The 68,336-nt window shown below is 38.5% G+C and overlaps 1 protein-coding gene across 1 annotated transcript; it reads left to right on the forward strand.

The window, feature by feature from the left end:
• Positions 1-29,654: 29,654 nt before the first annotated feature.
• On the forward strand, positions 29,655-56,980 carry LOC118575918 (zinc finger protein 431-like). Its single transcript, XM_036176278.1, has 6 exons — positions 29,655-29,723; positions 51,519-51,645; positions 51,842-51,902; positions 53,022-54,211; positions 54,296-54,403; positions 56,958-56,980. Exons 1-6 carry the CDS (start codon positions 29,655-29,657, stop codon positions 56,978-56,980), a joined length of 1,578 nt encoding a protein of 525 aa, XP_036032171.1.
• The last annotated feature ends 11,356 nt before the right edge of the window (positions 56,981-68,336 follow it).

Here is a 68,336-nt window from a genome sequence, read left to right on the forward strand (position 1 = left end):
TTCTGAATACAAAATTGTTGAAGGTCCATCATTTTTCAGAGAAACAATAATATAATTAGATGATAATAAAACTAACAACAAAGATGGCACCACAGGAAAAAAAGAGATGCAAACAGATACCTACAAATATATATTGGTTCTTTAAACAAGAATGAAAAGATTCTAATCAAACTACAAGAAATCACTGACCAGCATGCATCCTGTACACTCCATTCTCTCCATTGCCAATAATAGAAAATGGGTTGTGAGAGAAGGGTTTGCTACCCAAATTGGAGAGATTCACATGAAGTATTCTCATGTTTTAACTTTGTAGAAAATAGTTAGAACTACTAAAAGGATCTCATTCTTTTATGATAAAGAAAAGGATGTCTGTTAGAAACACTTAGAACCAATTTTTTCCTTATGATTAATGATTGCCTGTAAGTCTGAATCAGAGAGAGGCAATGAAAACTTTTTAAAACACAATACAAGATAACAGATTTCTAATGTATCAGTGTACACCTAAAGCAACTTGTTTTGCTCTAATTTTAAGTCACAAGCATTTTTAAAACAAGTTTATTGCAATTTTTACCTACTTTTGTGCATGAGAATGTTTTCCATATGTATACAGGATCTGGAATAGTAGAGAATTATGAGCCTCTCAACTTGAGTATTGGTATTAGAACTCAGGTCATTCTCACCTAGAATATGTGTAGAGCTACTGGCCAAATGAATAACATGTTTTATTTGATAAATCAAAAGTCTTTCACATAATAACAACAACATAAAAAACAAAACCTAAATAAATAAAGAAGCAAATAATTGATCTTTGGGAATATGATGCATCAAAATGAAGATATTTCTTGGGGTAAATTTGCAGCATAAAATGAACACAATCTAACAACAATGTCCAACAGTTTATAACAGGATAGCTGATTACAAAGCTGCTTTCTCTGTGAAAACACTCAGAATGATCACTGGGATTATGAAAAGATTGTATACAGATTGACATAATATGATTCTGTACTTCCAACAAAGCTACAACAATCAAGAGTGTGTGTAGTTTTTTTGTGAAAAAAATAAAGAGGATAGAGAGCAAAGCCAAGAAAAGGCAAAAAAATAAAGTCAACAATAAATCAGAGACCAAAGGAAACTTAACCAGGAAAAGTGTCATCTTGACCAATGTTACCCAGCCACTTATGATTCTATGTGTGTAGAAATTAAATAAGCACAAATTTCACAACTACCACAAAATTAACTCAAAATGACCCTTGAACTATTGATTCTAACACTCAAGCTACTAATATTTCCTCCAAAGACAGAAGCCCCATGCTGTAGAGCTCTCACAACAAAAGGAGGTGATCTCTAGCCATGGTTCTGAAGCCTCCTATCCCTCCTTGTGGTTTCAAGTAAATCCAGCCCCTCAGATGCCCAATCCCAAAGCAACATAGAAGAGTAATTTAAAATCTACTTTATGTCACATGGATTATGGCACAAGATGTGAATTCTGTTCTGTCTACCTGCCCAACACCACATACACCTGAGAAACCTCTGCAGCTCAGAAACTCCTTTCGTCCCCTAGAACTAAACTTTACTAAATCACACCATTGCAGCTGGTGGTAGCAGAAAGTGTGAAGCATTCTAATCATGTACTGCTGAAACACAATCCACACTACTATCTTTCTACCAGTTTCTAAACTACTGAAAACATATATAAGACAGACCTGAAAGTGGAATGTAATATACAGAACTTCTAGAAACCAGACATCCAGTTTTATAATGTGTCTTCCAACTGTACACCAAAAGCTTGCCTGTGTGTGCACACTGAACAGTGATATTACAAGCATCCATATCCTCTCATGATAGGACTGTAATGTCCCCCGATACCCATGAAATCCATTCATAGTGAAGATAAAAAGACAAAGACCACTGCCCAGATCACCACATGGACAAACAGAACCACAGTCTGGCTCATGGTTCATCCATGTAACAACAGAAATAACAGCTCATCACACCTTCTCTGAATACTCTATACTCACCATGGCATAGCTTATGGTCTTTCTAACTCATTACAGGAGAAGCAGAGGATAATCCAGGAAAGAATTTGCAAACTACCTGCCCCTCTTACTACTGATTGCAAAGCGTTCTTAGAGTCCCTCATTGGCTAGGGCCACCCAGCTGGGCTTCAGAATATTAGCAACTCACCTACTTGGTGGTCAGAGGTCAAAGGACTCAGAAAGCACAGTCCTTCCAGGTCTACTCTTCCAGCCCAGCAGGCAGGGATCTAGTCTACAAAGTTTCCATTTTTTGTAGACATTCTTTTACTCTCCTAGAGAATATTCTGTTCCTCACCCAAGCACAGATTTTTCTGTGTGCACAATCCATTATACACTCAATGTGCAATGCACCCAACCATTTGCCTCATAGCTTGGAAATCATATAGCCAAACAAAGGTCACATTCACACAGTAACTGTAGTTATTGCATAACTGTTGTTAATGAAAAGCAGCTCCTCCCCAATAAAACAGGCCATGTATTAGAAAACAGTGAGTGGTCATGGTATGGCTTGGAGGCAAGAAAGAGAATTTGGATGTAATGCAGTTGTGATCTCCAAAAATTATTTTGTAAAATTGAAACAAACTTTATGGCCATGTACTCCATAGTCTACAGATTTGTATTAGAGCACATGAAAGATTTCTTAAACCTTTTATCTCCACATGTATATCTAAAACCCAAATGTAACAGTCCCATTGGCCACACAATTTTATCCACATCTATTTTGATTGAACTATGGTAACTACACCAATTTGGTTTCATGATAAGGTCAGTCCTTTATCCAGATTCTTGATTGCCCTTGTCTGTGGAAACCAATACATGGCAATCAGGACATTTATGGACTATCTAAAATTGATTACCTAATTCCATATTGCTAATCTCATCTACTGTTGAAGCAGGAAATCTCTCAACCCATAAACTGCCTCTCCTTTTCTGCACTGTGACCAGCTTCAAAGTTAGTCAATGAACTTAAATCTTGCATAGGTCCCTCTTCATTTATAACTCTCCACTAAAAGCCAGAAGGATTGGAGGTCACTCATTAACTAAATGATTTATTTTTCCTTCTCACTGACTAGTCAAGGCCCAGAATGGAAGGGGTTGCAGGATTATCTTTCCAGCACTGCACAGCAGAGGCAGAATTAGGTGTTCAATGCAATTCTCAATTATGTAGCATGAGGCAAGCCTAAGATAAGGAGACATTGCTCTACTCAGAAATCAATAATCAACATCATGTGAGAGAAATGGAATGAAACTAGTGATTACTTAGAAACATTAGAGAACAGAAACAAATAGAGATAAGAGCAGTAAAGCACTAAAAGAAAGTATTAAAAATGATACCAGTAAGTAATCTTTAAAATGATAAAAAATAAAATATTTTTAAGATAAAAAAGCTTAGCTGTATTGATTTTGAAAAAGAATAGGCACTTTTCTATTAGGGTGAATGTCATTAATAAGTAATAGATGGATCTTGCCCATATGCATATGTTGGCTGCTGAGATCTATAACTTGACACACACAGTTACAGTCAATGGCCTGTTTCTCAAACCTCTGATCTGACATAACTGTGTCAAGCAGGATTGAACGTATCTGCATAGGACAATTGCCTAATTGCAAATTCAATATTCATTGGCTCAAGATAAACTTCCCAAAATGTACACCCACACAACCTGGTCAGTGAACATTTATGTGACATGAATTAAAAAAAAATACTTTGAAATTACAAAATAACTCCTGATACCACAGTCAGGTCTTTTTCATAATAGTGACCCCAGTAGCTGATTGCCTACCCTGTTTCCCCCTGCAATGTACACAATTTTTTCTATTTGGTCTGAAGTCAGAAGCAATGCTCCATATGTGAAACTTTTTCCTGTGATTACATTGGATAGTCAACTACATGACTCAAGTGGATAATTTTAAAAATGAGCTGGAACTGTCATTAATTTAAGAATTTGAAGGTATAGTATAGAGGATAGCAATATCATTGCTGGGAAAGCAACAGAATAGAAGCAAGACCACTTGAGTCAGTATAAGAGAGCTTATCTCAGAAACATTTTTCTATCAGGATGGAAATACAGCTGTTCTAGAATTAAAATTACTTCCCAGGGAGACAATATACTTAGGATATTAATAAAGAAAAGTATCTTTAATAATAGTAAGCATCCATTTCTGGCAAATGCTCACAGAGGAGACAGCCTTGACATATTTTGCATTCAACATATGCTGTCATCCATGTGTCTTATAGCTTCATGAACCAGGTTGTACTTTGAACAATTTAAATAGAGACAGGCAACTTGTAGGTCTAGCAATTTGGCAGATGGGTAAGTTAGAAAGCAAAAATTATTCCCAGAGTTGTTTCTTAAATATACCAGACACCTGAGACAGCAGGTCATTCTTTAGTGACATTGTGCTGGGGTGGACCTGACTGGGAATGAGAATGATGGGAAGAGTTCAAGGTAGTAAAGATAAGAGCTAGATTGGGGAGGTCTTGCACAAGCTATGTAAGCCTCTTAAAAGAATATCATTGTGTATACTACTTCTAGGGGGGAAATGGAAGGGAATGGATGACTTCTATGAAGTCAGCAGAAACTATCATACAATAGGACAGACTCAGGAGGAGACCAATCAAACAATGTCTTCAAGGGAAACACAGGGTATCTCAAGAACATTACTGAGTAAGCCCACCAGTGGTCTTGGGACTGATAACCACAGCTCCATGTGGGACATGAAGCAACCCCACCATAAAGGCCCTTGTTCCATACCATTACCAGTTCACCCAAACATATTCCTCATTTATGGGAAAAGCTCTGTTTTATTGTCAATAAATCAGGCACTTAGGGAAACCTCCCAAGGCATAGGTTCCAGGCTTTTCTAGCTCTCCCAAGAATGTTCCTTTTCCTTTACTAAGGGCCTAAATGAATGCCTTGTTTGATCAAGCCAGTCCTTACTTAACACAACAGTCTTCTTCTTTTTCTTTTTTTCTGAGACAGGGTTTCTCTGTAGCTTTGGAGCCTGTCCTGGACTAGCTGTGTAGACCAGGCTGGCCTTGAATTCACAGAGATATGCCTGCCTCTGCCTCCCAAGTGCTGGGATTACAGGTGCACCACCACGCCTGGCATGTGTTTTTCTTTTCAAATAATTGTCACCTGGTGTCATATTGCCCATCTGGCAAAAACATGCTTTGCTCAAGACGAAAATTGAAACTTTATGGCAACCAGGCCTTTAGGTTATTTGTGACCCTATAATGCCTCAATAAGCAGCTTGTTAGAATCTCATTCTTTGATAAAGATTTGGGCCTAGTTGCTGGTTATATATCAGCAGTGGCTCCTTTGCGATGTTTTGGAGCCAAATGCCTGGACAATCTTGATGAACAAATGTGTATCCCACTGTCCTAAACTCTAACGGGCCTGGATAAAATATATTTATCTTTGGGGTGTTTAAGAGGCAGTCCTTGCCCCACTGAATTCCTTTTTTTGAGACTTACTATCTTCTGAGCATTAGTAAATCCTTTAAACCACAAATACTACTCATTTGCATCACATCTTACTAGTGGAGTGCTACCCAATGCATGAAATGCCTTTACAACCACTTACAAAATTAACTATAAATGGATTTTACATGTAAAAATTAAATGCAAAACAGTGAACCTCCATACGGTACTAGAAGGTACTCTCCAAGTTTGTCAACCTGCTTTGAATGGATACACCGAAAGCTTGTTGAAGTTCAAAGAATTTTTTGTTGTTGTTGTTGTTTTTTTGTTTTTTGTTTTGTTTTGTTTTGTTTTGTTTTTTTGACATGGTTTTTCTGTGTAATTTTGGTGCCTGCCTGGATCTCGCTTTGTAGACCAGCCTGGCCTTGAACTCACAGAGATCCACATGGCTCTGCCTCCCAAGTGCTGGGATTAAAGGCTTCCACCAAAACTGAATCATCACTGCCAGGCTTCAAAGATGTTTTAAGAACAGTTCCATACTTCTAATTCTGTAAGTAGATACAATCCACAGAGCAAAGTTATTCAGAGGCCTGCCCCTGGGTCCAGGGAGTTTCAAGTACCACATGGGACCTTAGAGGACAGGAATTTTGTAGTCAGGTTCCTACCCATATCTGAGAAGGACCCACCACATTGGATCCTACACCTCACCATCTGCTCCACCCCATCTGGAGACAGCAACCCATCACTCACTATGTGATGGTTTCCAGCTTAGCCATGCTCTCTGCTCAGCTCCCTGAAGTAGCATTCACAGCACACAAAAGAAAAACAATAGCACCAGCTCCTCTTCGAAGACAAGTCTAAAGCCAGTGGCAGCAGGAAGGACCCTGCACAACTCCTGACTGGCTCGTCACATGGAGGATATGATTGGCTAGTGAGACCTGAGTGACAAGAGCACATCCAATAGGGTTACAATGTGCATAAGAACACAGCACAATGGTTCCTGTCCCTCCCTTCCACCTCAAACAAATACTTTTTCTAGATCAGCAGAAATATGCATATCAATAGCACTTGCCCTTGGCTACAAAAGTAGACTCTGATCTCTTCCTGCTCTCCATAGGCACTTCCCCTTCTTCCTCTGGGATACAATGTGGCTAGCTAACTCATAGAGACCAGGGGTGGAGTGATTCCCTGTCACACAGGTAGAAGGGTACTGGAATATTAACAACTAAAGAGACATTTAAAGACACATAAGGAGAGTGTTAGTTGTGTGACTTAACACTGGCACCAGGTGAATTGAAGGTATTTTTTACCTAGTTGTCACAGGAATTTCCAGCAAAGAAAAGCAGGAACTTTTTCACATATAAGATAATAGGTCTTTCTCCCATCAGAAAGCTGGAGGATGGCTCCATTGTTTTAGGAGTTTTATTCCTGAAATTCAGAGCAAACTAAGGGCAAATTAAATAATTATAAAGAGTATTCTTCATAAAAAGTTGAATACTTAGAGAATAATGGAGTTAGAAAGAATGCAATTATGAGCACCTTTGTTAGCACATCTTCTTCCATAGACAGATGAAAAAAAAAAAAAAAACCACAACTGTATTATTCAAGTTTCTCTACATCACCAGGAATGGTAGAATAAATCTCTCCATGTATGTTGAAAGTTGATTTCATAGAATGGCTTATAAGCATGCAGGATGTGAAAGAGATCATTTTAACTAGCCCTGCCTGCTGTCTGTCTCAGAGCTATGACATCATTGCAGAGAATTCTACTTTTAAGCTTTTTAATTTATGTATATGGATGTTTGCCTTCAGGAATCTGTGCAGAGTACTTGCAAAGACCAGAAGAGAGTTACAGGAGATGGTTAGGTATAATGGAACCTGTGTCCTATGTTAACAACACATGATGCTGCTTTTAATTGTTAAGCTATCTACCTATGCCACTTCTTTATTTAAGATTTATTTCATACATTTTAATTAATATGTATTAAATCACTTTCCCCCTTCCTTATCCTCTCTCCATCTCTTCCAAATTTTCCCTTCCAATTTCTTCCCTGTTAAGCATGTGACAATAAGTATGCACAATTATATGAATAAAACCTGCTGAGTCCATTTCTATTAGTTGTGTTTATAGTGATTCAAGGATGAACATACTGTACTGGATATACAATTAGGGAGCTCATCCCTGCCTGAGGCTAATTCTTCCACCTGCAGGAGAATTCCACTATTTAATGAGGAACAGGAGTCTAATCCCCAAGTTATCTATGTGCCATGGACAGGAAACATTATCAAGAATAGATAGCATTATCAAGAATAGTAAACTTGAGGTGGTCAATATCTCTGCTAACAATTGCTGGTGCCATGGCCCTGCATTTCTGGATCTGCTGGGAAGACTATGGATATTTTTCTGAGCCAATCACAGTCACCCTTTGTGTGGTAGTCTTCGCACCAGACCCCATTGACCATTCTCATTTTTGGATAACTTTGAAAACCTGAAATTCCTACCTCCACATTCTAAGTACCATGATTGCAGTCCTGAGCCACCATGTTTAGCTTAGGTTGCTTCAAATGCATTTAGTGAGGCATTAGAATGATGGGATCAGTTATACAAACAATTAACACTTAACTATAATAATAAAAAAACCTACTTTTCTCTGTGAGCCAGGGTTTCATCATCTTCAGAATATAGAAAGAAACCTTCCCAGGTCACTAATGAATTATAACCAACTCAATAATAAAGAAAACATTTTTTCAAAGTTGGAAGAGAGCAGACATTAAGGCACGAAAGCTACCTTTGATGGGAACTGTCTTCTGTTACTGAAGACTGGACAAGAACCTGTGACCTGGCTACTCTAACTAGGAAGGCTCAGCCATTCATCCTCATTAATCCAATTAAATAAACTAAGTTTATCCCTGTGCTATGAACCAATGGCTGTGGAGCCCCCAGCTGGATCAGGCCCTCTGGATAAGTGAGACAATTGAATAGCTTGATCTGTTTGGAAGGCTCCCAGGCTGTGGGACCGGGACCTGTCCTTGGTGCATGAGCTGGCTGTTTGGAACCTTGGGCTTACACAGGGACACATGCTCAGCCTGGAAGGAGGGGACTGGACCTGACTGTACTGAATCCACCAGGTTTAAATGAGTCCCCAGGGGTGTCTTGGTCCTGGAGGACATGCAAATGGAGGGGAGGGGCTGAGGGAAAGGTAGGGGTAGGGGCGGGAGGGGGGAGGACAGGGGAACCCATGGCTGATGTATAAAATTAAAACACATAATAATAATAATTATAATTATATATATAAATAAAGTTATCCAGTGAGTGACATGCCCACCTATAATGCAGGCATTCTGGAGGTAAGGTGGACAGATCTCTCTGATGACCCAGAATAGCCTAGTCTGTAGTGAGTTCAAAGCCAGCCAAAGACTCAGAGTAATACTATTCTTTACAAAATAAAAAACAGAAAAGAGGGGCTGGATAGATGGCTCAAAGGTTAAGAGCACTGGCTACTCATCCAGAGGAACTGAGTTCAATTCCCAGCACCTACATGGCAGCCTACAACTGTGTGTAACTCCAATTCCAGGGGATCTGACACTAATGCACATAAGATAAACTTAAATTATTTAAAAAAACAAAAAGGAGAAAAGGGAAAAAAAGCAAATTATTAATGAAAATTTAAAACATGATACTTATTCAAATTGACTAGTTTGGAACAATAAAAGAAAATACAAGATAAATAACCCATGCTTGAGGTCTTAAAGGGTTTAGATAGAAGGCAAAAATATGCAAAACTAAATAATCTAATGAAACCATGTAATTAATTTTTCTCATCTCTAAAACCCTTCCACATTCTCATCTGGAGAATTCAAGTCTTTTCCCACAATGAGATGCACAATGAAAATAGAATTTCATGTGGTCCACTATTTTACTAGTTGTTATAGGGAATGACAGGTTCCAAAAGAGGACCACAAAGTTGGTGCTGTAGGAACCTGTCAGTGACAGATCCATGTACTTGTCAAAAACAGGAAAGAGTGGAAGAGCAGAGTGGAGTGATTCACCACAGCCGAGTAGATAGAGAGATCACAGTATAAGCCAGCATTCCTCTCTGATCATTTAATCCTGGGCTTTCACACCAAAACTCCTTTCCTATTGATTTTTTCATACTCCATAGCTCTTTGTAAATGCCTGATTTCCCCAGACTTAGAGTCACTTCTGTTTGATTCTCAGGAACTCCTGACAATGTCATCTGGAGTCACCACCATTCAGGGCTCCTAACTAAAAGTTTTACACGCATCAAGAAAGCAGAATACCATCCCTTTCAGACAAGTAAGTCTTCATGCCTGCATGTTCCTTTTCTCTCTTTAAAGAAGGGATAAACTTCAGCATGGGTCTACCTGACAAATGTCCTTGTGGGCTACATTGCTGTTCATTTTTGGCATAGGAGATAAACTCAATCTTCTTGCTTTAATCAAGCCATCAGACACTTTAAAGACTTGTCAGTTTCTCTCATGATCATTTTTTTGTACTCTTCCCTCATTTTCTGGAGATTTGGGCTTGGAAACTTCTTTAAGAACCATGTCTATGTTAGGTTTGGATGCTGTCAACCTTGTATTTCTTTTGGGTGATCAGGGTTGAGGTAAAGATGAAATCATGATCATCCATCACATCTTACTGCTGTCATGACATGTTCATGGGGCTGAAAGGATTGTTCAGCACCTGAGAGAACTGGCTACTCATTCACAGGCCCTGATTTTAATTCTCAGCACCCAAAAGACAGCTCACAACTATTTGTAACTACAGGCACTGGGACCAGACACTCCACTCCCTTTTGACATCTACTGGTACCTGTCATTCACTTGATATACACACAGGCAAAACTCATACACCTAAATTAAATTTCATACATTTTGAAAATAACATAAACAGTGTCCAGTACAGCCAAAACTTTACTTCATAGGTGGGAAGTCCTGCAACCAAAGACAAGTCACATTCAAATGGTAAGTGTTGTTAAGCAAAAAGAAGCCATGGGTTAGAACACAATGAAGGGCTTGGAGGCAGGAGAGATAGTGGAAATAATGTAATTATAATCCCAAAACATTTTGTTAGAAAGATGAAACAGGCTTTATGGCCATTTGCTTCAGAGGCTAGATATTTGTGTTAGAGCACACCATGTTGTATTCACATCATTGCTCTTGGGGTATTCTGGACATTTACCCACCAACTCCACAGTTCCCCAGAGATTTTTGAGTATGAGCAGCAGGAAATATTAGATAGAAGGATTTTGATTATGGAGATAAACAGATAGAAAATAAATAGCCTCTAGAGGGCCTGGAACCTATTCCAACAATCCCTGACTGTCTCTGCCCTAAGGCATTTATAGAAATGCCAAGCAGTAAAGCAAAAAATCTCCCCCACCCCCGGCACAGCCAAGTGCAGACCATTTCTGACCCCTGCACTGAGGTCAGTGGTCCCAATCATCCTCTCTATCCAGACATGCTGAGTAAGGCCATGAGGAACCTGAAAATGGGCTCCCACAGGGGTATACATCTTAAACCTGGAAAACACAGTTATATTAGACAGCATCACACCATTTTATCACATTCTTCTATTCTCTTTGAACTAGTGTAACTACAAGAATTTGGTATCATGAACACTCAGTTCATTGGCCAGATTCTTGATTGCCTTGCCTGTGGACCCAAGAAATGGCCAGTCAGAATATTTATTTATGGTCTAAAATTGATTACCTCACTACTCATTTCTCATAGCAACTACTGTCACAGAAGGAAAGCTTCCACTCTCTTTCTTGTTCCTCCCTTTCTGTGCTGTGACTACATCTGCTTTAAAGTTAGCAAGTGAACTCAATTCTTACACAGGTCCAATTCATTTATAAATTCACAATAAAATCTAGAGAAGTTGGTGGATACTTATTCAGTGATCTATTTTCATTCCCACAGTCCAGTCAAGGCCCAGTCAGGAATGAGTTTCAGGACTGTCTTCCAAGCACTGGGCCCCAGAGGCAGGATTAGGTGTTCAAAGCAATTCTTATTTTTTTATGGTGTGAGACAAGACTGAGCTACAGCAATCAGTGATCTAAACCAGTGGTTCTCAACCTTCCAAATGCTGTGACTCTTTAATACAGTTCCTCATGATGCAGTTATTCCCTTAACTATAAAATTATGTTCACTGCCACCTTATAACTATATTTTGCTACTGTTATGAATTATATAAATATCTGTGGTTCTCAGTCATCTTAGGCAAGTCCTATGATACAGTCACTTGATCTCCCAAATGGAGCCATGACCAAGGTTGAGAACCCCTGCTCCAAACCTATATAAATAAATAGATAAACAGCACTTTAAAAAATGAAATGAAATTCTTAAACTGAGAAACATTGAAAAATAAAAAACAGCAATGCATTTAAAGAAAGTGAATTTTAAAAATAATATCAATAATTGATGTTTTAAAATGATAAAAATAATTGGAAGTAAACTTAGCTATGCTGATTTTGAAATGGAGTAGGCACCTCCATGGTAAAGTGAATACCATTAATAAGAGATTGTATGACTTTGTACCATTTAAACTGTTAGTCTCTGCTAACACACGTTGTTACAACCATTGGCTTATGTCTCAAAACTCACAGCTGACTTAACTGTGTCAACCAGGTTTACACATATCTGCATAAAATATTTTGCTAACTGGAAACTGAATACTTAGTAGTTCAAGTTATTCTCCCTAAACTGTACAACCACCAATTCTGTTTTTATTCATGTGGAAGGAATTAACACATTTACAGAGAAAGTCACTCTCCATGCTCCATCAGTCCTTCTATGTAATGAAGAACCCTGCAGCTCACTGCCTTTAACTTCAGTTGTGATCTAGCTATTGCCTAGTCTGTTTCCCCCTGCTGTTTATACAATGCACTATTTCCCATCTTCTGGTCTGAGGGGAAAAGCCATAGTCCACATGCAAATATTTCATGTTCTGCAATGAACAGTGCACTATGTAACTCAAATGGCTACTTTGTGAATTAATGTCTCCTAAGAACCTAAGACTTTTCACTATCAATTCTATGGTTCAACATCACAGTTTAGCAGTGAAATGCTACTTTACACAGCAGATACTGTTTATGATCTACACAGAATTAACTCCAGATGGATCTTAAACTTAAATGTGAAAAGTTCAAAGTGAATTACTTCTGGAAGATATGGGACTATGGTTCTCATAATTAGGCAAAGCTGGGTTCTATAGTGACAACATAAGCACTAAGGTCACTGGCATTTCACAGTGATGTCACCAATGCAGTTATTTCAGAGCACAGTCCCACTCCCAAATGCTCTGCATAAATGCAGCCAGCAGACTGAAGTGAAACAGAGGCTTCCAGCCAGCCCAGGAATTGTAAACACCACCCAGGACCACACAGAACCACGCTGGAGCAAGCAAGATGAGCAGAACATGCTGGACCATGCAACAACATGCAGAACTCTACATCCAGCCACTGGCTCCCACCCAGCCAGGGGAGGACTCACCACACTGTCTCCCATGATTCAACTGACCACTCCTCCCAGTCTGGGTACAGCATTCCCTCACACAACATGTGGTTTTCCAGCATGCCCATGTTCTCTACTCAGCTTCTTACAGCAGCAATCACAGCGCAGCACACAGACAGCTGGCACCAGCTCCTCTTCAAAGCCAAGCCTAAAGCTGGTGGCTGAAAAGACCCTGCACCACTTGTGACTGGCAGGTCACCTTGAGGGCCTCATTGGCTAGTGAGGCCTGAGTGAAAGCACCTCCCATAGGGTTACACCATGCTTAAAGACACAGCACAAGGGTTCCTGACCCTATCTTCTACCCCAGACCCAGACATGTTCTGAACTACCAGAGATTTACATTTCAATAGCACTTGGCCCCTGGCTCAAATATTAGACCCCGCTCTCTTCCTGCCCTATATTGGCACTTCCCCTTCATCCTCCTGGACACCATGTGGCTAGCTAGATTGTACAACCCTGGCTGCTGTTTGTCTCAGGGCTATGACGTCACTGTAAAAAATTCCATTCTTCCCTTTTTCAAAAATTGTTTTGAGACAGTGTTTTGATGTGTACCATTGGAGCCTTTCCTAGAACTCACTCTGTAGCCCAGACTAGCCTTGTCTCTCTGTAGACCAGGTTAGCCTCAAACTCATAGAGATCCTCCTGCCTTTGCCTCCCAAGTGCTGGGATTAATGGCATATGCCACCACCACACGGCCCCTTTTTCTAACTTTAAAAAAATTAAATTATATCAGTGTTTTTCATGCATGTGTCTGTGCACATTACTTATAGAAACCAGAAGAAGGCAGGAGATTTCTGGGAGTGGAATTACAGCAAATGGTTAGCTCCCATGTGAGTTCTAGAAATGAAACCTGGATCCTCTGTAACAACAGCCGTTGCTCTTAGTTGCTGAGCCATCTCTCTAGCCCCTCTTTTCATTTAAAATGTATTTTTATAAATTGTTAATTAAAAGACATCACATCACATATCCTTTCATCTCTTCATTCCATCCCTTCAAAAATCCTTTCCAACTTCTTCCTTGTTAGGTATGGGTGAACAAGTATGCTGAAATACATGAATACTGTTGTGCCCAGGTCAAAAGACCCCCAAGCAAGACCACCACAGAGCCATTATCCGATGTAAGCACACAGAGGTTTTTATTAACAAAACAAGCAAGCTTGGTCAGCCATCCAAAGTCTGACACAGCAGGTGGAGAACAGCCCCCAAGCACTCACTTTAAGGGGTTTATATAGGAAAAGTTTACATATGGCTTGGGATTTGATGAGGGGGCTAAAGGTGATGTAAGCATAAGGTTACTAATTGCTAACAGGATTCAGGGTATCTATAGAGACATAAATTTTTATTCCCTATGTCCTGCTTTTGTTGACACATTTAGATTTATTGTTGCAGTCCCATACTCCTCTAAGGTTAAATTCTGGTCAGTTGAGTCCATTACTCACCATATCTCGTTTTGCCAAGTCCAGGATATATGAATTTATTATCATAGCTGTATAAGTTCAATTTCTGATCACTTCTAAAACTGCTGGTCAGCAAATACCTTTGGAGGAGGGGAGGGGGATGTGTCATCTCAAGATGGCTACTGATTTTTCCCTTTCAAATACAACCTGCTGTATCCATTTTTTGTTGTATTGGACAAATTATTAGGAAAAGCCATAAGAGGACTCTACCCAGTGGAATTTCCTGACATTCCAAACATCCTTATACCCCTAGACAAATGTCAGTCAATCAGGGTCCTGAACCCTAGAAATCCCCTCACCCCAATCACTGCTATGATAAAAATCCTACCCTGCCTGGACACAGAGCTCTCTGATCTTAATGCTGCTTTAAACAGAGAAAGAGAACAAGCTCTGATCTTGAAAATAAAGGTTTTTTGTTCTTATATACAGGATTTGGTCACCATGTTGGTCCTTTGGGGGTCCCCACAATCTGGTCATAACAGTACAAAAGGCAGGTACCAGACTAAGTATCCACTCCAGTAAGGACAAAGAGTTGTCCTTTCCATAAAGGAAGTGCTGATTAAAAAATGGAATTCTCCTCCATTTGAGAGAATTAGCTCAGGCAGGGATGAGCTTCCTAATTGTTTATCCAGTACAATGTGGCCAGCCAATTATCGATATATGCACAGCTAATAAGAATGGACACAGCAGGTGTATTCTTGTATTTCAGCAAACTTATTTATCCATACCTAGGAAGGAAGTTAGAGAGGATTTGTGAAGGGATGGAATGAAGAGATGAAGGAAAATGTGATTTAATATCTTTTAATTAACAATTTATAAAAATACATTTTAAATAAAAAAGAGGAACAAGAGATGGCTCAGCAATTAAGAGCACTGGCTGTTGTTACAGAGGATCCAGGTTTCATTTCTAAAACCCACATGGTAGCTAACAATTTGCTATAATACCAATTATAGGCATCCCCTTTTTCTAGCCTCTGTCAATATGTGCACAGACAAAACATCATATAACTAACGTTTTAAGTTATAAAAAGGAAACTAATGGAATTCTTTACCGGGAGGTAACAAACCTGAGACAAACCACAGCCAGGGCTATTTAAAATGAAGTCCTTCTTATCTTTCATGGAACCAGCTGTGGCCTGGTGTCAAGCCAGCCTTCTCAGAGGCAAAAGCATCCTTGTTCTGAAGTTAACAGAGATCATCATAACTCTTCAACTAAGAGCAGAATATACAGTACTGTTAAGTGACTTTTCCAGGATGTTTTCCATATTTATGTTCTTTCCCTTTTGTATCTGTGAGAATTGTGGCATTGTACAATTATCTTTTAGAACCACCATCAAGACTGACAGGTCACCTATGCTCAAGAGCAATCTACTTTCACTCTGGCATTTACTTGATTTTCAGCTAAGACCTTGTGATAAAAGATGAAAATCCCAGAGGCATTTCTTCTTATCACTTTTATAATTTATATAAGTTTCTGCATTACTTTGAGGTAAGAATTCCCCTAAATATCTCTGCTTTTGCATTGTGATCATGTTCAAAAATGGAATAGGGAGAACTCTACATGAATGTGTCCAGACTTCCTAAGTAAAATGAACATGTTCCCTTTGTTTAGGAAAAGCATTGAAAAGGCATCCATTACCCTACCAACCTCCTACTAGTAGGAAGTTTTTCTTCTTATTCTGTCTTGACTATTTTGACTACTATTCTTGGTAGTCAATTTGACTACCTCTGGAAATTAGTAAAACCCAAAGAGTTGCGTATACCTCTGAGGGATATTTAAAAGGTTTTGAAATGAAAGACTCATCTTTAATGTGAGTCATTTGAGGTGATATCCTCCTTCAGCTGCTTGGCTGTGCACACATTCAACTCCAGCACTCAGGATGCAGAATCAGTTGGATTTTCTGAGTTTGAGACCCGTCTGGTCTACAGAATGAGTACACAGGTAAATACAGTCTCAAAACACCAAAAAAAAAAAAAAAAAAAAAAAATCAAAGTATAAGCTCCACCTGTAATCTTGATCATACATTCTGGAAACATCCTACACATATAAAGGACACTGAAGGAGGAAGCTGTCTCTTTGCCTGCTTGTCCTACCTCTGGCTACCACATTCATTCCTTTACCAGCATTAGAGCCTACTTCCTTAGAATTGTGGTGTATACTGAAGACCAGCTGAGATATACAGCCTCATGAACTGAACAATTACTGAATTCTATAAATTTCCATTGGTAGGCAGCCATTGTTGGACTACCTGAACAACAGTTTTTAAGACAATCTAATAAAATACTTTCTGCCAGGCAGTGGTAGTATACGCCTCTAATCCCAGCACTCGGGAGGCAGAGGCAAGTGTATCTCTGTGAGTTCTAGGCCAGCCTGGTCTACAGAGCGAGATCTAGGACAGGCTGCAAAGCTACACAGAAAAACCCTGTATCCACTTTCTTCAAACATGGAGAGATTTGTTCTACCAGTTCTGATCATGTAGAAAACCTTGAATAAAGCAATTGTATTTTTTTTGACCTGCCCACTGAGTAAGATGTGTTGACTAATAATAGTGCTCATAAACACATTTTTCCTAGCTCAAATATTCTCTAAGTATTCAACTATCCATGATGACTACTCTTTACTATTATTCATTTGCCACAGTTTGCTCTGAATATCTGGAATAGAAATCCTAATGCATTGGACCTATTATGTTGGTTGTGATCTAGTTTCTGCTTTTCTTTGCTGTTTGTCTGAAGTCCCTGTGACAACCAGGAAAAAAGTACCTTCAGTTCACCTGATATCAGTGTTAAGTCACACAACTAACACTCTCCTTGTGTGTCTTTAAATCTCTCCTTAGTTGTTAAAATTCTGTGCACCCTTCTACTTGTGTGATAGGGAATCACTCCACCCCACATAGTATAATGGTCTGTACAAGCTAGCTAGCCGCATTATGACCAGGAGGAGGAAGAGGAATTGCCTATGGAGAAGAAATACAGTGGGGTCTGCTATTAGAGGCAGGGGCAAGTGGTTTGTTGTTGTTGTTGTTGTTGTTTGTTTTTTGTTTTTTGAGACAGGGTTTCTCTGTGTAGCTTTGCTCCTTTCCTGGAACTCACTTGGTAGACCAGGCTGGCCTCACAGAGATCCGCCTGGCTCTGCCTCCCGAGTGCTGGGATTAAAGGCGTGTGCCACCACCTACCAGCTGGCAAGTGTTATTAAAATGCATATCCCTGATGATCTAGAGAAAGTCTTTGTCTGTGGTGGAAGGGAGGGGCAGGAACCATTGTGCTGTATTTTTAAGCACACTGTAACCCCATTGGAGGTGCTCTTGTCACTCAGGCCTCACTAGCCAATCAAGCCTTCCAGGTGAGCCAGTCAGGAGTTGTGCAGGGTACTTCCGGCCACCGGCTTCAGTCTTGGCTTTGAAAAAAAGCTGCAACCAGCAGTTTTGTGTGTTGTGCCGTGTGTGCTGCAGGCATCTGAGCAGAGAGTATGGCCGAGCTGGAAAACCATGACTTGGTGAGTGAGGGGCTGCTGCTCCAGATGGAGTGGACCAGATGGTGAGGTGCAGGATCTAGGATGATGGGTCCTTCTTGGATCTGGGTGCCTGAAGAATCCCAGTCTTGTGAAGTCCCATGTGGTAATTAAAACTTCCCTGACTAAGGGGCAGGCCTCTGAATAACTTTGCTGTGTTGGCTTAATCTGTTCACAGAATTGAATGAAGGAGCTATGTGTAGAAACATCTTTGTGCTGAGTGAGGGTGGCCCATGCCTTTAATCTCAGCACTGGGGAGGCAGAATCAGGCAGTTCTCTGTGAGTTCAAGGACAGCCTGTTCTACAGAGTGAGATCCAGGTCAGGCACCAAAACTACAGAGATAGGTTTGTCTAAAAAAAAAAGAAGGAAAAAAGAAAAGGAAACGTTGAAACGTTTTTGTAGTGAACTTTGACATGTTTTTGGTGCACCCATGGAAAGCAGGTTGTCAAACATGGAAAGTACCTTCCAGTACCTTTTAGAGGTTCAGGACTTTGCATTTCAATTATTTCATGTGTAAGATTCTTTTACAGTTAATTGTGTGGAGGTTGTAAAATGCATCTCATGTGTTGGGTAGCACTCCACTACTAAGGTGTGATATAGAAAAGTAGAATTGGTAATATAAAGGATTTATTAATCCTTTGGAGTTAGTAAGTCTCGCAAAATAGAATTTAGCTTAGGGAGGACTGCCTCAAAAAAAAAAAAAAAAAAAATTAGTGTATTTTAGCCAGCCCTGTTAGAGATTAGGACAGTAAGATACACATTTGTTTGGCTCCAAACCATTACAAAGAAGCCACTGCTAATTTACAAAAAGCCACTAGGTCTAACACTGTATCAAAGAAAGAATGGGACTCTAACAAGCTGCTAATTGAAGCATTACAGGGTCACAAACAACCTTAAGTCCTGGCATGCCATAAAGTTCCAGTTTTCTTTTTGAGAAAGCATAATTCTGCAGGATGGGCAATATCACATCAGGTGTCAACTAATTTGTAAAGTAAAACACTAGCTGGGTGGTGATGGTGCACACCTTTAATTCCTGCACTCACTCAGGAGGCAGAGGCAGGTTGATCTCTATGAGTTTGAGGCCAGCTTGGTATACAGAGTGAGTTCCAGGACAGGCTCCAAAGTTACACAGTGAAAATCTGTCTTGGAAAGCCAAAAATAAAAAACAAAAAGAAAATAAGAATAAAAGAAGCCGGGCGGTGGTGGTGCACGCCTTTAATCCCAGCACTCAGGAGGCAGAGGCAGCGAGATCTTTGTGAGTTCGAGGCCAGCCTGGTCTACAGAGCAAGCTCCAGGAAAGGCACAAAGCTACACAGAGAAACCCTGTCTCAAAAAACCAAAACCAAACAAACAAACAAAAGAATAAAAGAAAAAGATAAAAGAGAAGTAAAACACTAATGTGTTAAATAATTACCTGATCAAGCAAGGCTTTCACTTAGGCCCTCAGGCAGGGATTAGGAACATTTTTGGAAAAACCAGTAATAACCTTAGACCTAGGCCTAGGGAGCTTTCCTTAAGTGCCTGATGTACTACTGATAATAAAACAGAGCTCCTTTCTGAATGCTTTGGAGAACTAGCAATGGTCTGGAACCAGAACCCTTGTGGTGGGGTTGCTTCAGATCCTGAGAAACCAACTTTTTCTACCACAAGACACTATCGCTATCAGTCCACTGATCACTGTGGGCTTGGTCAGTAATGTTCTTGAGAAACCCTGTTTCTCCTTATGCAGCATTGTTTGATTAGTCTCCTCTTTGAGTCTGTCCTATTTATTGTATGATACTTTCTGCTGACTTCCTAGAAGTTCCCCATTTCCTTTGATTTCACCCCTGGAAGTAGTATCCAAATTGCTATTCTTCTTAAGGAGCTTAGGTGACATGAGACATAGCTTGTGGGAGACCTCCCCACCCCAGCTTTTATCTTTTCTACCTTATACTTTCCCTCTCTTTCTCATCTCTTGTGACCATCGCCTCAGGACCCTGTCACTGAAGAAGATCTTGCTGTTTCACATAATTGGGGTACATAAGAAATAGTTTTGGAAATGTCTTTGCAGTGTAAGTTTCCCTTCTATGTGAGTAGACTTGTAGACTTCTGTCCCTATTTAAATTGCTAAAAGTCTAACCTGAAGACTGAACCTAAATGTCACAAGAATGATTAGCACATGTGGAATGCAAAAACTCTTCTAGGCTGGTCCTCTTTTATCATTAGCTGGAGATGGATGCACACTATCCTTAAATAGATTTTTCTTTATTTATCTCTGAAGTGTGTTGCTTGATTTCTCCCTTGGAAGGCATTTTAATTCTAGAACAGTTGCATTTCAATCCTGTTAGAAAAATGTTTCTGAAACAAGCTCTCTTATGTTGACACAAGAGGCCTTGGTCCTAATCTGTTGCTCTCTATGGTAATGACTTTCCTGTACTCTATGTTACACATTAAAAAATCTTAAATAATGATTGTATCACCTCAGAATTTCAAAATTATCCATTTGAGTCATGTAGTTGCATATCCATTGCAGTAAAAGCAAAAGGACTTGCATTTGGAACATGGTTTCTACCTTCAGACCAGAATAGAAGGGATAGTTCATTGTTTACACTGCTGAGAGAAACAGGGTAGGCAATGAGCTGCTAGAGTCACCATTATGAAAGCAAACCTGATTGTAGCAGGGGGAGTGGTTTTGTAATTTCCCAGCATGTGCTGATTGATGACTTGTGAATGAAGACAGACCAGACTGGTTGTTGTACAATTTGGGAAGGTCAACTTGCACCAAAGGATATTGAATTTTCAATTAGGAAACTCCTATGCAGATATGTTCAGCCCTGCTTGACACAGTTATGTAAGCTCAGAGGTTTGAGAAACAGGCCATTGACTGTAACTCTCTTTGTCAGGTTACAGATCACAGCAGCCAACAGTATATTTGGGAAGATCAACCTATCTGTTATTAATGATATTCCCTCTACTAGAGAATGAATGTTCCACTCTTTTTTAAAGTCAATATAGCTAACTTTTTTTTTTTATTTGACACAAGATTTCTCTGTGTAGCTTTAGAGGCTTTCCTGGAACTCACTCTGTAGCCCAGATTGGCCTCAAACTCACAGAGATCTTTTTTCCTGAGTGCTGGGATTAAAGGTGTGTGCCACCACCATCTGGCATAGCTCAGTTTTTTATCTTGAAAAATACATTATTTTATCACTTTAAAATACCACTTATTGCTATTATTTTGAACATGTTTAAGTGCATTACTGCTTTTATCTATTTGTTCCTGCTTTCTAATGTGTCTAGGTTATTAATTGTTTCATTCCTTTTCTCTCAAGAGCTGTTGATTATTGATTTCTGTGTAGAGCAGTGTCTCCTGTAGCCCAGGCTTGTTGCCTCATGCTATGTAATTGAGAATTTCATTGAACCCCTAAACCTGCCTCTGCTGCCCAGTGCTGGAAAGATAGTCTAGCACCTCTTTCTAGGATGGGCCCAGTAAGAAGGAAAAATGGAGCAGTTACTGAGTGTCCCCCAGTCTCTCTGGCTTTTTGCGGGGACATAAACATGAAGAGGGACCTGTGTAAGAATTGAGTTCACTGAAAATCTTTGAAGCTGATGCATTGAAAGTGCAGAAAGGGAGGGAAAGGACAGAGGATGAGAGCTTTCATTTTTCTACCGTATTTGAGAATAGCAGTATGGAGTAATGTAATCAATTTTTGGTGATCCACAGATGTTCTGAGTGGCTGTTTCTCGGGGTACACAGCCAGCACATTCAGTAATCTGAATAAAGAACTGACCCTATCATGAAACAAAATTACTGTAGTTACACTTGTTTAACTGATATCGAAGGTCTGGGTAAAATGGCGAGGCCCTGCCTAACAGGACTGCTATTGTCCTTGTTGAAGATGTGTAGCCTCAGGAAAAGAAATGCATGTGAGTAATCCTTGGTTTTTTTCATACAAATCTCTAGTATCTGGAACACATGACTATGAATTCTATTCCAACTCTTCCAAATAATTCTTTGATAATGTATCCATGGTCTCTTTCTTACCTGAAAGCCCTACCATTGACCACTAATTGTTTTCTAATTCATGGCCTGTTTTTCTTTAACAGTTACATAGTAACAACAGCTACTGTTTGAATGTGACCTGTGTTTGGCTACAGGACTTCACAGATATGAATGAAATGGTTTGCTGCACTGGACAATCCATGTGTATTTGTACATGAAGGACTGTGTGCTTGAGAAGGAGAACAAGAATTACTCTGGGAGACTGGAAGAATTTTGAAAATGCAGATTTTCCAGATAAGGGTCCTGTCTGCCCCTAAGGTGGAAGGACAGAGCTGAGAAGGCCTGTGCTATCTGTGTCATTTGATCTCTGATCACCCAGTAGGGGACCTGCCTCTGTTCTGAGTCTGAGATGGGTGGCCTTAGTTAATGTGGGACCTCAGGAAGGCCTAACATTTAGGAGCACCAATGGGAAGGAGCTTGCAGTTTCTGTCAGAGGATTCTCACCTTGCTCTGCTGTAGAAGCTGTGAATGAGACTACAATCCATGCCATTGTGCATGTGGGGACCACTGATCCCAGACCAAGAAGAGCAGTTCTGCTGAGCTGTCACAGCTTCTGTGACTGTGATGGGCCATGAGCCAGATTGTTGGTTCTGTTTGACACTGTGGTGATCTGGGATATGGCCCTTCTTCTCTGAGACTCTTTGACTGTGGTTTCAATGGGGAGTGGGAGGCTCTGCTTGCCTGGCTACAGGAGGCTGTGATACTTGTAATATTTTTGCATGATTATAGGTGAGTGGATAGAGCAGATTTTAGATCATGTGTCATAACCCATGTGGCAGGATATAGACAAATGATTCTTCTACATTGTTTTGTAATTGGGCATCAGTGGGACTGGGTTTGCCTGAAACCACAAGGGGACATGAGAGTTCACAGAGTCATAGCATGCAATTACCTCCATTTGCCTAGAAAGCTTTAGAGCTTGGTACCTCTATGTTTAGGAGATATATCCATAGCTACAGCATCAGAAACAGCATTTAAAGGTAACTTTGAGTTGATTTTGTGGGAGTTGTGAAATTTGTGTTTATTTAATTTCTATACACATAGAATTATAGGTAGTTGGATAACATTGGTCAGGATCCCACATTTCCTCTGTGTGCTTCCTTTGGTCTCTTGATTCAAATTTGACTATATTTTTGCTTTTGTTCTTGGCTTTTTCTCTCCATCTACTTTATTCATTCACAAATATTATACATATTCTTGATGGCTGTAGCTTTGTGGTAAATATAGAAGTCACATTGTGTCAATATGTGTACTACTTTTTCATAATCTAGTGAGCCTTCTGAGAGTTACCACTTTGCATTTAGCTTTGGAATCAGGTATCCTGTTATAAATTGTTGGGAATTTTCTTTGGATTGTATTCAACTCATGCTACAAATTTCTCATACCCAGTATCTTAATAATGATTCATCATGTTCCTGATAAATCATTTATTAACTTCCGTATTTATTTACACTTTGTTGTTAATCTGTGATAGACCTTTCATTTATTGGATAGGATGTACTATGGGGCTTGGCCAGTGCTTCAGTGTATGTTTTTAGAGACAATCTGTGTTCATATCCCAGCATCCAAGTTGGGAGGTTAATAAGCACCTGCTAGTCCAGATCCAGAGGATCTGACATGCTCTTCTCTTATGTGTCACCTGTACATACTTGGAAGACATTCATTCTTTCACATATTAACCTACACATAAAAGTGAGGATAAACTTGTTTTCAAAAGTTCTTGTGACTTATAAGGCTATTAGAGCAAACTAAGTTGTTTTAGATGTATAATATAAAACATATACTCTTGATTTAATAATCTGTTATACTGTATTTGGTTTGGAAAAGTTTTCATTTGCTCACTGATTCAGACTCACATCCAATCATCAAGCATAGGAAACAAATTGGTGTCTCCTAGAAAATATCATTTTCTTTATCATAAGAGAATGAGATCTTTTTAGTAGTCTAAACTATTTTCTATAAAGTTAAAATACCAGGAAGCTTCAAGTGAATCTCTCTAATTTTGGTGGAACAGCTTTCCTCATCCAAATCATTTTTTTTATTATTAGCAAATGAGAGAACTGGTATGCACAATATGAGTAATGACCAGAGATTTTTAAAAATCTTATAGTTCTTGTTAAAGGACTATGATATATATTTGTAGGTGTGTCTTTGTGTCTTGATTTTTTTCAGTGGAACTATCTATGTTTTTAGTTTTATTGGCATCTAATTATATTGTTTCTCTGGAAAATTATGAACCTTTACCAATTTTTGTGTTCACAAAAATTTACAATATTATGTTATGATTACCTTGATTTTTGTTTGTTTGTGAAATTTGTCTACAGAAACACTTATTTTTTATCTTAGAGCCTTTTTTATCCTCACCCCTAGACATGTCTGTGTTTCCAGTTGTTGCTATCTTTATATTGAATTTTTTTCTGCTTAAATGATTGATACAGTTAATTAATACATTGGTTTTGAGTTTCTAAAACCTTCTGAGGTATCATTGTCTCTTTTTCTTAATTAGCTTTTGCTATCAATGTAATGTGGCCTAGAGTCATGTGGGGGAACATCAACTGAGATTGTTCCCAGATGAGAATTGCTGGTTACTGTGTGGCTGAGAGATTGTGTTGATTGGAGATTAATGTAGGAAGGCTCTTCCATTGAGCATGGCAATATCTATAAGCAAGTGGGCCTGGGCTGGATATGAAAGGTAGCTGACACAAGACAGTGGCCAGGCAAGAGAAACAGCAAGTAAACAAAGTTTCTCCATGGATTATTGACTTCAGGTGCTAGCTTGAGTTTCTATTCTAAGCTCCCACATTGATGGGTTATGATACAGTAATATCCAAATAAACCCTTTTATTACCTAAGACACTTTCAGTTGGAAAATTTAATCACAGCAAGAAACCAGAAAGTTAGGACAAAACATAGGACATCACAAGTGATTTTGTTGCAGCATAGGTCCTAGGATTGATGACTTTTGGAGAAATGTTGAAGATATTAAGAGTTTAGATGGCAAAAAACATAGAAAGCTTTACACAGACTTAAGTGGCCAATCTTGTAGGACTGCTAAGAAGGGAGAATTGAGAGTAATGAAGTGGAGGTCAAGGTCATAGCATTTCAGTGGGAAATGGACTCCATAAAAAATATAGCCAGAAGTCATTTCTACAATATTTTGGCTCCAAATCCTTCTTACTTTCTCCTTTCCCCAACAAACTGAGTAAGCCATAATTAAAAGCAATGGGCTGATTTCTCAGATAAAGTATTGATTTTGTTGCATGTTTACTATTGATAACTCATGCATATCTCCAGTGAAAAAGAAACAAAGAAGTGAAAAATCTGTGTTTTGCAGAGAAAATTACTAGGTAGTTTCAGATGGCAGTCCAGTGGTAAAACAGGCACCATTCTCTGTTTATAGTAGAATAGATTTGGAATCATTTCATTATTTTTTTCTTTTCCATCTTTGGTATTTGGTCCTAACTTAATTCTCTGAGCCATTCAATTTCCATCCAGGCAGTGTTGGGAATGGGCTCCCTCTTGTGGCCTGTGCCTCAAGTTACACCAGTCATTGGTTGGGCATTATACAAGCTCTGAGCTGCTGTTGCCCCAGCATATCATGCAGGCAGGACAAGTGTGGTTCAAATATTTTTTGGCTTGATATCAGTCCCACCACTGGGAGCCTTGTATGGTTACAGAATCCGGCCAGTTCTTGTTCTCTATTCTCAATTACTTGGTGTCCTCACTTCAGTCACACTCATAGCTTCCTAGAAATTTCCAGTGCAGTAGGTTTTTTCACATTGCCCCCTAAAACCTCCCCTATTCCAGTCATCTTTCCATGTATTCTCTCCCTCTGTCCTTTCCTTCCTCTTCTGATCATTCCTATACCTGCTGCCCATCCACCCACAACATCTATTTTATTTCCTCTTTCTAGGGAGATCTATGCATCCCTCACTACAGCTGTCTTGTTACTTATCTTCTCTGGCTTTCTGGGTTGTAATGTGTTTATTCTTTACTTAACAGCTAATACTCACTTATAAATGAGTACATATCATGTTGTCGTTCTCAGTTGCCTCATCTAGTACAATAAAGAAATCAGGAAACTAGACATGAACACACCAAATTATCCAATAAAGATGAAATACAGATCTAAACACAGGATTCTCAGCAAAGGAATCTAAAATGGCTAAGAAAAAATTTTAAAAACTGTTCCACACTTAACCATCAAGGATGTGCTAAAATGTACTTTGAGATTTATTTTAAACCTGTCATAATGGCTAAGATTAATATCACCAGAAACATCATGTGCTGGTGTGGAAGTGGAGTAAAGGGAACATTCCTCTCTTGCTGGGGGGAGTGGGAACTTGTACAGCTTTAAAATTAATATGGTGGTTCCTTCAAACATTAGCAATTGACCTATCTACAGACCCAGTCATAACTCTTTTGGACATATACCCAAAAGATGCTTCTCCATCCTTCCTCAAGAATACTTGCTCAACTATGTTCATAGCAGCTTTATTCATAATATCCCAAAACTGCTGTCTTTGAGAGTTTGTCCCTGCTTTTGGGTTTATGTCTTCACAGATTCTCTTGAGTTGTTTATTATTCAATCTGGCTGGGATATCCATAATTAATCAGAAATACATTTTAACTCATGACCTTTATGTGTCTGTCTCCTGCGTACAATTGCAAGGGCAGATGATGTACCCCGATGAGTGCTGTTTTGTCAACATGTTTCACCCATGTTAGTGTTAAAATGCTTAATCAAAAAACGTTAAGACACACTGAATACCCTGAGTATTTTAAATCATCATTTTCATCTGTTTTCAAGAGATGTAACAATGTAGGATAACAAGCAATCCATTGTATATTTTCCTGGAGACCTGCTTGGGCAGGGGGTTCAGGTTCCTAAGATGTGTGGAGTTTGCAGTGGTTAGAAACGAGGAGATGGACATGATTTGAAGGTGAATTGAGATGGCTGCCAACATCATTTTATTGAAAAAGATACCATTTATACTCTATAATTGCATGTAGGATTAAGTAGGAGAAAAGAAGGCTTAGGAGCTGGCATGTGGCTTGAAATCATGGGTGGAGGAAGCTAGCCTTGACTTTGAGAACAGAAATCATCCATATGTTAATGAAAGGACCACAAGTTCCTCCTGCCACAGATAAGAAGAATGAATGCTTAAGCAACTAGTCACTCTCTTTCCTGAAGCTTCTGAAGGAATAGATACCCTTATCCAAATGCCTGAAAATTGGGATAAAATACTTCTTCTGGAGAACAGACACTATACTACAATTTCTTAATCTTACTATATAGGCCCTTTCCCCTCATAACACTCCTAAAACTGAAGATCCTGAGGTCTTACTTTTTTCTATTATACAATACCATTTCAATTTCTCTGTATTTATTAACTGAACTCTTGCCTTTAATTACCTTAGACTCTGGATGAAAAGTATACATCTCATCCTTGCTATCAGGTTTGTCTAGTAGATCTCTAACTTTGCTCTTCTTGGTGCATTTAAGAGGACACAATGGAATTCTGGGTTCAGCAGTGGCAGAGATTTTTTTTCCAAATAAATATTTTGTTTAGACAGTCTACCATTGTACACATTTTTATCATTTACCAAAGTCTGCACAAATTTCCCCAAAGGGAAATCATTAATAGTGAGAATCACTAACAATAAAAGGAAAAGGGTACTGGAGAAATGTGGTTCATCTGCAATGTCAAAATGCTGGAACTTTGTCAAGCAGCAATAGTTCACACCAGTATTCATAACATAGCATGACATGTGCTGGACATGTATACAATATTTGAAGTTTCATGCTTCTTCATATCCCCATTAATTTTATATTTGCCACTTCATCTTTAAGTACTGCCTCCCAGGGGATTATCCAGAGATGCCAAATAATGTAACAGCAATGAAATTTATTAAAAACAAAACAAAACAAAACAAAATTTTCCTCTGTGTGTATTACTGTAATAATGGGGTTTTTGTCATGTCAGATATGTAGGAACAGAAAGAAAACTTTGTGGGGTCTATTTTTCACCCTTTTAATATGGTGATCAATGTCAAGACCCAGCCTTTCACAAATATTTTTTACTTAGCTGTGTCACTGCTCTTCAAATAAATTTAGTTAAGATACTTCATGAATCAAATATTGCCTTCATTTTAGATTGTAAACATATTGTCATCTAATAGTAGAGGAAAATAGGATAATTTGAATAATAGATCCTATTTGCAAATGGAAGTGATGTACTCCTATCTTTTTTTTTTCCTTTTCTTTGGAATGCATTAGTTTTTTCTGATGATTAAATGCTTGTTCATAACACTTTCTCAGAACCACAAATGAATGCCATAGAATTGTCTCAGTGGTAATGTTGTTTGCTGCTAAGCATAATGACTTGGGTTCAATCTCTGGAAGACTCAAATAAATCTACAAATTTTCCCCTTATTTCCTCATTAGGGCTTTTGTATATGCACCCTCCCACAATGGCTCATACCTAAATAAAATTTAAATCAAATAAGTGACATTGAGGTCACTTCCCACCAGAAGACTCCTGGGTTTCATCCCCTAAAACTGGATGGGGCTGGAGAGATGACTCAGAGGTTAAGAGCACTGACTGCTCTTCCAAAGGTCCTGAGTTCAATTCCCAGCACCCACATGGTGGGTCACAACCATCTGTAATGAGATCTGGCACCCTCTTCTTAATAAATAAATATTTAAAAAAAAACCCACATAGAAGAAGTAGATAATAGACACTTTGAAGTTGTCCTTTCACTGCCACATACACATGATGGCACAGGTATTCACACAGAGACATAGTTTAAACATTTTAAAATGGATGAAATTTAACAAAGAGAATAACCCAGTTACTGGGAATATATGAAATGATTTGCCAGTTTACATTATTATTACAGAATTTCAAAAGGTATTACTATTCATAAAATTGATGATTTCTTTTAAAATCTTATTTTATTCTTTAATTCTCTGATTTATAAATAGAACATTTAAAAACATTTCTGCTGGGCTTAGAGGTGCATGCCTGTAATCCGAGTATTTGGGGGACAGTGACTAGCCAATATCTCTGAGTTTGAGGTTTCAGGGAAGGTTGGTTCAAATAGTGAGTACCAAGAGAGCCATGGCTATGTAGAGGTATCCTGTATCAAAAATTTCCTAGCATTTTGATGATGCAGAACTGCCTGTATTTAGAAGTCTAAGATATGTGGTGCATTCTTTCAGCCTGCTAGGTACCAGATATACAAATGGCAAAAAGACAGACATATGCCTGATTCCATATTTTGAAAAAGTTTTTCTTCGTGCATATGTTATTTTCAAAAAGAATGAAGTTTAATTTATATGTATAAGTTTTGCCAGTGTGTATATCAAGAGCATGCCAGGTACCAGAGTGTGTCACAAGAGAGTGTCTGATCCCAGGTGCCTGTAGTTACAGTCAGTAGTGAGCTGTCTCCTGGGTGCTGGGAATCCAAGTCAGGCCCTCTGAATGAGCAGCCAGTACTCTCAGGTGTTGAATCATCTATTCAGCCCCATGAACATGCCATTACAGCAATAAGGTATGAATGGATGATCCTGATTTCACCTTTATCTCAGCTTTTAACACTCAAAAGAAATACAAGATTGAAGACTTCTAAAACTAACTTAGACATGGTTCTTAAAGAAGTTGCCAAGCCCAAATCTCCACAAAGTGAGAAAAGAATACAAAAAAATGATCAGGTGTGTAATTGACAAAACAAGTCTTATAAAGTGTCTAACTACTGGACATAGCCACAAGACATGAGTTTATCTCCAGGGCCAGAAATGAACAGCAGTGTGAGCCCACAAGGATACTTATCAGGTGTACCCATACTGGAGTTTATGCCTCTTGAAAGGAGAGGAGAAGAGAGGAAATAGCTGGTATGAAGACTGACTTGTCTGAATGGGATCCTATTCTGCTTCCTTGCTGCCTGTAAAACTTTCAGTTGGGGCCCTGAATTGTGGTGACTTCAGATGACATCCAGCTTGTCAGAAGATCCTGAGACTTAAACAGAAGTCACTCTAAACCTGGGGCAACCTGGCATTTATGAAGAGCTGTAGAATATGAAGGAAGTGTTAAGGAGGGAGTTTTGGGTGTGAATGCCTAGGATCAAATGACCAGAGAGTAGTGCTAGGGGTGTACCTGAGGATAAGCTGTCTCCTATAGTATTCTCTGTGTCCTTTAAGCTTTGGTTGATCACTGCCCCCCAGTTCTTCCTTTTTTTCCTGTTTTTGACAACTACAGGTAGCTGTCAGTGACAATTCTCTACAGGTCCACACTTTGTGGTCCACACTTGGGCTTTAAAGCTCAATCCCTACCCTATCAATCCCTGTAACCTACATTCCTGATAAGAATAAGGATATTCTAAAGAGACACTTATATCGTTCCCTTTTGCTAACAACTAGTGAAACAGTGGATCACATGAAATTTTAATTTCACTGGGCATCTCATGGTGGGAAAAGACTTGAATCCTCCAGAAGAGAATTGAGGAGGATTTTAAAGATGGAAAAATTAATTTCCTGGCTTCATTAGATTACTTAGTTTTGAATATCTTTTGCCTTCTATCTAAACTTCTTAGAGACCGCAAGGATGGATTAATTATCTGTAACTGGAAATTTCCCTTTGTCCTGCCTAGCCCATCATCAGGACAAATCTTTCCCATTGATGTCCCCCTAGTAAACATATAAAGGCTTATATTCATTAATACTGCTCAGCCATTAGCTCAGGCCTATGACTGTCTAGCTCTTACACTTAAATTTTGCCCATTTCTGCTAATCTATATGTTACCACATGTTCCATGGCTTTATCTGTGTGCCATTACATGCTGCCCCTGGATGGCAGGCTGGCTTCTCCTCACTCAGCCTTCCTTTTCCCAGAATTCTTCTTGTCTGCTTATCACACCTATAGTTCCTGCCTGGCTACTGGCCAATCAGCATTTTATTAATCAACCAATCAGAGCAACACACATTCACAACATACAGAATATCCTACAGCAGTTATCTTATATTTTCTTTATTGTTCCAAATTAGTCAATTTGAATACATATCCTGTTTTAAATTTTTTATTAATAATGTGCTTTATTTCCTTTTTTCTGTTTTCTTTTTGTAAAGAATAGTATTACTATGACTTCCTGGCTGGCCTGGAACTCACACTATAGAGTACGCCTTTCCTAGGACATCAGAGGGATCTGTCCACCTTGCCTCCAGAGTGCCTGCAGTATAGGTGGCAATGTCACTCACTGGATAACTTGGTTCATTTAATTGGTTTACTGAGGATGAGTGGATGAGCCTGCCTATTTAAAGTAGCAATTGTTCATCCCATCATTCTAATTCCTCACTAAATGCATTTGAAGCAACCTAAGGCAAATATGGTGACTCAGGGTGGTAATCATGGTACTTAGAATGTGGAGGTAGGAATTTCAGGTTTTCAAAGTCATCCAAAATGAGAATGGTCAAAGGGGTCTGGTGGGAGGACCAGCAAATCAAGAAAGACCGTGATTGGCTCTGGACATTGTCCATAGTCTTCCCTGTAGCTCCAGAATCTCAGGGCCATGGTGCCCAGAAATTATTGGCTGAGGTATTTACCAACCCAAGTTTTCTATTCTTGATAATGTTACCCATCCAAGGCAGCCTAGATCACTTTGGGCTCTCAGACCTTTGTTGCTCATTAAAGAGTTGAATGTTAAAGTTAAAGGCAATTCTCTTGCATGTGGGAAAATTCGCCTTAGGCAGAGATGAGCTCCCTTATTTCATTTCCAATAAAATGTGCTTAGCCCTGAGACCTTAAAAACAACCAAGAGAAATAGACTCAGTGGCTCTTGTGCATATATTTGAGCATACATATTCACACATGATTAATAAGGCAGAAATTGGAAGGGAAGAATTTGGGAAGGGATGGAGAGAGGACAAGGAAGAGGGAAATTGATATAATGCATTTCAATGAAAATGTATGAAAAATTTAAATAATGAAGCTGCCTAGAGTGATAGATTATTAGTTAAGAGCACTGGGTATTGTTACAGAGGATACAAGTTCCATTCACAGAAATCATCTGACAGCTAGCCATCTCCTGTAACTTCAGTTCCAAGTGATCTGATACCTTCTTCTGGTCTCTGCAGATACTGTGCACAGATGCTGGAGGCAAATATCTACATACGTAAAATAAAGCTTAAAATGCAATTCTCTACAGTTGATGTCATAGCCTTTAGGTAGACAGCAGGCATGACTAGCTAAAGTGACTCTTTCCAGTCCTGCATTGAATCAACTGTGTGGCCTACCTCTGAATCAGTACGCTTAGGGGCAAAAGGCAGCCTTATTTTGAGGTGAAAATAGGTCATCTAAGAGCAGCATTCACAGTGCTGATAGGTTACTTTTCCTGATTTTTTTTTTGTATTTGTCTTCTCTGCCCTTTAAATGTGTGAGTTAAAGGCAATGATACATCTTTTAAAAGTATTAACACATCTTTTAAGTGTAGACCATGATGTATTAAATAAAAGAGATTTTTTTCTGTAAATCTTCATCTGTCAAAGTGGTTAGACTTGCAGTTTCCTGTCCCTATTTAAATTGATCAAACTCTAACTTGAGTCTTGATGCTAAAAGAGACATAATGATGATATTATATATAGAATGCAAAATATGTTCTATGATGCCTCCTCTTTGAGCATTAACCAGATCTTGATATAATATATTAATGAAGAAATTTTTGTTTATTAATCCTTTAAGTGTGTTGAGTAAAATCTCCATGGGAGGATATATTAATGCTAGAACAACTGTACATCCAGCCTTTTAGAAAATTTTCAGACACAAGTTCTCCTATGTTAACTCAGGTGGCTTTTATTCAAGCTTATTGCTCTCCAGAGCAATGACCTTACTTTTCTCTGATGAAATCAACTAAATTCTTAAATTAATGGGCTTTTTCACCACTGAGTTTTAAAATTACCTTTTTGCATCCTGTAGTCAACTATCCATTGCAGTCACAGAAGACCAAGTTTGTGTGTGGAACATGGCATCTGCCTTCAAACCAGAATAAGATAAATAGTTTATTGTTTATATTGATAGGGGTTAATACTGTAAGACATTTAGTTCCTGGACTTATAATTATGGAAAAGGACCTGATTGTGCCAAGGTTGATTTTTTTTTATTTCCCAGAATATATTAATTCATGTCATGTGAATGAAGGTAATCAGATTAGTAGGTATACAATTTTGGGAGGTTAATGAACATCAAATTTCCAAACACGTGGCTCTCCTCTGCAGATATGCCAGCTCAGAGGTTGGAGACATAGGCCACTGGTTGTAGCTGTGTGCATCAGTTTACACATCTCAGCAGCTGACATTTTACATGGGTCAAGATTAAGCAGGATTTTACTAATATAATTTGCTCTACCAGAGAATGTCAATTATGGATTTCACCTCTTAAATTATTCTTCAAATACATCACTGGTCTGATCTCTTGTTTGTTTTATTCCCCAGTGTTTTCCCATCATTAAGAATTTCTTTCCACTTTTCACACGTGCTGTTGCTTGTTTTTATGTTTGTGTAGAGCATTTTCTCCTGTAGCTCAGGTTTGCCTCACACTTTGTAACTGGAAATTTTTTTGATCACTTAATCCTTCCTTTGCTGTCCAGCCCTGCAAAGACAGTCCTGCCATTCCTTCCCATTTGGGCCTTGACTGGTCTGTTAGAAAGAAAAATATATAAGTGAATGAGAGTCATCCAAACTCCCTGGCTTTGTGTGTGTGTGTGTGTGTGTGTGTGTGTGTGTGTGTGTGTGTGTGTGTGTGTTTCGAGACAGGATTTCTCTGTGTAGCTTTGCACCTTTCCTGGAACTTTCTTTGTAGACCAGGCTGGCCTCGAACTCACAGAGTTTTGCCTGTCTCTGCCTCCTGAGTGCTGGGATTAAAGGCATGCACCACCACTGCCCTGCAACTCCCTGGCTTTTATTGGGAATGTATAAATTAAGAGGGGCCTATGCCATCATTATGTTCACTGTCCAACTTTAAAGCAGGTGTAATCACAGCACAGAAAGGGATGGGCAAGAAAGAGAGTGAAAGCTTTCCTGCTGTGACAGTAGTTGATATAAGCAATGAGTAGTAAATTAATCAATCTTAGATGATCAATAAGTGTCCTGACTGGCCACAGACCAAGCAATCAAGAATCTGGATAAGGAACTGAACATTCATGAAACCAAATTACTGTAGTTACTCTAGTTCAACCAAAATAGAAGATCTGGATACATTGTGTGGCCCTGCATAACAGGACTGCTATTTCGTGGTTTAAGAGTGGTACAGCCGGAAAGAAATGGTGTGAGGATACTTTGGTGTACAAATAGTTAGTTTCTTGAGCACATGGTCAAAAAGCCTATTTCAAATTTTAACATTTTTGGAATTAAAATTGCATCATTTCCACCTTCTTTTTTCTGCCTCTAAGTCCAAGTGTATCAGTCATTCCAGGCTGGGCTTTGACTGGTCACTGAAAACGTAAATGAGACAGGGGAATGAATACTCTAATGTAGTCCAGGTTTTTATTGGCAGTGGCTATGCAGAAACTCCATTGTAGGAATGTGAACTCATTGTGCACCTCTTACAAGCTCATCATAGTACAAAATTGAGGGGTGGGAAAGAGCCTTAAAATTTACCAGTTTTGTCTACATTTGGGATTACAAATATGCAATCAGTTAATCACTTATAGGTGAGCTATAAATACCCCAGGTGGCCATTTATAGGGCTCCAGAGATCAGGTTCCTTGGCCAGAAGATTGTCATGTCTCCATTGAAATGTTAGGTCTGTGCCAGGACAGAGATTCTGTTCTTGTGACCAAGGGCCTTTTTCTATTAACAGGTCTTTACTTCATTTAACTTTCCTCCTTCTTAGCACCTAGGATCACTTGGCATCAGAGATCAGAACTCTCAAACACTTGAAACTGCTAAGAGTCCTAGTGATACATCTGGCTTTTAGTCAAGAAACAACTGATTACATTGCTTTGGTGTCTTTTTACCCTAAATTCCCTAGTTGAATTCTTCCTCCCATTCTTATTCCACATCCCTCTGCAGAGGTAACACTAACTGACATTATGGGATTGAAACAATGACTAATGTGGCTTCTTCCAGCTGAATTTTGGTTACCAGGTAGCAGTATTGGGATACCCTTCCATTGGTCCTCTTGTAAAGATTTTACTCACAGATATAGACAGGAATAGAATACCTGGTGTCTGAAAAAAAAAGTTAAACTGTCCAAAGTCCATAAGACATTCTTGATGAGCTCAAAATAGCATCCATCTATTAGATGTTTTTCTTTGACCTCTAAGTTTGGTCTCCAGAGTGATGAAGCCACAATCAGTTTTCACACCATTTTATAGTTGTTTTATTAACAAAAGTCAGCATGATGTCTTTTCTATGTTGCTTCTTTATAGGGACAGAAAAGGTATTTAGTGTCATTTGAATGTCCTGACAAGGTGTGACAGTCCTTAAAATTTTTCCTGATTCACATGAAATTCTGACAGATATGCTAGGCTTGTAGTCCAAAATTGGATACCCCAATGTTACAGAGGAAACTTGGGTGACTGTCCAGGCAGCCAGCTCTTCCTGTCATTTCTTACATTTTTTTGGAAGTCACTTGCTTTTACTTCCTGTTTATGCAGGTATTATTCTCAAGTCTTTGATAGAATTTAAGACTAGACAGCTATAATTTCCTTTAATATATAAAGAATAAATTAGAAATAAAAGTTTAGACTCACCAAGATAAGATAGATAATTGAATGTTTTCTCTGTTTTTGTCAAATACAAAGACTAGATATTGTAACTAATTCTAGCTTGATAACTATTTTGTTATTTGTGACCTTTACATGTTAAAGTTAAAGTCTTCCCTTTTGATTAGACAGAAAGTGGGAAAGGCTGTAGGAGGATACTTTTGTATGCTGTAAATGTGTGTTGCTCTTATTGATTGATAATAAAAGCTGATTTGACCTGTAGCCAGGCAATAGAAAGCCAGGTGGGAAAGTCAAACAGAACAGGGAGAAGGAAGGGTGAAGTCTGGAGATACTTGTCAGCTGCCCATGACATAAGATGCCAAAGAGCCAGTAAGCCACATGCCATGTGGTGATACATAGATCAGTAGAAATGGGTTAATTAACATGTAAGAGCTCATTATTTATAAGCCTGAGCCATTGAGCAAAGATTTATAAGTAATATAAGCTGTGTCATAATTTAAGAAGCAATTGCCTGGTATAATTGGGTGAACAGGACAGAAAGCTCTGCTTCCATTTACAATTTATTGAATACCTGAAATTGGAATCCCCAGAGTCTGTGCACCTCCAGATTATTACAATCTCCAGATTATTAAGGGTCATTCCAGAAACTCAGCTTTCCAATGTACCCTATCTGAGGGTCAACACATCCCATGTAGCAGCATTTGATAAAAGTTATCTATGATAATTTGAAAGCAAGAGACTGAATTTATGGGTATCTGTAACTGTGGCATAATAAAACAAATAGGGTAATGCTCCTTTTGTTTTATTCATGGAATAATTTGAAGAATATTGGTTTCAGTGCTTCTTTGAAGTCTTGTAAAATTATGTGCTGGCCAGGCAGTGGTGGTGCACACCTGTAATACCAGCACTTGGATGCAGAGCCAGGAGGATCTCTGTGAGTTCCAGGCCAGCCTGGTCTACAGAGTGAGTTCCAGGACAGGCACCAAAACCACACAGAGAAACCCTGTGTCAAAAAACCAAAAAAAGAAAAAAAAAAGTATGTGCTAAAGCATCATGCCCTGGGCCCTTTTTTGGCTGTAATGACCTTTTTTAATTTCACTGTGTGTTATAGATCTATTTAAAATGTTTATGTGATGTTGATTGAGCTTCGGTAAGTGGTACCTAACACGAAAATCATCCATTTATTTTAAAATTTGGAATTTGATGGAGTAAATGTTTTAAAGTATTTCTGTGGTTGTATTGTGTTCCCCCGAAATATTGTGTACCCTAATAAACTCATCTGAGGTCAGAGAACAGGACAGCCACAATATTAAACATAGAAGTTAGGCAGTAGTAGCACACGCCTTTAATCCCAGCACTTGGGAGGCAGAGCCAGGCAGATCTCTGTGAGTTTAAGGTCACATTGGAAATAGCCAGGCACGGTGACTCACACCTTTAATCCCAGAAAGTGAACCTTTAATCCCAGGGAGTGATGGCAGAAACCAGAAAGATATATAAGGTGTGAAGACCAGAAGACCAGAAGCATTCAGGCTTTTGAGCAGCAGTTAAGCTGAGATTCATTCTGGATGAGGACTCAGAGGCTTCCAGTCTGAGGAAACAGGACCAGCTGAGGAACTGGGGAGGTGAGGTAGCTGTGGCTTATTCTGCTTCTCTGATCTTCCAGAGTTCACCCTAATAACTGGCCCCAGGTTTGATTTTAGATAAGAACTTTTAAGATTCATGCTGTATATTTCCTTATGGTTATTTGGCTTTCCTTGCTTTCTGTTGTCATGCCCACCATTTTATTTTTGATTTTATTAATTATGATATTCTCTCTGTGTATTTTAGTTAGTTTGGATAAGGGTTTGTCTGTCTTGTAGATTTTCTCAAAGAAGCAGGTATATGTTTCATTGATAACATTTTTCCTTGTTTCTATTTTGTTAAATGTGACCCTCAATTTGATGCTTTCTCTCTGTCCTTTCTTCCTACTCCTCTGTTGTCATACTTAATGATTTTTGTTCTAGTGCTCTCATGTGTGCTGTTTAGTTGCTACTATGAGATCTCTTCATTTTTTTCCCTCGTTTATGTGGCACTCAGTGCTATGAAGTTTCCTCACATCACATTAATTTTGCTGTTTAAGTTTTGGTTTGTTGTGCATTCATTTCCCCTGAGTTCTAGAAAGCCTTTTAATTTCATTTTTTATCTCTTTCTTGTCCCACTTTCTTCAGTAGAGTTTTGTTCAGGTTCTATGAGTTTTTAATATTTCTTTTTTATATCAGTTCTAATCCATGGTGGCCTGATGGGATACAAGGAGTCCTTTCAATTTTCTTGTATCTTTTGAGATTTGAAGTATGCCCAAGTGTTTCATCAGCTTCGGAGAAAATTCCATGTGGTGCTGAAAAGAAGGTGTATATTTTTTCCTTGGAATGGAATGCTCTGTGGTATGTATTCGGTTAATATGGTTTATAAAATCGATTAGCTACAATATTTCTTGGTTTGGTTTTTGTCTGGATGATATATCCATTGGTGCAAGTGGGTTATTAAAGTCTACCACTATCAAGCTCTGTGTGAGAGTCAATGTGTAATTTAATCTGTGTAAGTGTTTCTTTTACAAAAGTGGATGATCTTGTGTTTAGGGCATAGATATTAATAATTGAAATGTCCTATTGGTGGTTTTCCTTTGACAAATAAAAAGTCTTCTTCCCTATCACTTTTGATTAATTTTTGTTTGAAGTCTATTTTGGTAGATAATAAAATGGCTATACAAGCCTGCTTCTTAGTTCCAATTGATTCAAATATGTTTTCCCCAGCCTTTCCTTCTTGGTAATCTCCATCCTTGATGTTGACATATGTTTCTTATATATGGTGCAAGTTTGGATATTGTTTTTAATCCATACTCTTTATATGTGTCTTCATTGGGCAATGGAAGCCATTGATATTGAGATATCAGGAATAATGCTTATTAATTCCTGTTATTATGTTGTTATTTATAGTGGTATATGCATGAGAGTATGTTTCTTTGTGTTTCCTTTTGGTTTTGCTGATGTGAGATTATTTATTTACTGTTTTTTATGTGTTTAGTTAGCTTGCTTGGATTGGATTTTTTTCTGTAGGGCTGAATTTGTACATAGTTTTTGTTAATTTGACTTTTTCATAGCATACCTTATTTTCTTCATTTATGGCGATACAAAATTTTCTGGATATGTGAATATGAGATGGCATCTGTGCTTACTTAGAGCCTGCATCACATGTGTCCAAGCCCTTATAGCTTTTAGAATCTCTATTGAGAAGAGAGGTCTAATTCTCATAGGTCTTCTTTTATAGGTTATTTGGTCTTTTCCCTTTGCAGCTTTTAATATTCTTTTTTTTGTTGTTGTTGTTTTGCATTTTAGAGATTTGGTTAATTTGTGACAAGGAGACTTGCTGTTCTGAATCAACTTAATTACTGTTTTGCTTGCTTCTTTGTACCTTCATCAGCACCTACTTTAACTTGGAAATTTTTATTACATGACTTTATTGAAAATTTTTTTTGGACATTTGTCCTGTGTTTTTTCTCTTCCTTCTATTCTGTCATTCATAGGTTTAGTCTCTGCATAATGTCCCAAATTTCCTGGTTGTTTTGCATCAAGTAATTTTTATATTTGACATTTTTTGACTGATGTATCCATTTCTTCTATGGTGTATTCCCAGTGCCTGAGATTTTTCTCTTCCATCTCTTTATTCTATTGGTGAACTTTGGCATTGTACTTGCTGTTTGTAGTAGTAAAATTTTCATTTCTGGAATTGCTTCAGTTTCTGTCTTTTTTTGTTGTTTCTATTTCCATTTTTAGGTCTTAAGCAGTTTTATTTGTTTCCTTCAACTATTTGTTTGTTAAGTTGTTTATTGGTTTACTTCATTTGTTTGTTTTTTCCTAGCTTTCTTGGAGGAATTTATTGATTTCCTCTAATTGTCCATGCTTTCATGAATTTATTTAAGGAATTTACTCATTTTCTTTTTAAGGACCTCTATCATCTCCATGTAGTTTGTTTTAAGGTCTTTTTCTTGTATTTCTGCTATGTTAGAACATTCAGGGCTTGCAGTGATATTATTCCTGAGTTCTGTTGGTGCCATGTTGCTCTGACTATTATTATATTCCTATTCTTGGCATCTGTGTTTGGGGTGATTATAGGTCTAGGTGCTTGAGTCTAACCTCATCTTGGTTGGATGAGAGTTTTGTTCCTGCATTTCTGTTTGTTCTCTGGAGTTTCAGAGTATGTGTTGATTGAGTGTTGCCTTTTGTCCAGGCATTTTTGGCTGTTATGTTCAAGAGAGAAGGCTTGGTGTTGTTGGAAGCTAGGGAAAAATAAATGTAGGAGAGTTGATATTAGGGATCCACATGAGTCATGAGAGGGAAGAGGGGAAGATGCCTCTGGTGTTCTACTCCACTGATAGGGGCAATTTTTAAAATACAGTCTAGGGTAAGAAACATTGTGTTAGATCTACAGGCGTCTTAACTGGTCTTCTAGAAGGTGTAGCAAATAATTGAACAGGGGTTGTCTGCCCCAGTTCAGGGATATGACTCATATATGAAGTGAGTAGGGAAGTGTAGGTGGGGATGGTTTTTGGAATCCACAGGAGACATGGAAAGGGAGAGGAAAAGCTGCAGCTGGAGTTCTGTTTCAGCACTTGGGACAACCCTGAGTATTAGGTCTTGGGTAAAAGAGAGTGGGAAAAGCCTGTTGATAGGCTACCTGATCCCATACCCAACATCTTAACACTGATTCATTAGGTTCCTAGAGATCATTCATTTACTTATTTTATTATTTAGGTTTCTCTTATGATTAATCTGTGAAAGACTTTTAGTTTATTGGATAAAAAGTACTATGTGGGCTGTGCATGTCACAGAGCAAGTATTCTTCTTGGGGGACTTCAGATACCAGCACCCAATTTGATAGGCTTATAACTATTTGATATTCCCAGATCCAGAGGATCTGATATGTTCTTTGCTGTGTCACCTATACACATGGAAAATATGCTTTTTTATGCATACAAATATACACATAAAATGTGGCTAGGTTTGTTTTCAAAAGCCCTTATGTCTTAAAAAACAATTAGAGGAAATCAGGTTGTTTTAGGTATATAATAGAAATCATACAATATTTATTTTAAAAACTATTATCTTTCATTTGTTTTGAAAATTTTCTGTTTTCTCACTCTGATTCAGACTTATATTCAATCTTCAATCATAGGAAAGAAAATTGTTTCTAAATGATCTAATAGATATCCTTTTCTTTATCAAAAGAGAATGAGATAATTTTAGTAGCCCAAACTATTTTAAACAGTGTAGAAATATCAGGCTTAAAGGAAATCTATCTAATTTTGTTGGAAGAGTCCTTCTAACCCAACCAATTTTCTATTATTGGGAAAAATAACTGGAGTGAATAGGGTGAGTGGTAGTCAGTGTTTTCTTTGATTTTGATTTTCATTAGAATATAATATTTCATGTTCAAGTGACAATATTATAATTGTATGTCTGCTTTCTGTTTCCTTTTATCAGTGGTACCATCTATGTTGTGTGATTATTTTCATTAGCTATAATCTAGTTATATTGTTTCTCTGGAAAATGATGAACCTTCACCTATTTTTATTTTCTGGAAAACTAATACATTATGTTAGGGGTTCCTTGAATTTATTGGTTTGGTGGCTTTCTGTGGAGAAACAAATTTTAGTTTCCTTTTCTTGCTTTTAGAAACTAGTATTTCTCCATTTTTTAGCATATCTGTGTTTCTAGTTGTTATTATCATCAATATTTGCATTTTTGCTATCTAAGTTATTAATGTAGCTGATACATTAGTTTTTGTCTGTCAAATCTTCTCATATATACAGTCTTTGTGTCCTAGTTACATCCAGATGTCAACAATTCAGATTCAACAATCACATTTGTGAACATCAGTTGAGGATGTGCCCCATCAGAATGGCTGGTTGCTAAGTCTTTGAGAGATTTTGTTAACTGATGATTGATGGGTGATGGCCCTTCCACTGAGTATGCAATAGCTGTTAGAAAGTTGGCCTGCACTGGATAAGACAGTAAACCAAGCATGAAACAATGATCATGTAAGATAGAAAGCCAGGAAATGAAGATTCCTCATGGTTTTTTCCTTCAGTTGCTAGATTTAATTTCTATCCTAAGCTCCCACAATGATGGATTGTGATCTGGCAGAATGAGCCAAATAAGCACATTCTTTACTTGAGGTGCTTTTGTTTAGAGAATTGAATTGGATCAAGAAAAAAACAAGTTAAAACAGAATGTGGTAAACCAGAAGTGATTTTTGTCATTCAATGGATCTGGCAATGATGACTTTTGAAGGAATGTTGAAGATAACAAAATTTAGATGAGAAAAGATATAGAAAGCTGTACACAGAACTTAATTGGTTATTCTTGTAGTACTTGGAATAAAGTACTGTTGAGGGTACTGCAAACAGTGGAGATAGAGGACAAAAGATTTCAGTGGGAATTAAGAAAGAGGTTGTTTGTGTGATATTTTGGCAACTAACCTTTCTTATTATGCCATGTCCCCAAAAACATGAGTAAAGCAGAATTTTAAAAATGGGGCTGATTTCTTAGGTGTAATATTTACTCTCTTGAATGCTTATTACTTATGTTTCATTCAGGACTACAGTGAAAAAAATCAAAAAGTGCACCATAAATGTATGACACGTCTATGTGTTGTAGAGAAAAATAGGATTATTTATTTTCAGATGACAGTCAAATGCTGAACAGAGACAGGAATTTTCAGGAAGATTATCACCACTAAAAAGAATGCCTTTACTCTGTATTGGAAGCCTAGCATGTTGCCCTAAGGGTAAGAATCCATCTTTCAATGCTGTCAGTTAAGAAAGGGATTAGGCAAAGTGATTCCCAGTCCCAGGAAGGAACTTCATATAATTCAAGCATGGTAGGGGCCATCAGAACTTAGAAGCCAAATTGGGGGAATCATTGATGTTGAACTGGTTCTGGAAACAAGATTGATGCAAAATTTCAGATCATACATTGTTAGTCTAGGTTTTCAGGTCAGCACTGTTGTAGGCATCTGTGTTTGGTATGGTAAGAGCTCCAGTGAGAAGAATGTGAGAGTTCATTGCAGGACACTATGAGGATGAAGCTTGGGTTGCATTTTGAGACCATAGATATTCAGATACTTATGGTATAAGACATCTTTCATGGACAGTTGCATATATGAAGTGGAAGTAACCAAAGAGATAGTTGTATGGAAAGTTGTGAGATGAGAGCCATCTAAGCCCTTTGAAAATGGAGCCCCATGTGTCTGACTCAGTACTACTAGATTTGATGGTTGCTCTGCTAGGTTTCAGTCTTCCCTTTTCCCAATTTTTCCTCACTGTGTCTCAGTTCCTCTCCTGTGGAATGGGAATGGGTTTTCTGTGCCATTTATATGTTGGGAAGATTTAAATTGTTTTCTGTTTTTATAAGATGACACAGTCAAGAATTTGTCTTGAGTGTCAAAAGAGACCTTGGATATTTGAACAGTGTAGGGGCTGTTGCAGATAATGAGGATCATTGAGGTGACTAAATACATATTCTTCATGGATAATACTGAGCCTATAGTAACCTAGGTCAGAATCTAGTCAACTGAATGAAGAACTCCCAGATAGTATGAGGTATTTGAACATGTGTCTCTTGGCAGCTTTTCTTTTGGTGTGTGTGTGTGTGTGTGTGTGTGTGTGTGTGTGTGTGTGTGTGAAACCTTAAGTAGGGGCAACCTCTCTAAATAAAATATCTCATGGGGGGGGGTATGATATGTGTCTTGATAGCCTCAACTCATTTCCTTTTCTATGATTCTACTATGCTGTATATGAAATGAATCAGGTAACTTCCTTCTTGTGCTGTAATGGCTTCACCACCATTATTTATGGTATTACTAAATCACATAAGATACAATTGAACACATTGGTATTCAATGCTAAGCCATTTTTACTATCCTGATTTTTTAATTTTGCTGATTTTGTTTGTTTGTTTGCTTGTTTGTTTCTGGTGACAAACTTTGTCTGGGTAGCCCTGACAGTCCTGAATATATTTCTGTTCACCAGGCTGGCCTAGAACTCAGAGATTCATCTGACTCTTTCTCCAACTTGCTGAGATTAAAGTTTGGCCAACATTCCAGAATATATATATAATTGGTGATGGGCCTATTATATACATTTTTGTATAGGTCAAGCATATGCTGTTTTGCTGAGCTTTACCCCAAGCTTGAATTTTGAAATTTGCCAGAGGATATCATTCTGTTTCCCAGGATGGCAGTATTTGTAGATGTAATTCTAAATGGCCATATTAAATAAGAAACACAGAGTCAATTGCAGAGTTAAAAGTCCAGAGATCAGAGAGCAGTAGCTAAAAGCTAAGACTACCTTGTTACCACTCCTCCTGCTGCCATCCTACCCTGAGAGAGAAAGACCTACTTCCTGTGTGTCTGTATTGCCTATCTGTTCTGCCTTCTCATTGGCTCTAAACCCAACCACATGACTTTTTCATCACTGCCTGTCTATACAGACCTCCAGGTCTCTATGGTACTTGGATTAAAGGTGTGAGTCACCAGGCTGGTTGTGTCCTTGAACACACAGACTCTGCCTGCCATGTGATCAGGGTGTGTGCCACCACTACCAGACTTCTGCTTAATGGCTATGACCTCTAATCCTCAGGCAACTTTATTAATATAAAATAAAATCACATTTTAGCAAAAAAAAAATCACCATATTTTCTCCTTCTATTCTAATAAAAATAAGAAAAGGAAAAAAATTTTTTTTTCCTATTATCCAATGTCTCTCTGCAGCTGTTGTTCCTTTCTCATTAACATTGAGAAAGTTCAAAGTTAATAGTGTATTATGCAGTCTATTTCTGGGAGGTTTTTTTTTTTAACCTCTTTCTGTTTATTTAGCATATCCTTTGGAGTTCTGTTTGATCTTTCTATAACTGCTTGGCCTGTAGGATTATGTGGTATAGCTGTAATATGCTTTATTTTGTAATAAGCAAAAAACTGTTTCATTTTTACAGAGACATATGCTGGAGCATCGTCAGTTTTAATTTGTACAGGTATACCCATGATGGCCATAACTTCTAGCAAATGAATGATTACAGAATCAGCTTTTTCAGAACTCAAAGCAGTCGCCCATTGAAATCCTGAATAAGTATTAATGGTATGGTGTACATCTTACAATTTTCCAAATTCTCCAAAGTGAAACACATCCATCTGCCAGATTTAATTCCTCTGAGTACACTTTGGGTTATATCCTGCTGGTAATGGTGTCTGATTGTAAAAAAAAACAAAAAAACAAAACAAATCAACAACAACAAAAAAACCAAGTAGGGCATTTCCTTACAATTTCCTTGGCTTGTTGCCAGGTTATGGAAAAATCTTTTTTAAAACCTATACTATTGACATGATTTTTTTTTATGAAATTCTGAAGCCTCTTGTACATTCCCTATTAAAAATGTATCAATCTCATCATTACCTTGTGCTAAAGGGACTGGCAAACCCATATGGGATCAGAAGTGTATTATATATAAAGGATGATTCCTATTCCTGATTATGTCTTGTAGCTGAATAAATACTGAAGTTAATTCTGACTCAACAGGGATAAATTCTGCAGTCTCAATATGTAATACCATTCTTTCAGCATACTGAGAATCAGCAACTATGTTAAGAGGTTCTGAAAAATCCATTAATATCAACAGAATAGCATACAATTATGATTTTTGAACTGAAATATAAAGACTTTGAACCATTTTACTTAAATTTTCTGATTTGTAACCTGCCTTTCCTTGATTTATTGCATCTTTATAAAATGTTACAAATTCCAGATATGGGTATTTCCCATACAATTTGAGGCAAAATCCAATCAGCTCTCTTTATAATATCAATTCTATCACTTTTGGGATATTTGCTGTTAATCACTCCCAAAAAATTACTACAAGCTCTTTGCCAAGGTTCACTTACTGCCCATAATTTTTCAATGTCCTCTTTGGTTAAAGGTATGACAATTTCTGCTGGGTCTATTCCTGCTAATTGACGAAGTCTCAGTTTTCATTTCAAAATCAAGTCAGATACTTGTTCCACATAAGTTTTTAATTTGTTACTCTATTTGGTAAAAAAAAAAAAAATCCATTCCAAAATAATATCTTCCTTCTGCATTAAAATTCCTGTAGGAGAATGTCTAGAGGGTAAAATAACCAAAATGCAATCCAGCTTTGGATCAATATGATCCATGTGTCCTTCATGTACTTTCTTTTTTAACAAGGCCAATTTTTCTCAGCTGCAGGTGATAATTCTCTTGGACTATTTAAGTCCTTGTCCCTGCTAAGGTTATGAACAAATTATTCAGTTCATCATTTTTTACCCCAACAATAGTTCATAGATGAGAAATGTCTACAAATAATCTTTGAAAGTCATTAAGAGTCCATAATCAGTCTCTCCTAATTTGCACCTTTTGGGGTCTAATTTTTTGTAGACTTATTTTATATCCTAAATAATTAATACAATCTCCTTTTTGTATCTTTTCAGGAGCAATTTGTAATCCCCATCAAGGCAAAATTTTCTTTATTTATTCAAACATTCTTTCTAAAGTATCTGCATTTGAGTCAGCTAGTAAAATATCATCCATATAATTATAAATTATAGATTTAGGAAATTCTTATGTATCACTTTCAATGGCTGTTGTACAAAATATTGTCACAGGGTTGGGCTATTTAACACTACCTATGGGTGGACCCTCCTTTGATATCTCTTAATCAGTTGAGAATTATTATAAGTAGACACTGTGAAAGAAAATGTTTCTCTGTTTTTTTTTTTTTTTCTTGTAAGGATATTGAAGTGAAACAGTCTTTTTAATTGATAACTATAAGAGGCCATCCTTTTGGTAACAGAATAGGCAAAGGAATTCCAGATTGCAGAGAGCCCATTGGCTGAATTACTTTTTTAATTGCTCTAAGGTCTGTTACCATTCTCCATTTACTAGATTTCTTTTTAATAACAAATACAGGAGAATTCCAAGGGCTGGTTGATTCTTCAATATGCTGAGCATTTAACTGCTCTTCTACCAGCTCTTCTAAAGCCTGAAGTTTCTCTCTTGTTAAAGGTCATTGCTGAACCTATACAGGCTTGTCTATTAACCATTTTAAAAGTAGAGAGAGCTGTTGATGTCTTTGGAAGATCATTAGTTGTTGTGCCCTGTTCTTGTACAATCTGGATGGCTGGTGACCACTCATTAGAATAATACCTTGTAATATTTCTCTCAGAAACATGTGTTAATTTATGATTTGTTTCTTAGGTTGGAGGGATGTTATTCTGATTATTCCATTGTTGTAACAGGTCTTGATCCCACAAGTTCATAGCTATGTTATCCACATGTGGTTTTAATTTTTCTCTCTGTCCTTCTGGACCTATACATTGAAATCATCTTGCACTCTGTTTCACTTGAGATAATGTTCCAATTCTTAACAGCTGAATGTTTACCTCCTGAAGAGGCCAAGACGGATGCCAAAATTCTGGTGCAGTTATTATGGTCTTGTCAGCACCTGTGTCTACCAGGACAGACAACAAAACATCATTTATTCTTATTGTTAATTTTAGCCTTCGCTCATTTATAGAAGTTTGCCAAAATTTTTTTCTGTATGGTTTGTCCTGAATTTTCTGTTCTCTCTGTCTCAGCTGTTCCATCACTCTGAGCAGCCTGGTTTATTCCAATAGGCATTTGGTTATTTAATTGCTCTGAGTAGGGGTTTCTTCTAAGACTAGAGGAAAGGTCTAAACTGGATTTGCTATGGGGGCCTGCCTGAGGCCCCTCTGGGAGTTTCCCAACCGAGGCAAAGGATTACTTTGTCTGTCCCTTGTTGATCTACATTTGTTGGTCCAATGTTTACCCTTACCACACCTTCTGCATACTCCAGCAGGAAGAGCCATTCTGTTGTTATTGTTCCTTGAAGAAACATTTTTTTTCTAGGAATGCCCTGTATACAGTCCCTTTTCAAATGACCTTGGTTTCCACATCCAAAACATCAGACATTTCTCAAACATCTTGAAATTGCTTCTTCTATCCACAAATCATCATGGCCATGAGATTCGACATTAAAGGTGTCTCTAATCCAAACTTCCAAGAGTGCAGATCTTGCCTTTAAAGGCCTGATTATTCTGCATGCTGCATTTGCATTCTCAAAAGCCAAAGATTCAAGTATTATCTTGCCCCGGCCAGCGGGGTGTCAAGGAGGGGCGACCCACCTGTGGGAGAGAATGAAAGGGAAGGGCGACACAAAGAGATGGACAGCAAGAGAGTATTCTGATCAAGCCGCCAATCTTTATTTTTCTCCACATGGCTTATATAGCATAAGGGGGGAAGGGGCAGGAAGGAGGGAAAGGAAAAAGGGGCATGTAGAACATGGAAGGGGTGCAAGACGTGTGAGGCAGATTGTGCAACTGCGAGATGTCTGCTAAGGTCACTGGGCAGTATATTCTGTTGCTAAGCTACCTGACCATGGAATGCTCTTTACATTTGGTTGTCATGGCATCTGACTGTGGGATGTTCTCTTATCTTTGGAGGCCTCTGGTTACTGCTCTGGGAAGGGGCTTATGAGTCATTCTTTGGTTTAGCTAGTACTTTCCATGGTTCATGTTTGGTCCCTGACTTCTTGGTCCCTAACATTATCTGGCTAGCTTCTGAATTCAGGATCATTCTCTTTACTGCTGCAGTCAGTCTTTGTAAGAAATCTATGAATGATTCTTTTGGGCCCTGTATATCCTTTGTAAATGACTCAGTTTTCTTTCCTGCTTCCTCAATTCTGGCCAATGCATTCATGCCTGCCATTCAACATAGAACTATGGTTTGGTTGTCATGTAAACATTGTCTTGGTATTTTCCCATATTGGCCTTCTCCAAAAAGCTGATCCTGGGAGATTTTCACACCTCTAACCCTCCATTGATTTTCTATGGTTTTAGCTTGATCTCTGAACCACATGCACCACTGCAACTGTGCCATATTTTCTTTATCCATTCTTCAGTTGAGGGGCATCTAATTTGTTTCCAGGTTCTTGCTATTATGAATAATGCTGCTATGAACATAGTTGAGCATGTGTCTTTGTGGTAAGATTGAGCATTCCTTGGGTATATGCCCAAGAGTGATATAACTGGGTCTTGAGGAAGACTTATTCCCAATTATCTGAGAAACTGCCATACTGATTTCCAGAGTGGCTGTATAAGTTTGCATTCCCACCAATTCCCCTTGCTCCACATCCTCTCCAATATAAGCTGTCTTCAGTGTTTTTGATCTTGGCCATTCTGACAGGTGTAAGATGGTATCTCAGGGTTGTTTTGATTTGCATTTCCCTGATGAGTAAGGATGTTTAACAATTCCTTAAATGCCTTTCAGCCATTTGATATTCTTTTGTTGAGAATTCTCTGTTAAGGTCTGTAGCCCATATTTTAATTGAATTGTTCAGTATTTTGATGTCTAGCTTTTTGAGTTCTTTATATATATTTTAGAGATCAGCCCTCTGTCAGATACGGGATTGGTGAAGATCTTTTCCCATCCTGTTGGCTGTCATTTGGTCTTATTGACCACGTCATTTGCTCTACAAAAGCTTCTTGGTTTAGGGAAATTCTTTTATTAATTGTCGCTCTCAGTGTCTGTGCTACTGAACACTGGCTTTTTTTTAATGAAAGATAAATATTCAGAACAAATCTGAACAACTGATATTATATTCTAATCCACAAGAAAATAGCAAAACTGCAGAGAAGACACAAACTGAAAAGAGTAATTTAATGTCTTCACTTTAACTTGATAACACTTAGTTGACCCAGACCCTCTATCTTGGCCTGCTTTCCCAAGAACATTCTTGAGTTCACAACTCACTCATGATTCTGGGTTAAAACCACCTTTCTCCTGAGGGTCAGAGGTGGAAGGTTTCTCTGGGGTTCCTAGTAGATAAGGCAGAGGTGCAAATATAAATGTCTGGCAAGTTTCTTTCCTGGGGGGAACCATTTCTCACTGCTGACAGTGATAGTGGAACATTGAAGATGTGGTACTCACTCCAAGGACTGATGCATGCAGCCTGGAGCATGTTCACTGGGCCTTTCCCTAGGTCCCTTACTATGAAGTGGCAAGACAAGCTTCTCTTTCTGCTCTTAAAGGGGATGGTGTCTCAGCTTCATGCTGGGACCATCACCCTGGAGAGAGACTTCCTTGGCTGACCAGTGTTGATGAGACTGTTGTGAAGTGTGAGAGATAGTGGGATGAGCACCCAGGGTGGGGACAGGAGGTACTACTGTGGACTGAGACACCACATGGCTAGAACACCAGCTTTTTAAAGCCTGAGCCACCTGAGTTAGCACTCTGGCTGCAAGTAGCTCCAGCTGTGGGTAACTTCTTGTAGCTATACTTCCAATGCAGCTCTGACCACATGCAGCTGTATCAGTAGCTCTGGTTGGGCCTGAGTCTAGGCCAAGACTGGGACCTGGGCAGAGCCAGGGAGCCAGGCAGAGTCAGGCCAAGCCACCAGTGGTTTTTAATGAATTCTTGCCATGTGGGCACCCAAATATAGTTGGTACTTGGATTAAAGGTGTGTGTCACCATGCTGACTATGTCCTTGAACACTCAGACTCTGCCTGCCATGTGATTGGTTTAAGGGCATGTGCCACCACTGCCAGACTTCTGCTTAATGGCTATAACCTCTGATCCCCAGGCAACTTTATTTATTATTATAAAATAAAATCACATTTCAGCACAAATAAAATATCACCATAAGTATTCCTGACAGTAATAGTGCCTGGGACTTCTCAGTCATTAAATTATAGGTGTGTGACATTTTTCTGCTTGTTGTGCTTATTTTGATTTTTTAATAAATATGATTCTCTTTACTATATACATTGATATGTTCCACACATGTGTCTGGCCCTCACAGTAGTGAAAAGAAGGTCTTAGAATCCATGAGCTTGGAATAATGAACAGGTGTGTGATCCCCCATTTAAGTACTGGCAATTGAACCCAACTATATGCAATACCAGCAAGAGCTTTTAATTTCTGAGTCATTTGTACTGCCCTGTGTTGATTGTTTATAATCAGTAATGATATTGCCAAGGTTATCATCTGTATATTTGTAACTATTTAAATAGACAGTTCGTTTTAGTAAGATTTATTAAAGTACAGTTTAAACTGTAGCAATGCAGGTTTCTGGAAGATGAATACAGAACTGGAGTGAATGCTTAATTCTTAGAAGCAAGTTCAGTAAAAATAAAAAAAGTCTCTGAGTGTATCCTGTCTTTGCTGTACATTTCATTGATGTTTGCAGTGCAGAGAGGATCTTAATATTTACTTTTTGCTGTCCAGGAACTGATTGCATAGACTACGCTAACTTTCAACTCAAAAGTACATATATCTGCCTCTGCTTTCTGAGTTCTGGGATTAAAGGCATAAGCCAATGTACAGAGTTTACTCATCATTTTTGTAGTTAATAATTATTCCTACAATTTCTCTGATGTGTACTCAATACTTCTGATGTGTTTGATTGTCTCTCTATGTCTGTTAATAGGCATTTCTCTTGCAAGCTAATATTCCATTCAAAGCATTCAGAAATAATATAGGTAAACCTCCTATTCTGTTTCATTCTAAAATAACTTGATGGTTATATTGTAATGTCTGGGTTATAGAGTAAGTGTTGGAAGCACCAGAATTATATGACTACATTGTCAAAGAAGTATGCGTTTACAATGTTGTCAGTATCATGCTTTTTGCTTTATACATATGTATGGCATACTTATGTATGGCATATTTTAGGATGCCGTGCAATATAATGATGTGCGTGTCAATTTCACTGAAGAGGAATGGGCATTCCTGGATCCTTCACAGGAATATCTCGATGAAGATGCATTGCTGGAGACATATATGAACCTCACTGGAATAGGTAAATTTTCCTTCACATTTTAAATTAAGACAACAACTGTTCCTTGGTTATTGATGCTCTTTGGTAATTCTGATTGAGAATAAGGAAGAATGAGGTGACTAAATCAGGCATGGTTTTAAAGATCACTAAAGATAGAAACTCCAATTTTTCACAATTTCCTCTAATATTTCATACATTTCCTCATCTTATATTTTAGAATTAAAGTGGGAAGATCTTGAATTTGAAGAACATTGTCAAAGTTTTCAAAGTCATGAAAGGTAATTTTCATGTGCAAGCTGATACAAATGTGCCCCTAGATATATTTTAATGTATCTTGAAGTTTTAAAGAAATGCAGCAGTGTAAGTAATCACAGCTCAAAATACATTCATGACCATTAAATATTCACAATCTATGTGCCTGAAAGGCAGTTAAGTGAATTGTGTTGGTAGGTCCTTCTCTGTAGAAGGAAGAAAATGAATCAATGCCTTAACAGATATCAGCATTTGAATCATAGATCTATCAGAGCTATGCTTTGAAATTGCCACTTCATTTAGTTTCATATCACTCATATTACCAAAGGTATATATATTGAATATGTGATAAGTGTATGTTCAAAAACCTTCTAATAAACAAATAGTCCATAATAAAGCCGGTGTTACTCTCTAGTTGTTCTGACTAGGCTAAGTTTAGTGAGTTGGGTTATTAGAGTCAAGAATTAAGGGGGGCTTAAACTCTATACCACATGTCTATGAGTAACAAAATGTGAAGCTGTGTGGAGGCATTATACAAATGTTTTATTTGTTAGTCTTCATTTACTAGGTATATCATATGTCACTCTGTATACAAGCCAAAAGAACATAGGGATATGGAAACAATGTATCCATTTCCATCTCAGAACAATTAAAATTTCTGTAGTTCTCCCATGTTGAGTAGACTTGCTTAATGTAATTCAAGTTTACATGTAATTGGTAATACATCAGCAAACAAACTGAAGAAAAGCCCTATGAGTAGTGGGAATGTGTAATCTTCTGTCTGTCCTGGTTCATTTTGCAAATGTAGTAGGATTCTCAGTACAGGAAAATGTATTTATGAAATAAGTGTGATAATGGTCTGAATTCCTCCAGTTCTTTTTATCTATGTGAAAAATCTCATTGAGAAAAATGATTACATAAAGTGAATCATGTAATGAAGGCTCTTACCATCACAGGCATCTTCTAATGTACAGAATATTCCTTAATTAAGAGAAACAGCAAAATTGTAAGCAAAGAAACAAAGACTAAAGATCTGATTCCTCTTTACATGTACACCAAATTCTAAAATTTATTCATACAGAAATAATTATGCAACCATGTATTGACTGTGGTAAAGCTTTTACATTTTCAAATTATCCTTGCAGGAATGAAAGAACACATACTGGAGAGAATCCTTATGAATGTAAGGAATATGGTAAAGCTCTTAATCAAAACAGTGTTCTTCAAAGTCATGAAAGAACACATACTGGAGAGAAACCTTATGAATGTAAGGAATATGGTAAAGCTCTTAATCAAAACAGTGTTCTTCAAAGTCATGAAAGAACACATACTGGAGAGAAATCATATAAATGTAACCAATGTAGTAAGGTCTTTGCACGTCGCAATCACCTTCTAAGGCATACAAGAACACACACTGGAGAGAAACCCTATGAATGTAATCAGTGTGGAAAAGCCTTTGCTCAAAACAGTATTCTTCAAAGTCATGAAAGAACACATAAAGGAGAGAAACCATATGAATGTAATCAGTGTAGTAAAGCCTTTATACGACACAGTCATCTTCAAAGGCATAAAAGAACACATACTAGAGAGAAACCCTTTGAATGTAAGGAATGTGGTAAAGCCTTTGCTCAAAAGAGTGTTCTTCAAATTCATGAAAGAACACATACTGGAGAGAAACCTTATGAATGTAATCAATGTAGTAAAGCCTTTATACGACACAGTCATCTTCAAAGGCATAAAAGAACACATACTAGAGAGAAACCCTTTGAATGTAAGGAATGTGGTAAAGCCTTTGCTCAAAAGAGTGTTCTTCAAATTCATGAAAGAACACATACTGGAGAGAAATCATATGAATGTAATCAATGTAATAAAGCCTTTGTACGTCACAATCATCTTCAAAGGCATAAAAGAACACATACTGGAGAAAAACCTTATGAATGTAATCAGTGTGGCAAAGCCTTTGCTCAAAACAGTGTTCTTCAAATTCATGAAAAAACACATACTGGAGAGAAACCATATCAATGTAATCAATGTGATAAAGCCTTTTTACGTCACAATCATCTTCAAAGGCATAAAAGAACACATACTGGAGAGAAACCCTTTGAATGTAAGGAATGTGGTAAAGCCTTTGCTCAAAACAGTGTTCTTCAAATTCATGAAAGAACACATACTGGAGAGAAATCGTATGAATGTAATCAATGTAGTAAAGCCTTTGTACGTCACAATCATCTTCAAAGGCATAAAAGAACACATACTGGAGAAAAACCTTATGAATGTAATCAGTGTGGCAAAGCCTTTGCTCAAAACAGTGTTCTTCAAAGTCATGAAAAAACACATACTGGAGAGAAAACATATCAATGTAATCAATGTGATAAAGCCTTTTTACGTCACAATCATCTTCAAAGGCATACAAGAATACATACTGGAGAGAAACCCTTTGAATGTAAGGAATGTGGTAAAGCCTTTGCTCGAAACAGTGTTCTTCAAAGTCATGAAAGAACACATACTGGAGAGAAACCCTATGAGTGTAATCAATGTAGTAAAGCCTTTATACATCACAGTCATCTTCAGAGGCATGAAAGAACACATACTAGAGATAAACCTTTTGAATGTTACCAATGTGGTAAAGCCTTTGCTCAAAAGAGTGTTCTTCAAAGTCATAAAAGAACACATACTGGAGAGAAACCCTTTGAATGTAACCAATGTAATAAAGCCTTTGTAAGTCACAGTCATCTTCGAAGGCATACAAGAACACATACTGGAGAGAAACCCTATGAATGTAATCAGTGTGGTAAAGCCTTTGCTCAAAACAGTGTTCTTCAAAGTCATGAAAGAACACATACTGGAGAGAAACCCTATGAATGTAATCAGTGTTGTAAAGCCTTTGTACGTCATAGTCATCTTCAAAGGCATAAAAGAACACATACTAGTGAAACCCTTTGAATGTAAGGAATGTGGTAAAGCCTTTGCTCAAAACAGTGTTCTTTAAATTCATGAAAGAACACATACTGGAGAGAAACCATATGAATGTAACCAATGTAGTAAAGCCATTTTCCGTCACAGTCATCTTCAAAGGACTAAAAGAATGCATACTAGAAAGAAAACTTTGAATGTTAGGAATGTGATAAAGCCTTTTCTCAAAATAGTGTTCTTCAAAGTCATGAGACAACACATACTGAAGAGAAATCCTATGAATGTAACCAATGTGGTAAATCCTTTCCTTTTTACAGTTATCCTCAATTTCATAAAAGAACACATACTGGAGAGAAACCCTTTGAATGTAGCCAATGTATTAAATCCTTTGAGTGTCACACTCACCTTCATACACATACAAGAACACATACTACAGAGAAACCCTATGATTGTAACCAGTGTGGTAAAGCCTTTGATCGAAACAGTGTTCTTCAAAGTCATGAAAGAACACATACTGGAGAGAAACCTATGAATGTAATCAATGTGGCAAGGCCTTTGCACATCACAATAATCTTAAAATACATTAAAGAATACATACTGGAAAGTAATTCTACAAGAGTAATACTATTATTATGTAATTGGTGTTTTAAAGCTTGTGAATATAACATTAGATTTTTGAGGATCTAAAACAAACTCATACTAAAGGAAATGTGAATATAAAGGATTTTGTGAGATCCTTAGCCAACACACATTCAGTAACACAAATTTCTCTTGAGAGAAAAATCTCACAGGTGTCAAAAATCTCTTCAAGCATTATGATGTTCTTCTCTATTTGATTTATACCTGCAAATTGACATGATCAAAAGGACTGTGGATTTAAATGATATGGTAACTCTTTTTAAATTTATACTTCTCATTTAGAATTAAAACTTCATGAACGTATACTAATTCATTTCTGTTGCTGTGATATGACATCATGCCATTGTGAACATATGAAAGTGTTTAATTGGCCCTTGGCTCCAGAGCAATACAGGATCAGCAATACAGTGGCATGGAAATAAGTGTCAGACATGGCAGCTAAAGTAGGAAACTAAAAATTCACATCCTTAACTGCCACATAAATCATAAAATGTAAATTGGAAATGGTAAACACTCAGGCCAACCCCCCCATGACCTATTTCATCCAGCAGGGCAACATTTCCTAAAATTTCCCAAATAATACCATAGACTGAGAATGGTTGATATCTCTGATGCCAAGCCTACATGCTGGCTTTCTGTTACATGAACAATGGAGAGAAACTCTGTAAGCCTTTAGTTACCTCAAGACCTTTATGACCAGTATTACAAGAGAAAAGCATAAGTAAAAATTAGGTAAATATTTCTTTTAATTTTAATTATGTGTTGTCAGTCTGTACTTGTACATTTGTATTCTGCTTTCCAAGAAGGTTGGCCCCTTGGAACTTCTTGTAGTGAAATTACTGCAAGTTTTCAAAACTCTGACTTTGGTCCTGGGAATGAGTTTGTATTAAGACATTGGCAATGTCTCTAGCCATGTAAGTGTTTTAGGGCTTTCTTTTATGTCATATTGATATAAGGAAATAGGAAAAAACTAATACAAGGAAAAACCCTATTCATGTAAACATTTGGTAAAACTTTAGTCATCACTGTTGTCTTCAGTTTCAAGAAAAAGAAACTTGTAACATCCCTTTTTCCTTGCAGTGATTAAATTATTATACATGTTCACTAAAAACTGATAAGATCACATTATGGCTTCTATTTTGCAACATTTGAGGTATATATTGAATTGGCTATATGTATGCCAAATCCATTTACTGAAGCTTATTTTGTGGTCCTTATATTTCTAGTGACTTTTGTTCATGTTCTATTGTGCTTCACTTCATGAGAGGTATTTTTCTGCTGCAATGTATAAAGTAATGTCCATCATCTAAGTGGTCTATTTGTATTTAAATATCATGCAGCATATGACCATAATTTTCAAGTAAGGGTGTCTATGCAAGGGTGGTTGATTTTTGTTCCTGGTTTTATTTTTCATATTTTTTAATAAATTTCCTTGAAGTGCTGTTTGTTATCCTTTCTAGCTTAGACATTAGCCTATGAAAGTGATGTTTCAACTCCTAATACTCATGTTTTGATCTCTGTTCTCCCAGTAATGAAGCTGCTGATATTCTGACATCCACCTGGGTGGCCCTAGCCAATGAAGGTCTCTGGGAAGGGTTAGCAATCAGTACTAGTGGCAGGTAACTTGCAGGTTCTTTCCAAGATTCTCGTCTTCATCTATGGTAGTGCGTTGTAAGGAATACCACAAGCTATACTATGAGGATTGTAGGGTGTTCAGAACAGGTCTGTTGAGCTGCCTTTTCTGCTGGGATTTGGATGTATTACACAATCAATTATATCATGAAATTTCAGGCAATTGATGGGACTAGAAAAAATCATCCTGAGTGAGGTAACCCAGACTGAAAAAGGCACATATCATATGTTCTCACTCATAAGTGGATATTGGAGTTAAAGTAAAGGATAAACAGGCTAAAATCCACAATCACAGAGTAGTTAAGTAACAAGAATGACCCTAAGTAGGGCATGCATTGATAGCCCTAGCGAGGGAAAATAGATAAGATCTGCCAGTTAAAGTGGAAGTGTGGTGGAAGGGGAAAAAGACTGGGGATGAGAACATGAGGGAATGGTATTGTTGCATTGCGGGAGGAACAGAAAGGGAGAGTAAGGAAAGAGGTATCTTGATAGAAGGAGCAATTATGGGGTTAGGAAAAAAAATCCTGGTACTAGAGAAATAACCAGGAATCCACAAGGATGACCCCAGATAAGACTGCCCTACCCCTGTAATCAGAATGATGACTACCTATAGCAGACTGGGGGGTCTAGCCACTTGATAACCCTCTCCTAGGATCTGGGAAGAATGTACAACCAGCTGAATATCTAATCTTTGATGATAATAAATGGATCTTAGTACATGAAACACTGTAGTCTACACATTATTTTCTTGAGTCAAGATTGATATGAATTCCCAACATGCCCCCACGGTTGGGCATGGTCACACATACCCTGTGGGACATAGTCACTTCCACTTAGTCATTTCTGAATCATACATCTGGCATGATCCAGGACCCTGTGGCTTTATGGGGTTTACAGGATTTTTCTGTTTAGCTGTAGGGAGTTGTAACAATAACCACAAGCCATGCCATGGTAAGTGTGCAGGTTGGCTGAGCTGTCAGAGCTGCTTGAATTGAGATGGACCATGAGACCTTTGGCCTCTGAGCTTTGTTAAATGTGGATTCCCTAAGGAGGGGGAGGCCATGCCATCCTGGCATGGAAGAATATTTGCTTGTAATATCACAGCCTCATGTTATATAATTGAGAATTGCATTGATCACCCAATCCTGCCTCTGCTACCCAGTGCAATGAAGACAGTCCCACAACTCCTACCAGTGTGGCCTTTAACTGGTCAGTGAAAAGGAAAAATAGGACAGTTAATGAGTGATCTCCAAACTCTCTGGCTTTTAGTGGGGACTTATCAATGAAGAGGGACCTGTGTGAGAGTTGAGTTCATTGGCCAGCTTTGAAGTTGGTAGAGTCACAGTGCAGAAAGGGAGAGGCAGGATCGTGGTTGAGAGGTTTCCTAGTTGAGATTAGCAAAGTGGAATTAGGTAATCAATTTCAGATGCTCCTTAAATATCCTGATAGGCCATTTCTTGGGGTTCACTGACCAGGGCAATCAAGGTTTGGGGTACAGGATTGAACTTATCTTGAAACCAAGTTGCTATAGTTACAATAGTTGAACCAAAATAGATCTGGGTAAAATGTTGTGGCCCTGCCTAACAGGACTGTTATTTTTTGGTTTTAGATATGCACTATAAGATAAAAGTTTTGAGAGATCTTTGTTGTGCTGTAATATTAATTCCTAGTCTCTGTAGCCCATGAATATAAAGCCTGCTTCAACTTTTCAAAATACTTTTTGAAATTATAACTATATCATATTCACATTCTATTTCCTGTCTCCAAGCCTTACCATGTGGGCCACACCTGCCCACACAGGCCAATATGGCTATTCCCCAGATGCATGTAGATCATGTGGTTGCATTTCATAATTTATGCAACCATGATTCCCATGTTCCCCCCTTCACATACATGTCTTTCCTCAGGCCTGTGCACATCTGTCCCTCTCCTTATCTTTTTTTTTTTTTTTGAGCTGAGGACTGAACCCAGGGCCTTGCACTTGCTAGGCAAGCACTCTACCACTGAGCTAAATCCCCAATGAGATAAGGTTTTTTTTGGTGGGGGGGAGTTTCGAGACAGGGTTTCTCTGTGTAGCTTTGTGCCTTTCCTGGAACTCATTTGGTAGCTTAGGCTGGCCTCAAACTCACAGAGATCCGCCTGCCTCTGCCTCCCAAGTGCTGGGATTGAAGGTGTGCACCACCACCACCTGGCCAATTATTCTTATATTTAGCTCCTCTCTATCCCTTCTCTTGCTGAGTTCTCTCTCTACATGGTTTAGTTCTGTTCTCACACTCAGCTTCTCCCTGTCCCTTTTTGTACTGTCCTCTCATAGCCTTAACTAAGCTCTTCTGCTACCAATCTCATCTTCCACTTCAGTTTCTCCACCTATGCTCATTTCTTCCTTTCCTACTCTTCTGACCTTACTCAATCCCTACCATCTACAAAAATTCTGCCTTGTTCTTTCTTCTCTGGCCATGTGACTGATTTGAGCTAATAATTCTACCTCAATCCTCCTTCACCTGGTATGCAAAAAAAATCTTTTTGTTCTGAATCAAAGTTTTAGAATGAGGGGAGGAAGGTTCAGTGCTTCATTTTCACAAGGAACAAAGCAATGCATTTTCACATCCTAGGAGACAGGCATTGTCTCTGTAAGGGTGTTACAAAGTTCAGATCAGCAGTAGGTCTGAGAAGCTTATACTGTTTGCCCTTATGGCCCAGGACTATGAGCAAACAAAAAAATTGATAGCAGAAAACAGCAGTTTTACTAAATGCTAAATAACATCAAATATTCCTTGGATGATTTTTTGATTCTTCTAGTTATAAATTTATCATATACAGGTGATTCTCTATTTCATATTCTTGTGGCCTGCACCAACAACCCTAAATGTCATCATAGAACCTTCATCCAGTAACTGATGGAAGCAGATGCAGAGGTCTACATCTAAGTACTGGGCCAATCTCCTGGACTCCAGTCAAAGAGGGGGAGGGATTAGATGAGCAAGGGGGTCAAAACTATGATGGGGAAAACAACAGAGAGAGCTCACCCAAGCTAGTGGGAGCTCACAGACTTTGGTCTGACAACTGAGGAACCTACATAGGAACATAATAGGCCCTCTCAATGTGGGGAACAGTTGTGTTACTGGTCAGTTTGTGGGGCCCCTGGCAGCAGGACTAGGATTTAGCTCTAGTGCATGAACTGGAATTTGGAGCCCATTCCATATGAGGGGATGCCTTGCTCAGCCTTGAAGCAGGGGGGAGGGGCTTGGTCCTATCTCAACTTGATGTACCAGACTTCTTTGACTCTCAATGGGAGCCCTTACTCTCTCTGATGAGTGGATGGCAGGTGCAGTGGGGGAAGGTGGACAATGAGCAGGAGGAGGGACAAGAAGGGGAACTGTGGTTGGTATGTAAAATGAAAAAAACAAAATAAAGAAAATTAATCTAGAAATTCTGCTCATTGAGACATGATAACTGCTGGCTCTGGATGCTGACAACTTGCCACAAAGGCTGACGACAGAAAACCATCACACCCAGTAGTGTAAAAATATCCAATTTAGAAAATAATTGAACAGACAGGTGAGCACTGATGTTCCAATTTAATGACCAACAATCAGGGCTGTGAGGAGGGTCTGAGCTGTTGGTCCACAAGTCTGAAGACCTGAGTTTGAACCCCCAGCACCTACATAAACACAAATCCAGGAAAAGTATGGGATCCTCAAACCCAGGCAAGTAATGAGACAATAAAAACTCTGAGAGCTGGTAGTTCAGTGATAAGGAAGACACTCACACTTGGCCAGACAAGGGGCAATGTGAACAACATGGCTTTAGGATATCCCTGTAATATACTAGGATCTTTACCCCCTTGTTGCAAGCTTGGGAACTTAGCTGGGAGAGTTCTCCCTGCTCTTGAGATCTTGAAGAAGTGAATGTATCAAACAAGGTTAGCATCACCAGTAAGCCCTCAGATGGAGTTGGTTCTTAAAGTTTGCCACCTCTTTTACATTCTGGCACTCAGTCTGTCAAGAACTGGGAAATATGGGCTTGCTCAAATTGGCAGGCAGGACAGCTTAGAGAAGAACTTCTGGTAGGTTGGCAGGTGTTCATGTTTTCAACATCCTGGACCAGCAATGCAAGGTGTCTGAGTTCCATGTGAGTTCTCAGAGGCCCTGAGGAGAAATAGGAGGTGCATATGGAGGGTGTCCTCAGGGCTTAAAGGCAGGATGCAGGCTGGGGGTGTGCAAATGCTCATGGGGGCAATGTTGAAGAACCTGAATCTTTCTATGCTCTGGTCATGTGATATTCTCTGTGCATTTGCAGGAGGAGTGCCTTATTTCTCTGCAAAACTTTCTTCCTGTTTTTCCTCCTCTGCAAAGTGACCAGATTGGCCTGTGTCAGTCTTTTTGAAAAGCTCACCCCACTTATTAAATTTCATGTATCTGGTCCATACCCTTTTCTATAGCTCTAACTTTTCTATCTCCTGCCCTGCAGTTCTTGGCATTTACCTAGCCTTATCCATGCATGTAGGATAAGTTTTCCACAATGGAGCCACACACACACAGAGCCAAGAATCAAGTATGCTTCCTGCATGAAGCACAAACCTCTACCTTTGACCTCCTTGTTGGCAAAACTATCTCTGAAATCTAGCCAGTGATAAGATAAATCATTTGGGGACTCAAGATTCTTGGTTTGACTTCCTTCCTGACAAAAGACCATGAACTTTTGGCTTCCCTTCCTTCATCTCTTTGGGGGTGTCATGTGCTGAATGGGTCTAACGCCTTGGCAAGCAAGAACTGTTTGTGCCATGTGTTAGGCTGCCAAGATTTCTATGTGCATCTGAGAGACAGCTACTGTCCCTTTACATGGAAAGAATAAAATAAAATAGAATTTCCAACAGGCAGGCCCTCCCAGTAACAGGTGGCTTGGGTTATCACAGGGGCATTATTGTGGAAATGAAGAATGAGGTTTGGCATGAGGGGCGTCCATTATGTTTCCTCAGAATAGGTGACTGGCCCCCAGTCAAACCTGGAAAGCCATATCAGTGATGAACCCAAGATGACAAAAACAGAGACCAAAGAACATCTTCCATGGCTTTTCCTGTGTCCCATTGCATTCTGGTCCATGGACAGCAGGCTGGCATCTCCTGACTAAGCCTTTCTCCTCCCAGAATTCTCCTTCTCTGTTTATCCTACCTATACTTCCTGCTTGGCTACTGGCCAATCAGCATTTCATTAAACCAGTGTACAAAAGCATTATCCCACAGCATTTCCCCTTGACAGCACTGATCTGATCCCAAGAGAATGTTGACTTTCTGAAACATTTCCATTTGGAAGTTTGTATTCTGTAGATGTAACCATCTTGTTAAATAAGAAACACAGAGCCAGTTGCAGAGTTAAAAAGCAAGAGGTTAGAGCAATAGCTGAGAGCCTTACTCTTCCTTGCTTCTGCTGTCTTTCCTCTATGCCAGAGAGCTACTTCTGTGTGTCCTGTCTTTTTTATAGACTTTCTGTTCTGTTTACTCATTGGTTGTAAACCCAGCCACATGACCTCCTCATCACTGCATGTCTGTACAGACCTACAGGTCTTAAAGGCGTGTGTCTGCCATGCTGGCTGTGTCCTTGAACACACAGAGATCTACCTAGCTCTGCCTCCCAAGTGCATCACCACCACCCAGCTTCTGCTCTGGCTTGCTCTGACCTCAAGGCAACTTTATTAACATACAAATAAAATCACCTTTCAATACAAATAAAATACCACTATAGTATTCCTCTTGGCATAAAAAAACAAAAACAAACAAACAAACAAAAACAAAAACAAAAAACAAAAACAGTCTGTTGGGCAAGAAAATGTCCTTGCATTGACTGTTGACAGTACAAAAGGAAAAGTGACTATTGACCTCTGCCAAGACAGGGTAGGATTCTTTCAAAAACCTTGCTTCTGAAAATGGTCTGACAGATACTCTCAGACTGTAGCCACTTTGAATACAACAGTAATACTGAGAAATTCTAGGTGATTCTCGAGACTTCCAGCTGTCTCTGCTTACTCTTGCAAGACTCCTGAAAGTTGCTTGTGTCCTCCTGTTTCTCAGGTATTATTATATTTCTTCTCAGGTCTTTTGATGGGATTGGAGATTTTCCCCACCTTAAGATATGTACTCAATGAGATCAAAAGGCTGCTGGGAAATTAGGTCAAGGTGGGGAGGAAAGATGAATCCCCTGAAGTAAACAAAGACCTGGAAGAAATATATTACTGTCATTGAGACTAACAGTTATAATTACAATCTTCTTATATCTTAGCTAGAACATATCAAGTGTTAGATTTAGGCTCTTCAAGTTAGGACATCTTTTGGAAAGACCTCTGTAACATGCCAATTTCCTATGTTCCACACTCTTCTGGATTTTAGTGTGTTTCTTGTTTGGTGTTGTTCTTGTTGGTGTAGTTTAATCCCATATAGTTCATTATCCATTATTCCTCCAGGACAATATTTAGTAATCATCTCTATTGTAAATCCTTTTGTATTAGCTTAGAATTATCTTATTTAGACAAAAGGGGGGAGCTGTAGTGGGTAGCTGTTCCAGCTTTGACCTCGAAACACTGCCCATAGAGTGATAGAAAGTAACTGCCACACCTGCCTTTGTCCAGCCCCTGGGGCTGACCTACCCTGGGACATGGCTGAGAAGGAGCCCCTTGAGAGTTGAGGTGGATAAGTCTTTGGCCCCTTCTGGATACCTTGTGATCCTGGAATCTGGGTGGATGACCAAGCCAGGGTCCTCTGCTAGATGGTAACTTATCTCTCCTGGATCTTGTAACCAACCCCTATTGGCTTTAAGTTATCTCAGAAATAAATCTCTCTTGATTACCAGATAATTTACATGGAATTGTCTCAATTACAGTAGTGGATTTCTTCCAGGTCTTTGATTACTTCAGGGGATTCATCTTTCCTGCTCACCATGACCTAATGTTACAGCTGCCATTTTATCTCATTGAGTATGAATCTTAAGGTGAGGAAAAGCCAATCCTAAGAAAAGTTTGGACAGTTAGCCTTAAATACCCCACAAAGAAACATTTGTAGTGCAGCATTGCTGGATGTCTGGCTTTAGAAGGAGAAGGTGCTGAAGTTTCCCCTGTAACTCAGGAGAGGCTCTTGGGGAGGGCAATTTGAAGTGAAATAATTAGCAGGTAGGCAAAGGCTATGACATCACCAGCCCCATATTTGGGCATTCTATGCTATCCTGGAGGGCACTGTCATCTCCTATGATGTCACAAGTGTTATCATGATACAAGAAGGCTATGGGGCATTTATTCAGGGCCTTTATGGTTCACCCATAGACACAGTAGCCAGATTAATCAAGCTACTTGGAAAAGAGAATGGAGAGCATAGAGAAAGGCATCCTGGAATATAGAGTTCAGAATGTACTGATGCTATAGAGAAAGGCATCCTAGGAAATTAAGTGCAGAATATAATGGTCCTCTAAAAAAAAGGGATCCTGGAAAATGAGGTCCCACAAGTAGTGATGCTATAGAGAAAGGCATCCTAAAAAATAAAGTCCAAATGTACTGATGTTATAGAGAAAGACATGCTAGGAAATGGAGACCAGAATGTCCAGACGCTGTAGAGAAAGACATCCTGGCAAATGAAATAAATAATGTACTGATGCTGTAGAGGAAGGCAAATTGGGAAATGACATCCAGAATGTACTGATGCTGTAGAGAAATCCATCCTGGAAAATGAAGTCCAGAATGTAATGATGCAGTAGAGTAAGACATCCTGTGAAATAAAATGCAAATGTACTGATGATGGAAAAAGGCATCCTGGAAAATGAAGTCCTTAGGTAGTGATGTTGTAGAGAATAGCATTCTGGGAAATGAAGTCCAACATGCAGTGATGCTTTACAGGAAGGCATAATGGGAAATGGAGTACAGAATGTACTGGTGCTGTAGAGAAAGGTATCCTGAAAAATGAAGGTCAGAATGTATTGTCACTATAGAGAAAGTCATCCTGAGAAATAAATTCCAGAACAGACTCATGCTATAGAGAAAGGCATTGGCATCTTGGAAAATGAAGTCCAGATTATACTGTAGAGAAAGGCTCCCTGGGAATTGATATCCAGAATGTAATGATGGTCTAGAGAAACTCATTCTGGGAACTGAAGTTGAAGTATACTGATGCCATAGAGAAAGGAATCCTGGGAAATGAAGTCCAAAAGTACTGAGGCTATAGAGAAAGACATTCTGGGAAATAAATCCAGAATGTACTGATGCTGAAGAGAAAGGCATCCTGGGAAGTTAAGTCCTATTGAACTGATGCTAAAAAAAAAAAAATGGCATCCTGGGAAATGAAGTCCAGAATGCACTGATGCTCTAGAGAAAGACATCCTGGAAATGAACTTCAAAACGTGCTGATACTATAGACAAAGGCATCCTGGAAATTGACTCCAACACATAGTGATGTAATAAAGAATGACATCCTAGGAAATGTCCTGAGAGGCATGATGGAAAAGCAGATTGGAATACACTAACAAGACACAGAAAGACATCCTGAGAAGTGGAGTCCAAAGGGTACTGATGCTATGAAGGGGAAACAGGAAGTTTCTTTCTGTCCCAACAGGCATGATGGGGAAGTGTAGTTTGGAATAAATGGACAGTACAGGGAACAGTCTCCTGGGAAATGGAGTCCAACATTTAGTGATGCCATAAGGAAAGGCAGCCTAGGATAGGATCAAAGAGGCATGATGGGAAATGTAGTTAGGAATAGAAAACCAACACAGAGGAAGGCATACTGGGAAATGGAGTCCAAAGGATACTCATGGTATAAAGAGGGACAGGAAGTTTCTTTCTGACACAAAAGCAGAGGACACAGGACACCTGATGAGAGTCAGAGACACATGCTGAGGTCAAATGGCAACCCAAAATCTAACCACTAATCCTAACCCTAACCAATAACTATAACCTAACCCTATCCACTAACCCTAACCATAACCCTACCCCTAATCACAAAGGCCATGTACCACAACCCTAGAAACCTGTAATACTTAACCCTAACCGAACCCCCTGATTCTAACCCTAAAAACACATAAACCTTAACCCTAAGACTAGGCCTAACCCTAAGCCTAACCCTATCCCTAAAAACCCATTACCCTTAAACCTTACCTGGAGACTAAGCCTAACCCTAACACTAACCCCTAAATGTAACCACTGACTCTAACGCTAACCATTAACCATAACCACTAACCCTAATCATAACCATAACCATAACCTTGATGATCTAAAAAGTAGTGTTGGAATAGAGGAAAGAATCCTGGGAAATGGAGTCTAAAATGTAGTGACACAATACAGAAAGGCAAGCTGGGAAATGAAGTCCAAAACACTGATGCTATAATGAAAGACATCCTGAAAAGTGACCGGAGTAGCATGATGGAAAATGTAGTTTTCATAGATAAGCAATACGGATAAAGGCATTCTGGGAAATGAAATCCAACACAAACTGATGCTCTAAAGAGGGAACTGGAAGTTTTATTGCAAGTCAAGAGCTATGATGGGAAAAGTAGTTTCTATTGCAATGCCAATATAGAGAGATGGGCATCCAGGAGATGAAGTACAGAATGTAGAAACAATTAACCAACACCATAATCCTAACACCAACGCTAATCCAAAACCTGACACCACTAAATCCAACCAATAACCCTAATCACAAATTCCATCTATTGAAATCTTAACCCAACTGATAACCCTATACCTAACTAACCCAAGCCCAAAACCTAAACCTAACAAGAACCCTAACAACAATGTTAACTGAACCCTGATACAACTTAATATAACAACAAAACCAAACACTAACCCAAACCATGAAACCCCTAAGTATAACCAAATTTCCTATCTCTTAATCCTAATCTTAAATATAACCACAAACCCTATCCCTGACATGTAATCCTATTCCTGACACCCATAAATCATAATTCTAACCACTAACCTGAACCAAACCTGAACCCCAACCCTACCCTATCCCTAACCCTAAACCTAACCTAATCCTAACCCAAAAATAATCTAACCCTAACCTAACCTTACCCTTTAAAATCCTGACATAAACCCAAAATGCTAACACTAACACTAACCTAATCCTAATACTAACCCTAACCCCCTGTCACTGACCCAGGTCCCTGACCCCTACTGTCACAATGCTGAGGCCCAACAAACCTGCAGAAGTTCACATTAACTTGCTGAGGCCCTACACTTGCTGTGAACACTGGATACCTGCTGAAGAAACAGGGAAACTCTTGGGGATACAGGACACCTGAGAAATAGAGTCCAAAATGTCATGGTGCCATGGAGAAAGGCATCCTGGGAAATGAAGTCCAACTGTAGAGATGGTATAGAGGAAGGCATCCTGGGAAATGAAGTCCAACTGTAGTGATGCTATAGATAAAGGCATCATAGAAAATGAAGACCATGTGTAATGATGCTATAAAGAAAGACTTTTTGGGAAACGAAGTTGCACAAGTAGTGATGGAATAGAGAAAGCCAATCTGGGAAATCAAGTCCAAAAGTAGTGATGCTGTAGAGAAAGGCATCCAGGGACATGAAATCCATATGTACTGATGCTGTAGAGAAAGGCATCCTGGGAAATGAAGTTCAAATGAATGATGCTATAGAGACCATCATCCTAGAAATTAAGTCCCACATGAAGTGATGCTGTAGAAAAAGGTATTATGGGAAATGAAGACAAACATGAATTAATGCTATACAGAAACAAATCCTGGGAATTGCCATCCACATGTAGTGATGCTTTTAAAAAGGCATCATGGGAAATATTGTCCATAATGTAGTGATGCTGTAAAGAATGGCATCTTGGGAAATGAAGTTGAGAATGTCATGTTGTTCTAGAGAAAGCCATAATGGGAAATGAAGTCCAGAATGTAGTGATGCTATAGAGAAAGGGACCCTGGGAAATGAAGTCCAGAATGGAATGATCTTCTAGAGAAATGGTCCTGGAAAATGAAGTCCAACAAGTAGTGATAAGGTAAAGAAAGTTATTCTAGAAAATAAAATCCAACATGTACTGATGCTCTACAGAAAGGCATCCTGGAAAATGCATTTCAGAATGTTTTGATGCTATAGAGGAAGGCATCCTGGGAAATGGAATCTAAAATATAGTGACACAAAACAGAAAGGCATCCTGCCATAGGAAGACAAAAACACTGATACTATAAGGAAAGGTATCTAGGAAAATGACTCAAGTAGCATGATGGGAAATGTAGTATATAATAGACAGAAAATACAAAGAAAGACATCCTGGGAAA

Source organism: Onychomys torridus, unplaced genomic scaffold (assembly GCF_903995425.1).
Source record: "Onychomys torridus unplaced genomic scaffold, mOncTor1.1, whole genome shotgun sequence".
Lineage (NCBI taxonomy): Eukaryota > Metazoa > Chordata > Mammalia > Rodentia > Cricetidae > Onychomys > Onychomys torridus.

Coding starts and splice junctions, on each gene's coding strand:
- LOC118575918 (XM_036176278.1), top strand. CDS start 29,655: ATGGTTCTTAAAGAAGTTGCCAAGCCCAAATCTCCACAAAGTGAGAAA. Junction 29,724..51,518: donor GAATACAAAAAAATGATCAG/GTGTGTAATTGA, acceptor GGCATATTTTAG/GATGCCGTGCAATATAATGA. Junction 54,212..54,295: donor TCAAAGTCATGAAAAAACAC/ATACTGGAGAGA, acceptor ATACAAGAATAC/ATACTGGAGAGAAACCCTTT.